Below are 72089 nucleotides of genomic sequence, written 5' to 3' on the forward strand. Positions count from 1 at the left end.
AAACTACTTATTCGTTGTATATTTGTGTGAAACGGGTGATGCATTCTTCTTGTTTGTAAACATAGTGAAAGGTTAAAAGGCCATAAGTAACCAAAAACAACTACACTGGTCAATCTTCCATAGCAGTCGGCAGGCTCTTCTGGAACTTCAGTGGAAGTTTCTTCGTTTCCCGAGGTCAGCTTGAAAAATGTAAATACGTCATAAACGACAACAAAAAGGCAACAGTTAACTATTATAGAAATAAAGAAATACCTTGCGTGTAGGAGTTCATGATGACAATATCTGGTGATGTGCAGATCGTGATGCAAATGTCAACAGAAATTCAGCAATATCACAGAAGTAAGATAGCGTCAAAATGGCGGTATCAGAAGTGAAACTGTCGTCATAGCGACGTCATAAATCTCGCGAGATCGTCATAGACGTCACGAGACGTTGGCAGTAACTGGTTTCATCACAGCCTGGTTCGCTGACCCAGTGTTGAAGCGTTGCACCCAGGCAGGCTTCATCAGTACATTGCGTAAACTTAACAAACTCACTCACTTAAAATGTGACAGAAAGAACCACTCAAACAAGTACACGATAACGCACAACCTATAGGATTCACACATTGTACCGATGGAGGAATCGAAACGCTTTGACAACTACGACCACCTTTAGTGACCCTGACCTGTGAAGATACTGGTAAGAAGTGATCACTGGATTGATTGGTCCAGATCGCCGGCATACACCTGGAATATTGCCGAGGGCGGCGATAAAGAACAAACAAGAATCATATTCAAACAACTACATTACTGTTTCGTTAACGTTTCCTTCAACGTTGCCTGTGTTGTTGAAAATTTTGCATTGTCATTGTTATAAGCCTTCGCCATTCCGAATAACAGTACACACTGTGCGGCACCACATTATGTGGACATCGGCTTGTGTTAATACGTAGGCCGCAGTGAATGTTACAGACATCAATCACCTCTTTGGAATGTATTGGTGTGACGGTGTGAGAGCAGCCATTTTGTATAATCTCTTCTTTGGTATGTATTGGTGTGCATAGAACGATAACCCTTTCACTGTTTACACAAAATAAACTCACCGACGGTGTGAGAGCAGCTATTTTGTAGATAATCTGGGGAGTGACTGGCTCTATGTACTCATATCACGTCCTGTATTTGCCCGTTACGTTTCCCCGACAAGCTCTTGGCCTTAAGGACCCAGAACGGTAAAATGTTGTAGCCCTGATCAGACCTTATATTTTAGCTACGATATAAGTAATTCCCAACAAACAAATGTGACAAGTAAGATAAAGAGTTTAATTTAACCTTAGTGACTGACAAAATCAACATTCATGTCAAGATCCATGTTTTCGGAAAAGTTTGGAATCTAAATGGCTTCCTCGAAAATGATAGTCTTTTCAAAAAGCTGCTGGGTATATGGACCTGCAGAAAACAAAAGCTGTGTGTCCGAGTGGTTTTCAGTCGGCTTCGAGCCTGAGGACCGACGTTAATTATAAACCTACTGATGGTTGAGTGAGTGAGTGAATGTGTCTCTTTTGGTGTGTTTCTTAACGCCACCGGTCTGTAAAGAAAAATGTCTGGACCCGTTCAATGTCAGGAGAGTTGTGTCCCTTGCCATGGCCATGGAGGGGAAACAACAACCAGTGAATTGCAGCATACACGAGTGGCATGATCACATGTAATCGTCATGTCACTTTCACACAGACAGTGTGGTCCTAACATCCCCACTGAGCTGGGGAGGATCAAATCTGGGAATACCCAGTGTTTCTAGGACAGTTTCAGGAAGTGAACGCAGTGTCTTCTCACACAAGAATGACAGTACCATACCCGTACGTGTCAATAATAACTGTAGGTTTTCCTCCCAGAATGATACTGACAAACCGACACACAGATAAAGGTGGTTCGGCCACATTCACTCACTCGCACAAGTGGTTGTCCAAACATTTTATACTTTGCTATACAGGAGCACATCAGTTCCGTTTCGACACATTTTATTACATCACAGTGATACATGTTCATGACAGGCGCGATACACATCGACTGCAGATTTAGAAGATGGCTTTGACGATGGCTGATACCGGTAAGTCTCTGGTGAGTGGAGGGCTATCTATTTTCCACCTATGGACAGAGAAGAAAAAAGAAAACAAACAATAAATCTTTCTGTCAAAGCAAAGTCACTTCCATGTTTCCGATTATATCATGAGTGACTATGATTTCATTTTTCTTTTGTCCCAGCAGTGTGTGTGTGAGGTTTGTTTAACGTCGCACTCAGCAACATTCCAGCTACTTGGCGGAGGTCTGTAAATAAGCGTGTCTGGACCAGACAATCCAGTGATCTGCACAATTAGGATGGATAACAAGTCCTCGAGCTTGACCATCCGATCCCGTTAGGCGCCTCTTACCACAAGCATATGCATGGGTTCCTGAAGATCAGTTTTAACCCGTATCTTCAGGGATCCTTTGACTCAGGGCACCAGTTTCATCCTATAAAAATACAAATATTGACATGCGACTACCTCAGAAAAAACAGAATAGTGCAGAAATAAAACTTTGGAACCCAAGTGACAAAATCTAAAAACTAGTTGGGTAGACTTCACCTGCCACACGCCACCCTGCTCTGATGTCATGGCCAGATGAGGCATTGGTGAGGCAGGTAAATACTGTTTTTACTTTCATCACTGCAAAAATATTTCCTCATAACGTTCGAGGGTCACACTGACGACCCCAGTAGAAGGTGTTGGGCACATATTTCTCCATGTGATAATGCTGCAACATATGTAACTATACTCAAACACATTCAACTTTGTTGTTGTATGTTGTTTTACGCCGGACTCAGAATATACAGCTGTATGATATCGATCTGTAAGCGCGTCTGGATAAGACAATCCAGTGATCACCAGCATGAGTATCGACCGGCTCATTTGGGAACCGATAACATGTGTCAACTAAGTCAGCAAGTCTGACCACCCGCTCCCGTTACTCACTTCTTACAAGAATGACCAAATAATAGTTCGAATCTTGCATTCATACTGCCTCAATTGTTGTGCACCTAAGTGGTGCTCTAACGTTTCATGGAGGCTCCCAAATCATGTTTGCCAAATTCTGCATGCATTTCATCAAATTCTATTTCACCAGTACATCAACAGAACGTATCTGGAATTCAATTACACAACAAAAGAATAGACAAATCAGCTAGAAAGTAAATGCAATATTTAATAGTTATAACTGATAAGTGCAGAATAAATATGTGTTTAGAGAATCTCAAATCTTGTCCAAAAAAAAAACAAAACCATATGAGCTAGGAAATATAGACTTTTATCTATGAATAATCCAAAATCACTAAATGTCCAAAATGTCCGAAAAATGTAGAAAGTCACCAAACATATTTATGATTCAATGCTATTAATTATTATATCACACCGCTTACAACGTGGCTGTCTCAGCATCCATCTTAGGCTCACTCCTCAAGAATCCAAACAGTTGCAATTAGTCACTCTCAGTATCCATCTTTAATACACTCCACAAGAATCCGAACAGTTGCAAGTAGTCACCTTCAGCATCCATCTTAAACACACTCCACAAACATTCAAACAGTTGCAAGTAGTCATTTTAAGCATCCATCTTAAACACACTCCACAAACATTCAAACAGCAGCAAGTAGTCATTTTAAGCATCCATCTTAAACACAATCCACAAGAATCCAAACAACTGTAAGATGTCACTCTCAGCGTCCATATTAAACACACTCTTCAAGAGTCCAAATAATAGCATGAAGGCACTCTCAACATCCGTCTTCACTCTCAGCATCCATCTTAAATACACGCCACAAGAATCCAAACATTTGCATGATGTCACTCTCAGTATCCATCTTAAACATACTCAAGATTCCAAACAATTGAAAGATGTCACTCCCAGCGTCCATCTTAAACACACTCCACAAGAATCGAAATAATTGCAAGATGTCACTCTAAATGGCACGGAACACTCTTCTCAAGAATCCAGACACACGTGACATGAAGACTCGGACTGGGGACTGTGCCGGGGTGTCGTCATCATCAAGGTTGATGTCAACGAAGTGGGGGCCATCACGGAGGATGGGGGTAGAGAGTGGGGCAGGGAGAGAGGTGAGAGAGGTGGGCAGCACAGACAGGGGTTCAAGGATGGTCAAGTTGAGAGTGACAGATGGTGAAAGTAGAGAAAAAAGGTAGATGTTACAAATGGATTGATAGAGTCTTACTCATATTATGAATGCAATGTGATTTACGTGTCTATACAGCACACACACATTGAGAATAGCGTCTAAATCAACAGTGTTAGTAAATGATACAATAAAATAGCTTTATGAAATAACTGATTTCCTGAGACACCCACTTGGCGAGGAGGGGCCCAGATGTCAAAGTTCAAAGGGAACCTGATCACGAGGTCAAGGGCTGTGGGAAAAGAACGACTGAGAGTCTGAGAAATAACCAAACATCAAACAGAACCTGACTGTATCAAACCTTCAACATCAAATTATCGTCATTCAATTCTAACTGATCATTAGTGAACATCAAAATATGACTAACGCCCAATATGTAGTTAATTCTTCATCTGGTTTTAACAAAATTTATTTTCCTCTGATAACATATATGTATATTTTGACATAGGACGGGGTTTATGGGGATTGGCAAACAGGCAAAATTGAGTATGTTAATGCCTTTCCCCACATAACATAGAACACACACATACACACACTGAGATGTCACATGTTAACTAAAGAAAACAAAACACCTCCGCATTGTTGATGATGGGTACCAAGTCATGTTTCGTGGACTTAAACTGACAATAATGGTACAGTCTTTATGGAGGTGTTAAATATTGTTGTTAGATTTTATATTTTTAGTGAATCAGTTTGTTTCTTGAATATAACCATGGACTGATGTTGCTAGATTATTACATTCAATATAATTAAATCAGCTATCCCTTTACGGAACAATTTTGACATCAAATCCTTTGATGTAGAAGTATCTGTTTCATCTCAAATGATTTAAACCAGGACACCCATAAAAAGTAACGTAATGGATCCTCTGTGGAATGGCCACAAGCTTAAGGTGTTTTGGCTAAATGCCAATTAACAAAGTGAGAGTTCAAATTGCTACAACCAAGACAGAGTGTGCATAGTATTATCTGAGAATGGTATGATGCGAAAATCACATACTTTTTGAATTTTTTTACTCATTTTGGTATACTACTAAAATTTGCATACATAGCATAAATTCATGGTCTTGTTTAGCTTATGTATAAAATTGTGTAGTTTATTTAATTCCGTTTTAACAAAATATGTATAACTTATAAAAAAAGGCATGTTTGACTGATGTCAAGGTACGATTACACCAAATTTTAAATGAGTTAATGGTGAGGGGGATGTGTACTGACTGGGCGTAGAGTACTAGTATGAGTACCTGAAGTGGTGCTGTCATTGTATAAAACCAAACCATGCCCACATAACTGCATGGGCAATTTTTTTGTACAACATTGGTCTACCGATGGTATAAACCATATGTTCTTTATCCAGTGATTTACAATACAGATCAGAAGAGCTCTTGAATTTATTTGTATAAATTAGATGAATGTAGTTGATTGGGAGCACCTTTAGAATACACCACCTCAACTCAATGTTTGTCTCTATGGCAGATCACCTGTCACTAAGACCAGCAGTCACGGGGTAAGTTCTGTGTGTACTGCTGGTCATAATGCATTCCAAATATCACGGCCAATATCACAATAAATCGCGTTGAAGCATGTCAGCATAATTGATGTTTTCATGATATGCACATTGGCCACTGTCACTGACTGTTTAGCCCATTCTACCAGGTTTTAGAAGCACTCATCTAATATGAACGCAATATTTATCAAATCATTTCCGATTTCATGTGAAACTATAACTGAACATATATTTTAGTTTATAAAACATGTATACTGCAGTTCCTACTACACTAAGTCGTCAGAAAAAGAAAAGCATGAATGTTATTTTGAAACACAAATGCCACGTCCACATCCGCGCATCCGCGTTGAGAATGGTGTTTGTAAACGTTTTTGTGTCGGACCATGTGAATAAAAGAATAAGCTGGGATCAACATGCATCACAATTATATCTTTGCTATCTTTATATTCAGTGGACAATAAAGTAATGTGCCTAATATGAACAAAAATTCAAATAAAGATACTGAAAAACTTACATGTGCAGTGTTGATCGACTACTGTTTCCGGGTCACGGGAGCATACAAGGTCAAACTGGTTCGGCTATGTGCGAATTATATAGTCAAAAATACACCAAGAAAATTCTATGAGCTCTGATTAATCATTTTAAACAGTTATTTGTGCTAAAGTTGGGTTTGTCAGACGAAATATCTCCAAATTTTCTGTTAATATTCAATAACGAATGAATTTCATCAGGCAATCCCTGTCTGTGACATCACATCCGGTGACCTTTGCACTTACTAGAAAACAAGTTAAATTTCACGATCTTAATTTTCGTCTGTCTCTCGTCATACTAAACGGAAAATGATACATGGAACACTTGTAGAATGAGAAATTCTCCCTCTTTCGCCAGGTCTTACACACTGGAGTTCTGTAATCTTTCTTCTGACCAAAAAAGCTATATTTTATGTAGGAGTTGGACGAAGCGCGCCATGTTTGTTTTTCGTATGTGTAACACGATCTAACACCCTCTTTTTGCGGGTTTGTGCAAAACTTATTGAACCACTTGAAATTTGCACTCATGAATGTTTATAAATCATGTATTTTATTCTGCTGTTTTCATGACATGACACGTTTGAATGAACGTAATAGTGCCATTTCAATAAGACCTGTCATGACATCGAAAATATGATTTGTTTACGACGAACGTTTTCGATTATTTTTTTCAGAATTAATTTTTAATTTGTCGTCGCGCGGATATCTGCCGATACAAATATGCGAAATTAAAGTCAGATACTTATGAAATATCAGTAGTAAGAATATTGAAATCGGTTTGTGATATTTGGACAATCTATACGGCTCCTAATATAAAACGCATCCGGCTGTCAATCGAGCAGTTCAGTTAAATTCAATAAAATTTACTTTATTTATGTTTGTCTTGTAATTAATATCTGTACGTTTGAAATTATCTGGATATTTTTTGATAATAATGTTTAGTTTTCTATATAGTATTAATGAGCTGAATATTTTTTCAGTTGTTCCTTATTTAGTGACACACCGACTGTTTGAAATCACCCACCCTCTTATCAGCGCCTTATGCTGAAATTAATTCAGCAGGCTAAAGGTTAAGATAATAATTAGTTTAAATGATAATATCTAAATAATGTAAACAGTAAACTGGCCACAGATATACAGATTTGCACTGGGACACCCATGTTGATATCATTATCAGCATGCCCTTGCTTGTCATAAATCATGTAAATGGTCTGTCCTGTCAACCTAAATTTTGGGACTGCAATTTTCGCAAAAATGTTTATGGATATTCGTTTCATCTTATTGTTTCTCCATAACTTAACAGGAATATATTTGGAATATTTGGAATATCACAATGATCGCCTCTTAAAATTGTTACCTAATAACTATCTCAGACAAATCTAAAGTGTTTAAAATTGCCTTTCAAACTAGGCTTCATCGTAAATGTCGCCATTTTTCACAATATAGACAATCGCGATTCACAGCGCTATTTGCTGTATGTTTGAAATGTGAAAATCTGATAAATTCAGTCAGTATTGAATTTCAAAAACAGCATATTAATGATCACTGATATCAAGTTTTCATGTAACAAGTACTGCTAATTCTGCAACGTCGAGGATGAACCCAGAATCAGTTGGGATGTTTTCGAAAATACAGTTACACGAACGCCGAAGTGCCATATTGGATAGTGTTTACAAAGTCACGTTTCGAGAGAAGGCCGGTATTGAGACGCCTATTATACCATGTATATTTCATAGTCAGCTGCGAAAAATGCATCATTGAATTCCCCACACATCTTAGAATGAAATTACAAATGGTCTTTGTCACCAATACCAACTGTCTAGATAAAACGAAATGGAAGGTACTGGGTATGAAAACGAACGCTGTGCTCGAAAGACAGCGCTTGTTTGAATGTAAACAAAATAAAAATCCGATTTTACACTGCGTGGTATTTTCGGAAATTATCAAACATCCAGCTGTCTAACCATTGCTGACAATGGCTCAATACGCTTAGAATAGTCAGGGGAAGAGTATCGTAGCAAGAAATAGCAAACTGAAAATAGATATATGCAATCATTTGATAATTCATAAGAAACTAGCAGTTTAGCGTGACGCCATGACTGACGTAAAATCACGCAGAACAACAACGGTACTTATCGGCATTTCTGGCTTCTTCAGTCATTAACAATGTAAACGATAAAAACATATAACAATACACATATAGTCAGAATAAATCTGACTACTTACATCACTTACAAAAGATCCCTGAATCAAGGAAAAAGTCCTCGCAAAATCTGTGTAGGCTTGTCAGCGAAGCCGCCATTTTGAAAGAAGTCGGTAGTGATGTCACGCGTCAACATTGTTGCATAGATCAGGCAATTTCTTTGAGGTGAAGGTCGGTTGAACAAGAGTAAACACAATGGCCATATCATACCGGTTACACTTATGACATAACGCCTAAATGTACCATGATTTGTCAGTGGCTGTCAATTGAACATAGTTTGGCATCTTGTAGGTGTTATTTGGAGTAAAATCCCAAATATATCCCACAAGCATTAGATTTGTAAAGATATGAAAGTGTGACATGACTGTGGGAGTGTTGTGGAAAATTCATAGCAGGGAAATATGAAAACGTAACTTATTTCGTGTGTGTTGTATGTGTTGTTGAATGCTCATCCACAGTATATTAATTACTTTATGGTATTTTGTTGATAATTATTTTTTCGTTTTGTTAAAAAAACGTTTTATGCAAATTTCACATACCCCAGCAAGTGTATTTTTCCCGTTTGAAGAATACTTATTTAAAGTGCATAGTTTACAACTCTTGTCTCTCGTCAGATTCAATTTTTACAACTAGAAAAAAACATAATTCTGCACGTTATCCAACTGTAGATTATTTCAATGATAAACTAAGACAAAATCATTAACCGAAAAGAAACACGTGGAGATCTGTTCTTTCACAACAGATCATGCATTGTATTTAGGCATGGCAGATTTTACGGCAACGGCATAATCTGCAAAGGGAAACCACTCCCATCTTGCGTAAAAACTAAAATTAGCTGCCTTTGAGTTATTGAAAAGGTCATGGCCACTGCTAATCGCATGCAGACACCTTTCGTTACTATCCTTTCCTTGTTTATCAAAAGGGTATGGTGTTCATACTTTTTCAAACACTGAATCGGGTGAGAATTGTACTCAATGATATCGACTCGATAACGATGTTGTTCACTACCTCAAATAACGATATTTCAAACGTTAAATCGATGTTGCATTCTCCGTGTTGTTGAAGTGTCGAGGCGAATCATACAGTTTTGTGCAATATAAAAGCAATCCCCAAACGCAAAGCTAATTATTTGCGTGAAACTGACAACAACTTGAACGCCATTTTGCTACTGACTACAATGATCTTAGCTCCTTACAATTGGTTCCGACCAATTGTAAGTTTTGATTGTAACTTACAATGATCTTAGCCTGCAATCGCTTTGTGCAAGTGGATGGCGATTGTAGCCGAAGCCTAAGATCGCGATCTTAAGGATTTACAATAATTGTAGCTCTAAGATCGTTTTGTGCAAGTGGGCCCAGATTTCTAATGTAGTACATTGGCATCTTTTCTTAGAAATTGTGAACTACCAAAAGGTATCCTCTCACATCGGGGAATAGTTTGGTTCACTGTGAACAAAACATAACGAAAATACACTGTCCGTATCCACAGCAAACACTCTCCATGTGATCTGAGTTGTAAACATTGACTTAATGTAAAGCATAGCGGAGTTATGGCCCCTTATCTTTACACGCGCATGACGTTTGAGGTCATAGAAGAAAATCGATTTTTGACAGTTATTGCAGGTCATTTTTGATTTTGTGCTTATGGCGGTATGCCTTAGCACATAAATCCATTTCTTATACACTTATGTCGTTCAGATATCATGCCGCATCTTCTTCGCTCACACTTTCCGTGAAGATGACAAATTAAAAAAATCATAGCAGAGTGTTTTTACAAAACGGAGAAATTTGCTGTTTTTCGAAGCACACAAAAGTTTTGGACAACATTTAGCAGTGTCTATTTTTCAAACCCCTGAGGTAGTCGCAGTTATATTTATATCAACGGATAGGAAATTAATATTCTACATTTCTGTGTAGTTTTATAGCCGTACGCAGATCCAGGACCGCGCCAGCGCAATTCGCGCACAATGTTCACTTTTCAAACCTTACGAAAATGTTGGCCTGAAAAAAAACGGCATCCAGGGGTAACTCGAGTTCACTGATTAATGACTCTTGGTTCAGTGAATCTGATTTACACAGGGTGACACCAGAACGCCCATTGCAACTGCAAGGTATTTTTAGGCAAGATTACAGAATACGAGATACCCTCTTTGAAAGCAAGCAAGTTTACGTTTGGTTAAGGTTAGGGTAAGGTTTGGGGTTTGCGCAAGGGTTAGTGCTCAGGTTTGGTTTAGGGTTAGGATAAGATTTAGGGTTGCGTTAGGGTCAGGGTTGAGTGACACAAAGGTACTCTGTACCTGTACCCATTTAAGGTTAACAGGTAAAAACAGGCTTGTTCAAGTCCGTGCGAACCCTACAGAATACTGACCTGGGTATCCACACAATAAAACCTCAATAAATCAAACCCAACTTATGAGCGTAAACTGTTTCAGTATTGGTTAATTGTGTGAAGTGGGCATTGTACTGTATATTGTTTGTAAATACTCTGAAAGCAGAGAGACCTCATTTAATGTGAAACAGATTCTAGAATAGGTCAATATTTGATGGCAACTGACAGAAAGCTCCCGGAGTTCCTTCGTTTCCCTACATCAGGATGAATAAAGTAAATAAGTCATGAAAGAAAGCAAAAAAAGGCAACAATTAACTATTGTAGAAATAAAGAAATACCTTGCGTGTAGGAGTTCATGATGACAACAACTGGTAATGAGCAGATCGTGAGGCACCTGTCCACAGAAATTCAGCAATATCGCAGAGGTTTGATGGATGGCATCAGAAGTGAAACTCATTCGTAACTACTCGGGTCATTCCGGAAAGCCTGTACAAAGACTTTTTACGACCACAGCCATCAGATATCATGCATATATCGATAATATGGTACCTTCACTTAAATTACATGTTTAGTCATGTTACATTTACAAGCTGTTTTGAAGCATGTTAGAAGAGCTTGTTTTCTTTTTCTTTTGAAATAATTAACTTGGAATGGATGTTATTACTTAATCTTTTTTATATACATACGTGCTTTAATACAAATGTATTAATCATAGCATTCCTTCAATCGAAATTTGTTTTTATTTCTGGAAATTTATATTTTGTTTCCAATTGGTTTCATCTCCTGTTTTAAAGTTGAAAATGAAAGAATACATTATGAAATAACGATATAAATAATAATAACATGAATTATAATGCCATGAGTTATGTGAACCATCAACATGTAGATTTTAATTACTTGTTTTGTTCAAATTTAATTTGTTTTGCAGTTCCAGGTTCCATGCATGCCTGCATGTTGTTTACTGTGTTGTTTATGGTGGGGTTGTTTTTCATGAAAACAAAAAAACATTGATGTCCTCACTCTCAAAATCTCTGCTGGCAAAAAAAAATCATTTTTGGTATGGAATTCTACAATGTACATGTATTACCATGTAAATTCACCAAAATATGCTACATGTACATTTTAGCCGTTACTTAAGCGTGATTATGTTAACTGGAGATGAAGTCATCAAAGTTTATTAGGTCTTTTATTAAGCGACATAGTGTGCACCACCATAGATTTCATATGTTTACAGTATCTGTTACCCGTTCATGTGTCTCCTGTTCTTTGTTTGAATTTAAGCATATTTGACCACTAAAGAGAAGATGGTATCCAGACATATCAAGTAAGTCATTTTCTTAAAAACCTAATTGACATATATATGGTAATCAAATGTTTATTGAAATATTGTTATTGTTCAAAGTAAGTTCCTAAATGTTGTCACAAATATTTCAGCTTCTCTCAGTTCTAAACAAGATCCACGTCACACTGTCGGACAAGACCAAAGATCAGCTGTTGGACAGTTATGCAGCACACTGTGAAGATAACATCATACAGACAATTTCTTCAGGTTATCTTGATACTGATACTTAATTTCAGTAGAGGTACGTTTACAATCAAGCCCCATTGCAGTAAATCCTTCCCAGTAGTCTTATACTATGGCATAAGTGCCTCAAACATGCTGTTAATTAATTTTTTATTGTTTAAACAATCTGTGTAGTACAATATGTACATTGTATAAATTCTCAGGTCACAATTTGTGTAAAAACTGCTATCAATATCTGTAATGTCATACGTTATAGCATAGGATTATCATCATGAATCAGAAGTTCAAATTTGCTTGAAGAAGAATTATGTGTAGAAACTGATTTGTAATTTGTTTGTACAGGTTTGGATGGGAAGCTAAATGGTGACAATCTAGATTTGAGAGTAACTACAAACGATGTTCGAATGACAAACAAGAGTAAGGACTACCATTTCTTTGCTTCTGACTTTGTTGCGGACAGGATTGATGTTTCGCAATTGTCGAACAAAGCTCCTCAGAAAGAGGTGGAATCAGTGGGTGCAGATGACTTCCTGCCTACATGTGAAGAAATCAGAAAGTTTAAAGAATATTTAAAGGTCTTGCTGGCAAGGAAATTAGTAGAGCATGTAGATGCATTCAGCTGGATGAAAAGTCTCATTCCAACCCATGTTCCATATGCTAGACAAGTAGAGACGTCAAAGGCTTCATCAATTCAGTTGTTGCCAATCATATTGAAAAATGAGGCATCATACTCTGGCTGTATTGACATAATGGATGCCTACGTCAAGCACATCAACCACTGGTATGCCAAAGCAGGAAGGGATAAATGTTTCATTGTTCCTATAAGATTCTGTTCAATCATGGCATCTATACATATATAGAACAATGAAATTTTTGAGATTATGTAAATGATTGTCATTTCATATATTAAATATTACCTACATTTTGTATTCATTTTCATAAATTTACACACAGCAGTTTGTAGTTGTTGCATGATTTTCCTTTCAAATGTATTCATATGTATTTAATCAATGAATATTGCATTTCGGGCTCAGAACTTGAAACATTACAAGTTCCGGTGGGTGGGGACCAACTGACAAGAGTAAGACTCCAAGGAGCAAAAGCCTTGAGGGAAGGGACACACACTGTGCAGTCAGTTGGGACCAGTCATTGTGGAAATGTTCCACACTCTTCAAGATTTTCTTGAGGTAGAGATGATACTATCACAAATATGTTGCCCTTATTCTTAAGTAGACAAAGCATATGAGGGTTAGCGGGAATGACATGAAGTGAAACATCAAAACACTTGTGAGTTTAACCGAACCTATCAGGTTCTTGAATACATTTTTACTGCTGACACATAGACAAATAGCTTAACTTCAAAATTAACCTCTCAAGCAATGTTGACTATGCCAAATGAGTGTAATTGCCTCGTATGTATCAGTCCATAACTTTTCAATGACTATTTTGAATGCACATATTGAAATTGATGAAATATATCATATATTTTGGATTACTCTTTCTTTGTAAAGTACATATTCTAGTACTTTTGTTGGCTGACTTTGTGTGATAGCAATTAGGTGCCTGACCCTGAGGGTGTGGGGTTTGAATCAAGGATGGGATGCCAAACAAAAGGACCAGAGTCTGTACTTACACAAAAGTGTAATAGCAGATACAACATATGTTATAATGACCTTTATGAAAATGTCTTTGCAATTATTGGCAGAAATTATGCAGGAAGTTTCTCAAGCTTGACAAGGGAATTGACAAGGCACGCTTGGACATTTGAAACTGGTCATTCAAAGGTCAAATGTTGATGGGAAAGTGAAAGTGCGGTTTAAGGTACTTTTATCTCTTTTTGATTAATTCCGTCGAATTTAGCAAAGTGGCAAAAGAGTGACCGTAGGTACAAAAGCTTCAGATGTAAGAGAAAACTATGATTGATAATACAGTATTCTACACCCACAATATGGTGGTTATCAATTTGCTTAATTATCACTACAATTTAGGCATGAACCTGAATGCTAAACTGAATGTTTTCCAGGCACATGAACAGTTTGTAGATGTTGTGGGCACATCATACTTTCTTCAACTGACGAAGCACATGTTTGGACTCAAGGAGTTGAGCGATGACTTGAAACATCCAGATATCCCACCAAAGGTGAATTTGTGGCACAACAAAAAAAAGAGGAAGTGTTTCACAGAATCATGGACCTACTTTTGGATAATATGTTCATTCCACCAGTGGACCAGGAAAAGGTTGTTGTTTTTTTTTCATTATGTGCTTGCCGTACAATATGTATAACTATTTTAGTGAATGAAATGGACTGATGTTATGATTTTCATTTTGAACTACTGGAATTTCAATAGAACAACCTGCTTGAACGGTCTAGAAATTTGCTGATAATACTTCCGATAAATTTTATTGTTGTTACATTTCAGTAGTAGGTTTGTTTCTGTTGTCCTCACCAATAAAAGGTAAATTTGTTCCTTAAAGAAGTGGCCTTTCATGTGTATATATTCTCAATTTAGCATTTCAACCCAGTTTTGTTTGTACCCCTAGAAATCTGAAGCAGACAAGTGCAACTTGACAGTTGTCAAAATTTCAAAAGTTGCACCAGTTGTTGAAAGCATTTCTGATAATGTAGTGTCTTTGACAAAATCTGCTGACTATCACACAAGTCACAGACAGAGATCATCTTTTGATGACATCAAGGAGATACTGTCTGTCCTGCAGACAAGTAACCCATGGATAGTTACTCCTGGAAGGCAGCTAAAAGGGTTCCAAGGAATTAGTCAGACCCTGTTTTCCTTCAACGTGCAACAGATGAGAAACAGCATCCAGACTAATGTGGACCGTCTGAAAAGGGGAGTTGTGTTTGTGCCTGATGATGATGAAGTGGAGTAAAAATGACTGTAAGTCATGGATTGAAACTTATACACTAATACAGTTGTCAGAACATTCTATTTTGTGGGCCACTGATTAAAAATTGTACTTTGTGACAGTAAATCTACTTTCTGATACATGTTGACTGTGTACCACTGAAATCACACCTGACTTTTTCTGTGTGTCAAAACCTTAAATGTTCATTGTGCGTACTGTTCTTGGTCTTACACAAGGAAAAGACAGTAAAGCATTTGCATGTGACATTGGTAAGGATTAAGGTCACAATATTTGTATCTTCAAAAGTACAATTGTCAATGTTTTCACTTCAATGTAAGTGTGTATGAGAAATGATCACATTAAGTCCAGTTAACAATAAGTAACATTTTTATTTAGTAGACTTCAGACATTCTGCACAATACATTATGATCATATAAGATGACAGGAACATAGGTTTAGTGAAAAAACATTGATGCTACCAAGTTGACATGTAATTTGCATGAAAGTAATTGCAGCCCCATTTATTTTATAAAACCAGGAAAGTGTATGGCACAAAATTAGCCTTTTTACACAATGTAATTACATAACCTGACCTGATAGAATTTGAGATTGTGCAATTGTCAAATGTAACATAAAAATCTTTTTGCATTTACTTTCATGCAAAACTATAGTTTTGAAATTTTCTTTGATAATTGTTTCAGAGGGTATTTATGATGGAAATATATATTTTGCAGTGTCTCACGTTTGTTGATACACTTATGTCTTACATAATTTGTTCTATGCTCTATGTGTATATCCAGTTTGATAACCTTATACCAGAAAATAAGGAGTTGGGACAAAGATAACTGTAATAAACTTTGAGCAAATTCAGTGATCGTTCTTCATGCCGGGTCCTATGGCCATTTGAGTTCCCTATTTAAGATTCCAAGTCACTTCACGTCATAACTTTGCAATCATACAGCACATAATTGTTTTCATGGGATTCCTGATGATGAAATATCACAATATACCCTTCTAGATTTAGCTGAGTACAATACTGGGGACCCTCAGGTAGCTGAATCATTGTTAGTGTCAGCAGCCCTTGTCGGCAGAATCTGCACATCCTCGGTCTTACATTTCTGAGAGCATACTTGCTTTGTCCACACGGACTCAAACATGTTTTATGATCACATATTTCACATTCCTGTATGAGCTATCCTGCAGTTAATGCAACAGTCAGCTGAGCTATCAGAAAAGATGACTGACTCAAAACCAAAATATGAAACAAGCTGCAGCCTTAAGCAAGTGGTCCTGTTTGTACAGTACTTGATCATTGCCTGTGTCATATCCTAACGTTTCTTTGCAATGTCATTCTTGTTGTAATACAGTAGGGCACTAGACTTTTTGCCATCTCGTCCTGCTCGACCTATTTCCTGGAAATATTTCTCAAGGGTTGTAGGGGGTTCAAAATGGATTACACGTCGTATGCTAGGTGCATTCAGACCCATGCCTAAGGCAACAGTGACAAGGACCAACCCAATTTTGGGGTTTTCTTTCCTCAGTTCACACACAATATGGGTTTACATTTCATCTGTGTACTTGTGGTACTGGGCAAAAATTCTGTTTTCTGGAATGTGTGATTCTGTAGGAATGTATGCCTTTTCCTTTAGATGTCTTGCTACATAGTGATAGCAGTATCCCAGTGCCTCATCATTGTTGATGTAAACAACTGTCAGGGGGAATTCAGCCAGACGATTACTAAGGTCTTCAGCAAGTGTTTGAATTAGGTTGTCTAATTTTTCGTGTTTCCTGATATTTGGCAGACGAGTTTGAATCTGAAAGAAGTGGGTTTAGATATAGCAACTGCCCAAATTTTCATTTGCAGTAGACTGAATTTTTTTTACTGATCTCTCATGTAATAATACATCATTGTTATTATTCAGGTTACTTGTGTTATATCCTATCAATACATCTAGAGTTAGCATCAACTCATATGGTTTGGTATTTCCTCCAGAACATACATTATGTAGATGCTTTTACTAAAATGACCTACAAAAGTAATGCTTGTACTATATACATCGTTTCTATGTTTGGTCTGACATCTGTGCAATAACCATAAGGATATCTAGTGTAATGAAAAAGATTTTAAAAAAAAACCAAAACAAATGATACCTCTAGAAAAATGTTGACACGATCAGGGTTTATTCTGATCGTCTTAAAGTCAACAACCTGAAGGTCTGCAGCAAGTTCTTTAACGGCTTGAGGGGTAGCAGTTGCAGTCATTGCCAGATGAGCAGCATTAGCAAAAATGCAGATAACCTCTGATAATTTCTTGAATGCTTTTCTAAATTTTGGACCCCTGTAGAAATGAAACAGGATATATAAGGCATTTCCATGGTATACAATGCATAGTGGTATCACGTGTTTGTCTGAAGAACCATTGTTCTTGGATACACAATTTATTAATTTCATGGAACTCATTAAGAGATTGAAATGTTGTTCATATATTGTAACAGTGTTTTTACTTCAAATTTATTCTTTCTGTTTATTAGCAGTCAGGGATAAATGTTATCTTGGTTATGTTTGAAGGATGTGATATATTGTATATGTCTGTTAACAATTCACTAATATTCAGAAGTGTTGTTATTGACACCCAAAAAAGCATACAAATGATGTCTAGATGATTCCTTTTGGAATGACACATATAGTAAAATTAGTAAGAGAGTGAGTGTAATATAATGCTATGTACAGCAACATTTCAGCAAAATCAACAACGATGAGCAAATGCTTTAACCACTAGGCTACCCCACCCACCTCGTATGTTCTTTAGAATCATGAGGCAAATACCTTTTACTTGCTAACTCAATATTAATGGTTTGTATTTGAACCAGGCTGAAGAAAATGTTCTTCCTCATTGAAAAAAGCCTGAAGTTATCCTGCTCATGCTCACCATTCAGATATCACGTGCACTTCATCAATAACAACAGCGCAGACTTTCTCTTGGAAAAGTGGAGATCTGAGTAGACTTCCAACTGTCTTGTTGTTGAGAAGAGTCTCTGGATGGGCATAGATGATGTTGAATTATCCCTGCCGCAGTTCTTTCATGTTGACATAAGTTGGCGCATGAATGTCATTTTCAGTTACTTCGTCTTCATCTTCATCATTCTCCTCCTCTTCTTCTTGCTTCTCCACATCAATCTGAGATCATCTTGTAAGTCTTTCCAGCATTACCTGTGAATACACACACCATCGTCATTTCAGTACTAACAAATGAAAGGGCTTCGTTACTTAATAATATTGTTTGTATATATAGAAGTAGTGAGCAAACACTAACTACATACACACACTCACACGGTATGGGTGGGAACACCCTTATTAATATTATGACAACATGAAGTTTATGACACTCCGTCATGTGATGGAGGTGACAGTCTGAATTACCATTAACGATCTCAATATAAAAAAATGACTACCTTGTGAATTAAGAAAACAGGTTTCGATCCCTCGGTCACACAATGACATAACCTGGTCCTGCATCAAGGAATTGAGGGGACACACAACGATGACCATCCCTGGATTTGACAGATCCTTTTGGAGCAGCCACGGTAAAAGTTGAAATATAACACTTTTGCCATATCCAGTTGGCAAAACGGCTATACAGTCATTTCCCTCATAAAGATGTCTCAGTGTTAAGAGTTGCTGATCCTTCAGCTCAAAGTTAATGTTTAACTTGTGCTTTGCATACTTACGCGAAGTTTCAAAGTTTGACGGTGTCGCTATTTCCACGCTTCGATATGCAGGAAAATGTTCACACGCAAAATATTTTATAATATAACACAGTAGTCACTGTAAGTAAGTTTCTTAGCCCGTTAACAAATATCAGTAGCCAAAAAATTATATGATCACAGAAATAAACATTAAAATCGAAAATCACTAAGAAACTATTTCAAACCTTTTCACATATTACTACGCGCAATTTGATTGGTTTGCCACGATTCTAGGCAGTAATGGCGTACGATAGGGGTACGAGCCTTCTTGCAGGTTACGGAAAGAGACGAGTAGGCGAGTAGTTACGAATGAAGTGAAACTGTCCTCATAGCGACGTCATAAATCTCGCGAGATCGTCATAGCATTGCGTGAAGTTAACAACTGGTTTCATCTGTACCTTGCGCAAGTCAGGATCCCAGTCACGTTTCTACTTGTATTGTATTATGAAGTACATACAGAAACCTCCTTATCAAGTTCATAGGGTATCAAGTTCATTAAGAGAGCTTGTGGACACGCGTTCCATCCCTCTACTAGAGCTCTGTGATCCACTACTGCTGGGTGACGTGTGTACATACGTGGAACAAGTTCACCACAAGCATGGTCAGTTGGGTCGAGGTCTGCTCGCCATTCCATCCCTCTACTAGAGCTCTGTGATCCACTACTGCTGGGTGACGTGTGTACATACGTGGAACAAGTTCACCACAAGCATGGTCAGTTGGGTCGAGGTCTGCTCGCCATTCCATCCCTCTACTAGAGCTCTGTGATCCACTACTGCTGGGGGACGTGTGTACATACGTGGAACAAGTTCACCACAAGCATGGTCAGTTGGGTCGAGGTCTGCTCGCCATTCCATCCCTCTACTAGAGCTCTGTGATCCACTACTGCTGGGTGACGTGTGTACATACGTGGAACAAGTTCACCACAAGCATGGTCAGTTGGGTCGAGGTCTGCTCGCCATTCCATCCCTCTACTAGAGCTCTGTGATCCACTACTGCTGGGTGACGTGTGTACATACGTGGAACAAGTTCACCACAAGCATGGTCAGTTGGGTCGAGGTCTGCTCGCCATTCCATCCCTCTACTAGAGCTCTGTGATCCACTACTGCTGGGTGACGTGTGTACATACGTGGAACAAGTTCACCACAAGCATGGTCAGTTGGGTCGAGGTCTGCTCGCCATTCCATCCCTCTACTAGAGCTCTGTGATCCACTACTGCTGGGGGACGTGTGTACATACGTGGAACAAGTTCACCACAAGCATGGTCAGTTGGGTCGAGGTCTGCTCGCCATTCCATCCCTCTACTAGAGCTCTGTGATCCACTACTGCTGGGGGACGTGTGTACATACGTGGAACAAGTTCACCACAAGCATGGTCAGTTGGGTCGAGGTCTGCTCGCCATTCCATCCCTCTACTAGAGCTCTGTGATCCACTACTGCTGGGGGACGTGTGTACATACGTGGAACAAGTTCACCACAAGCATGGTCAGTTGGGTCGAGGTCTGCTCGCCATTCCATCCCTCTACTAGAGCTCTGTGATCCACTACTGCTGGGGGACGTGTGTACATACGTGGAACAAGTTCACCACAAGCATGGTCAGTTGGGTCGAGGTCTGCTCGCCATTCCATCCCTCTACTAGAGCTCTGTGATCCACTACTGCTGGGTGACGTGTGTACATACGTGGAACAAGTTCACCACAAGCATGGTCAGTTGGGTCGAGGTCTACTCGCCATTCCATCCCTCTACTAGAGCTCTGTGATCCACTACTGCTGGGGGACGTGTGTACATACGTGGAACAAGTTCACCACAAGCATGGTCAGTTGGGTCGAGGTCTGCTCGCCATTCCATCCCTCTACTAGAGCTCTGTGATCCACTACTGCTGGGTGACGTGTGTACATACGTGGAACAAGTTCACCACAAGCATGGTCAGTTGGGTCGAGGTCTGCTCGCCATTCCATCCCTCTACTAGAGCTCTGTGATCCACTACTGCTGGGGGACGTGTGTACATACGTGGAACAAGTTCACCACAAGCATGGTCAGTTGGGTCGAGGTCTGCTCGCCATTCCATCCCTCTACTAGAGCTCTGTGATCCACTACTGCTGGGGGACGTGTGTACATACGTGGAACAAGTTCACCACAAGCATGGTCAGTTGGGTCGAGGTCTGCTCGCCATTCCATCCCTCTACTACAGCTCTGTGATCCACTACTGCTGGGGGACGTGTGTACATACGTGGAACAAGTTCACCACAAGCATGGTCAGTTGGGTCGAGGTCTGCTCGCCATTCCATCCCTCTACTAGAGCTCTGTGATCCACTACTGCTGGGGGACGTGTGTACATACGTGGAACAAGTTCACCACAAGCATGGTCAGTTGGGTCGAGGTCTGCTCGCCATTCCATCCCTCTACTAGAGCTCTGTGATCCACTACTGCTGGGGGACGTGTGTACATACGTGGAACAAGTTCACCACAAGCATGGTCAGTTGGGTCGAGGTCTGCTCGCCATTCCATCCCTCTACTAGAGCTCTGTGATCCACTACTGCTGGGGGACGTGTGTACATACGTGGAACAAGTTCACCACAAGCATGGTCAGTTGGGTCGAGGTCTGCTCGCCATTCCATCCCTCTACTAGAGCTCTGTGATCCACTACTGCTGGGGGACGTGTGTACATACGTGGAACAAGTTCACCACAAGCATGGTCAGTTGGGTCGAGGTCTGCTCGCCATTCCATCCCTCTACTAGAGCTCTGTGATCCACTACTGCTGGGGGACGTGTGTACATACGTGGAACAAGTTCACCACAAGCATGGTCAGTTGGGTCGAGGTCTGCTCGCCATTCCATCCCTCTACTAGAGCTCTGTGATCCACTACTGCTGGGGGACGTGTGTACATACGTGGAACAAGTTCACCACAAGCATGGTCAGTTGGGTCGAGGTCTGCTCGCCATTCCATCCCTCTACTAGAGCTCTGTGATCCACTACTGCTGGGTGACGTGTGTACATACGTGGAACAAGTTCACCACAAGCATGGTCAGTTGGGTCGAGGTCTGCTCGCCATTCCATCCCTCTACTAGAGCTCTGTGATCCACTACTGCTGGGGGACGTGTGTACATACGTGGAACAAGTTCACCACAAGCATGGTCAGTTGGGTCGAGGTCTGCTCGCCATTCCATCCCTCTACTAGAGCTCTGTGATCCACTACTGCTGGGTGACGTGTGTACATACGTGGAACAAGTTCACCACAAGCATGGTCAGTTGGGTCGAGGTCTGCTCGCCATTCCATCCCTCTACTAGAGCTCTGTGATCCACTACTGCTGGGGGACGTGTGTACATACGTGGAACAAGTTCACCACAAGCATGGTCAGTTGGGTCGAGGTCTGCTCGCCATTCCATCCCTCTACTAGAGCTCTGTGATCCACTACTGCTGGGGGACGTGTGTACATACGTGGAACAAGTTCACCACAAGCATGGTCAGTTGGGTCGAGGTCTGCTCGCCATTCCATCCCTCTACTAGAGCTCTGTGATCCACTACTGCTGGGGGACGTGTGTACACACGTGGAACAAGTTCACCACAAGCATGGTCAGTTGGGTCGAGGTCTGCTCGCCATTCCATCCCTCTACTACAGCTCTGTGATCCACTACTGCTGGGTGACGTGTGTACATACGTGGAACAAGTTCACCACAAGCATGGTCAGTTGGGTCGAGGTCTGCTCGCCATTCCATCCCTCTACTAGAGCTCTGTGATCCACTACTGCTGGGGGACGTGTGTACATACGTGGAACAAGTTCACCACAAGCATGGTCAGTTGGGTCGAGGTCTGCTCGCCATTCCATCCCTCTACTAGAGCTCTGTGATCCACTACTGCTGGGGGACGTGTGTACATACGTGGAACAAGTTCACCACAAGCATGGTCAGTTGGGTCGAGGTCTGCTCGCCATTCCATCCCTCTACTAGAGCTCTGTGATCCACTACTGCTGGGGGACGTGTGTACATACGTGGAACAAGTTCACCACAAGCATGGTCAGTTGGGTCGAGGTCTGCTCGCCATTCCATCCCTCTACTAGAGCTCTGTGATCCACTACTGCTGGGGGACGTGTGTACATACGTGGAACAAGTTCACCACAAGCATGGTCAGTTGGGTCGAGGTCTGCTCGCCATTCCATCCCTCTACTAGAGCTCTGTGATCCACTACTGCTGGGGGACGTGTGTACATACGTGGAACAAGTTCACCACAAGCATGGTCAGTTGGGTCGAGGTCTGCTCGCCATTCCATCCCTCTACTAGAGCTCTGTGATCCACTACTGCTGGGTGACGTGTGTACATACGTGGAACAAGTTCACCACAAGCATGGTCAGTTGGGTCGAGGTCTACTCGCCATTCCATCCCTCTACTAGAGCTCTGTGATCCACTACTGCTGGGGGACGTGTGTACATACGTGGAACAAGTTCACCACAAGCATGGTCAGTTGGGTCGAGGTCTGCTCGCCATTCCATCCCTCTACTAGAGCTCTGTGATCCACTACTGCTGGGTGACGTGTGTACATACGTGGAACAAGTTCACCACAAGCATGGTCAGTTGGGTCGAGGTCTGCTCGCCATTCCATCCCTCTACTAGAGCTCTGTGATCCACTACTGCTGGGTGACGTGTGTACACACGTGGAACAAGTTCACCACAAGCATGGTCAGTTGGGTCGAGGTCTGCTCGCCATTCCATCCCTCTACTAGAGCTCTGTGATCCACTACTGCTGGGGGACGTGTGTACACACGTGGAACAAGTTCACCACAAGCATGGTCAGTTGGGTCGAGGTCTGCTCGCCATTCCATCCCTCTACTAGAGCTCTGTGATCCACTACTGCTGGGGGACGTGTGTACACACGTGGAACAAGTTCACCACAAGCATGGTCAGTTGGGTCGAGGTCTGCTCGCCATTCCATCCCTCTACTAGAGCTCTGTGATCCACTACTGCTGGGGGACGTGTGTACATACGTGGAACAAGTTCACCACAAGCATGGTCAGTTGGGTCGAGGTCTGCTCGCCATTCCATCCCTCTACTAGAGCTCTGTGATCCACTACTGCTGGGGGACGTGTGTACATACGTGGAACAAGTTCACCACAAGCATGGTCAGTTGGGTCGAGGTCTGCTCGCCATTCCATCCCTCTACTAGAGCTCTGTGATCCACTACTGCTGGGGGACGTGTGTACATACGTGGAACAAGTTCACCACAAGCATGGTCAGTTGGGTCGAGGTCTGCTCGCCATTCCATCCCTCTACTAGAGCTCTGTGATCCACTACTGCTGGGGGACGTGTGTACATACGTGGAACAAGTTCACCACAAGCATGGTCAGTTGGGTCGAGGTCTGCTCGCCATTCCATCCCTCTACTAGAGCTCTGTGATCCACTACTGCTGGGTGACGTGTGTACATACGTGGAACAAGTTCACCACAAGCATGGTCAGTTGGGTCGAGGTCTGCTCGCCATTCCATCCCTCTACTAGAGCTCTGTGATCCACTACTGCTGGGGGACGTGTGTACATACGTGGAACAAGTTCACCACAAGCATGGTCAGTTGGGTCGAGGTCTGCTCGCCATTCCATCCCTCTACTAGAGCTCTGTGATCCACTACTGCTGGGTGACGTGTGTACATACGTGGAACAAGTTCACCACAAGCATGGTCAGTTGGGTCGAGGTCTGCTCGCCATTCCATCCCTCTACTAGAGCTCTGTGATCCACTACTGCTGGGGGACGTGTGTACATACGTGGAACAAGTTCACCACAAGCATGGTCAGTTGGGTCGAGGTCTGCTCGCCATTCCATCCCTCTACTAGAGCTCTGTGATCCACTACTGCTGGGGGACGTGTGTACATACGTGGAACAAGTTCACCACAAGCATGGTCAGTTGGGTCGAGGTTTCAATTGTAAGACCTTGATAGATTGTACTCTTTGCATTACATTTTTATTATAAAATTACCAATACTTTGAAATAGGGTAACATCCTCCAAACTCTACATTCCTTAAAAGTAATGTGTATCGGTTCCTCTGGGGCCTCGGCTTTATTATTTTTCAACGAATGGAGAGTTACTTGGGCATTACTCTCTACGTTATCGGGTCGACCATAAAAGCCATGCATTGCTTGCAGGTATGGTAGTGCCATAGGAGCCCGAATTACGTCCCGATAACCCTGACCAGTCGGAATACCGTTGACCATGTGTAGTAGCTTACGTTCATCAAGAGTTATCCCTGCCCAAAGCATGGTTGCATCTGTGATTCGCTCTCCATTGCGACGATAAATTCTCTGCCGACCATCATGGAAGGACAAATTGAATCTGCTATCAACTATGAAGAGCACGCGAGACCATGGACGTTGATTCCAGCGGCCATGATGTCTACTCCATCTCAGACGCACCTGCCTGTAACGAAGTGTTAGTGGTAGACGAACTGCCTGTATACCGAAGTCCGAATGCCTGTAAACGTCAACGAACGGTGTTCCTTGACATCCTTACATTGAACACTGTAGTGTTCAGTCTGAAGATCTGCTCTGTTAAAGAATCGGTTATGTAACCCAGTTTTAATCATGCATCTTTTATCTCGGACAGTTGTGACTCTGGGGCGACCATGTCGACGTGCATATTCTTCCACAGAGCAATTGCCTTGAAATCTCTGCCACAATCTACCAATAGCACTCTGACTCTGACGTTAAAGCGGACAACAACCTGCCGGTGAGTTGGACCACACATTCCGAAAGTCCATAGAATGACCCCGTTCAGCAAGAGTAAGCTTATACTGCGATTTCAAACAAGATCCTGAACAGTGAACGACAGTACAAAAGTATCAATGCATGTTCACGGACCTCCACTCTCTCTGGGTTTAGCTACTTGCACGTGCAAATCACTGGCATTAAGTGACAGGTGGACTTTCAAACTGACAATTTGAATAAAAATGTGTTATATGTAACAGAATGTATCGGACGTTAAAGAACTCAATACTGGCATTTCAGAGGGGGGATACATTTTTCATACTGTAAGGAAATTTTGTTACCAATAGCTTGTCCCATCATAAATGACGCGGAGTATACATCAGTTTATACATGAGATATTTAGCATGTTTCAAACACAGCGAATTACACAGATTCACTCACTTGGGTTGACTGTAAGTTACAAACACTTGGCTATCATATAACATGCCATAGGTGAGTGAATTATTTTAGTTTTGCTAGCAATATTCCAGCTATATGGCTGCGGTCTGTAAGCAGTCGAGTCTGGACCAGACAATCCAGTGATCGACAGCATGAGCATCGATCTGAGCTATTAACATTAGAGTCAACCAAGTCAGCGAGTCTGACCATCCGATGCGATCCGATTATTCATACTTTACGACAATCACAGTCGCCTTTTATGGCAAGCATATGGGCTTTTACCCAAGTATTTATGGGTTGCTGAAGGCCTTTTCTACCCCGGATCTTCACGGGTCTGCTATCAGTGAAATGTGAGTGTTAATGCTAAATACAAAATATTTTACATGCAGTAATGTTCAGAATGTTAAGACAAGTATAAATGTATTGCACGATGGCCTACAGGTTAACACTAGCCTTGTGGTCCAAAGTGCTTTGGTTCTAATTCAGTGGAATGCTATAAACTTTTGCAAATTTAAGCAATAAATGCATAGCCTCACATGACCTAACCCTTTCAGAAAAACTTCATGCAAAGGCTGTTTCACGATGGTATGCTCACTGGGCTGTCTGCAGACCTCTCTGTATGGCAACACACATTTTCTTAAACATCATCGATGGATTTGTCATGTCTACGATAATTGTCAACGACTACCAAACATCGTTATTTCATAAATCCCTGTCTATGCGAGTTTGTGTTCGACATGTGTTCCTGCACCTACAGTGAGGGCAATATGCATTGGTTCAAAGCATACGAGATATCAGCATGTATTTAAGTCGGTTAAGCTTGAACATAGATGAAAGAAATTCAACACACGCACGAACACATGAATGTTTGTTATTGTCAGCATTAAATCAGTTCACTCACTGCACATTTGTGGACACTAAGGGGCATCAGGCACTGGCACGTACGGGTATCAATGACCGATGCCTTAGCTCCCCACTCTGATGGTGGTGGCAGTACCATCCCGGTACCTATCAGTGGCTGATGCTTTAGCTCCCCACTCTGAAGGGGTGACAGTACCATACCCGTACGTGTCAGTGACTGATTCTTTAGTTCCCCACATTTAAGGGGTGACAGTACCATCCCCGTACGTATCAGTGACTGATGCTTTAGCTCCCCACGCTGAAGGGGGTGACAGTACTATACCCGTGCGTGTCAGTGTCTGTTATTTTAGCTCCCCACACTTAAGGGATGACAGTACCATACCCGTACGTGTCAATGACTGCATCACTTCAGGATTTCCTACCAGGCGACACCAACTGACCGACACACAGACAAAAGGGGGTTTGACCAAATATTCACTCACTCACACAAGTGCTAGCTACATCGAGACATTCTATACTGAGCTATACAGGATCACACCAGTTACAGTCCGACACATTTTATTACATTTCACTGATACATGTCCTCGACACGCGCGATACACATCAAGTGGGAAAGTCCGCTTTGACGATGGTTAAGTCTCGGGTGACTGCCTATATTCAACCTGTGAACAGAAACGTCACTCATAAATATTTCTGATCAAAGCAAGGTCCATACATGTTCCCGACTATATCATAAGTGTCCATGAATCACTGTCATTCGAAAGATATCATTTCCAGAGACCTGTTTTATTCAATGTGTGTAATGTACTATGAACACTGTCCCTACAATGTTCTCTCTCAATAAACTGTGGAAATATTTTGAAATGATCCCCTAAATTATTACGATTTTAATATTATTTTAATGCACACTTTTAACCAGGTATAAGCCAATATTATTATTACAGGATATTTATATAGCGCACATGTCCATGCAACTAGGTCTTTCACAAGGCGCTGATGGAACAGTGCGTGAATGTACATGTCTCAACAATTGGTATTCCTTCTGATGTTTTGGGGTATTCGCTTGAGGGATATTGACCAAGGTGGTCACCACTACTCTCCAGTACCACCACTACCTTTACAAAATGGAATTGTGGAGAAGTTACTCAAGAATTTTTCCAGTGACAAAACGTATAAAACTGCTGTGACGTCATGGCCATGATGGGCCTTTGCTCAGGCAGGTAAATGATGTTTTCACTGGTCGAGGCATTACTGCAAACTATATTTACTCACTCACAACTCTCATGCGTGTAATATTCAAGGGGGATTACAGCATCGGCCACCGACAGTATTGCAGTCGTATACTACGTCCTAGCATGGTACCATTAGCTCTTAAAGCGTCATAAACCACACTCACTCACTAACACGCAGGCAGAACGACGATGGCGTGTCAAGGTGTTTGTCGCAGTTACAGAGGACGTCTAGGGCAGCAAGTGCATCTAGGACATAGCACCAGCTACTCAAACTGTAGCATTACAGTTCGATCACGTGGTAGGTGAAAAGGTGACTGTGGGGTGGTCTAGTCTATAAATAGTGTCCGTGCGTTACACTGAAGACTCGTGTCCAGCGTGTGACATCCATTTTCCCCTAATATTGGTGGAATATATAACAATACCATCAAGAAACACAAGAAATCAGCTAGAAGGTAAAAAGAATATTTAATAGTTATAGCTGATAAGTGTCGAATATGTATCAAAAACTGTTCTAAAATCTTGGTCGAGAAAAGCCAAAATGAGCAAGGGAAAACAGAATAATCCCAAGCCACTAAAATCAAAAACATCCCCAAAAATGTCCGGAAGGTAAAAAAAAAGTAGAAAGTCGGAAAACATATTGTATTTAGGATTCAATGTAATTCAATATCACATGGCACAGCCTCCAAAGTGGCAAGATGTCACTTTAAGCGTCCATCTTAAACACACTCCACAAGAATCCAAACAATCACAAGATGTCACTCTAAGCGTCCATCTTAAATAAACTCCACAAGAATCCGAACAGTCACAAGATGTCACTCTAAGCGTCCATCTTAAACACACTCCACGAGAATCCAAACAATCACAAGATGTCACTCTAAGCGTCCATCTTAAACACACTCCACAAGAATTCGAACAGTCACAAGATGTCACTCTAAGCATCGATCTTAAACACATTCCTCAAGAATCCAAACAATTGCAAGATGTCACGCTCAGCATCCATCTTAAACACACTCCACATGTATCTAAACAATTACAAGATGTCACTCTCAGCATTCATCTTAAACACACTCCTCAAGAATCCAAACAATTGAATGATGTCACTCTAAGCGTCCATCTTAAACACACTCCTCAATACTCCAAACAATGTTGCAAGATGTCACTTTCAGCGTCCATCTTAAACATCTCTCTCAAGAATCTAAATAATTGCAAGATGTCACTCTAGGCATCCATCTTGGCACGGAACACTCTCCTCAAGAATCCAGACATACGCGACAGGAAGACTCGAACTGGGGACTGGGTGGGGGTGTCGTCATCATCAAGGTTGATGTCAACGAAGTGAGGGGCGTCAGGGAGGACGGGGGTGAAGAGAGGGGCTTGGAGAGAAGTGGGAGAGGTGGGCAGCTCAGACAGGGGTTCAAGGATGGTCATGTATCTCCCAGTAGGACGCTGACAGGAAGGGAGAGAAGGACAAGTAGAGTGACAGATGGTGAAAGTCATAATCAGCATGTAAGGAAAATGTGATTTAGATATGGGATATCTACTGCAAAGTAACACTGTGAGTAGTGTGCACATGAAGAGCAATGTGTTGGTGTGGCTTTGTGTTAGCAACTGATACAATGGATAGGTTCATACACACAACAAGACACACACAAATTCAGTTTTAGAAAATGAAATACTGGTAATTCATTCCCTAGGACACCCACTTGGCGAGGAGGGGCCCAGATGTCAAAGTTCAGAGGGAACCTGATCACAAGGTCAAGAGCTGTGGGAAAGAAGGAATGAAAGTCTGTTAAATAAATAATCAGACAACAAACAGAACCTGACTGTATCAAACAGTCAACAACAAATGACTTCGTTAAAACCTAAGTGGTCATTAGTGAACAAGGAAATTGAAACACAATACGTCCAACATGTTTATTCAACTGTCACTGAAGTTTCCACAGCATGATATATACCAAAGTTTATATATAGTTACACAATTAACTTATTTTCGTTTTAACAAGCACATTCATGTAAATTTGACCTTTATTGATTATGCTATATCAATGTATCATTGAATGAAAAGGCTTGTTTGGTTGATGCTAGGTTTAGCTAACCTTTATCCTTCAGTTAGCTCATGGTCGCACATGATTCAATGAGGTGTCATTACACTTTTATTGATTATTATATGCAGCTGTCAAAGAAAATATTTAACTGCACCGTCTACATATATACGTTTCCACAACCGGGTCTTGATCAGAAAGCACATGTTCGAAATAGCCTTTCAACCTACACTGTTGATTTGATTACATGACACAGTTTATGGATAACAATCTTTCATTACGTTTTTTCTGCCTTTTATTACCTTTCAGGGGTAATTCTTGGTCCATCATCAGAAGAATGGTGAATCAGCATTCACCTGATGAAGGAGCAAGAACTAGCTCTGACACGTGGTTTAGAAAATGAAAAGAAGCTGTTATCCATAAAACGTGTCATGTATTCATGTTTGTTCAACTTCTAAATGCCTTTCAAAAACCTATTGATTCACTCTCTGACCATGAGTGATATTTGTATCTTTTTGTGCTATAAATTATTGCAGTACTGAACATATCTTAAGATCTTTGAGAACAGAGGGAAAAAGAGGGAGAGAATGATAGAAATGTGAGACCTGATGGTGTTGTTTGATTTTTGCCTTGTTTATGGCTACATTCAGCAATTTTCAGGGTCGGTTTGGGGGTTAGTGTTTTGATGAATTGTGACTTCCATCTGTGAGTACCAGTGACTCTATTCTATTTAATAGTGAATATATATCACAATATGACTTGGTGAGGCATATGCGATTAGTATTGTTTTCTTGATACATACATTTGTAATTTGGGACTGTCTTTAGAATCCCCCACCAAATAAGCGGACGGGAAATCAGAGATGTTTATATCTTATTGCTTTGTTCACTTCACGACCCGTCCCTGTTCTTAACTATGACGCACTGCTGCACACACATATTACACCGACACCTCCGGTTGTTTGCTTAACACTGATTTGTAACGTTCAGTAGGTTCAACCTAGTTATCGAAGCACCCGTAGAATCCCCATGCTACAGTAACTGATACCAGTGGCTGTTGCCGAACTTTGGTTGAAAGTAGACAGAGGGAACATTCTCATTAGAAAGACCTTAAACATTATAACTGGTAGCAACCAATAATAAGTTATAAGTTAATAAGTTAATATGCACACCCACAAGAAAGAACGTAAACTACTTATTCATTGTATATTTGGGTGAAACGGGTGTTGCATTCTTCTTGTTTGTAAACATAGTGAAAGGTTAAAAGGCCACAGGTAACCAAAAACAACTACACTGGTCAATCTTCCATAGCAGTCGGCGGGCTCTTCTGGGACTTCAGTGGAAGTTTCTTCGTTTCCCCACTCAGCTTGAAAAATGTAAATAAGTCACAAAAGAAAGCAAAAATGGCAACAATTAACTATTATAGAAATAAAGAAATACCTTGCGTGTAGGAGTTCATGATGACAATATCTGGTGATGAGCAGATCGTGAGGCAAATGTCAACAGAAATTCAGCAATATCACAGAGGTATGATAGCGTCAAAATGGCGGTATCAGAAGTGAAACTGTCGTCATAGCGACGTCATAAATCTCGCGAGATCGTCATAGCATTACGGGACGTTTCACCCACTAACATACTCATTCACTTAGCATCTGATAGAAGAAAACACGTGCACGATATTGCACAACCCAAGAGGTACACACATGGAGGAGTCGAACCCGGTCTGAGGTACGAAAGCTTTAACAACCTGGCTCCCACCACTTTTAAAAGTAATGAACTATTGTAAGCAATATTCCAACTATATGGCAGCGGGCTGTGCATAATCGAGCCTAGACCAGACAATCCAGTGATCTACAGCGTGGGCATTGATCTACACAATTGGGGATACGTTGACATGTAACAATCAAGTCGGTGAGCCAGACCTCCCGATCCCGTAAGTCGACTGTGTACCAGCGTGGGATACTGAGGATCGGATCTGTGATCTGTGGAGATCCCGGTTGGAATTAATCAATGAATTGTCTGGTCCAGACCGCCGGCATACACCTGGAATGTTGCCTACCGCGGCGATAAACAACAAACAATTTGCAAACAAGATCTTTACTCAAACAAGTACAACACATGAAGTCTGTTTCGTTTATTTCGACGCTACCTGTGTTGTTGAAAATCTGCATTGTCATTGTTATAAGTTTTCACCGTTACGAATAACAGTACAGACTGTGCGGCGCCACACTGTATGGCCACAAGCTTGAGTAAAAACAGGCCGCCGTGATTGTTGTCGTGCGCACAGATCGATAACCCTTTCACTGTTTACGCAAGATAAACTCACTGACGGCCTGGGAGCAGCCATTGTGTATCATCTGGGGCTCCACTTACTCATATCACATCCACCGCGGTTACCCTTAACCCTGAAAAGCTCCAGGCCCTAAGGACGCAGAACGATTAAATGCTGTGGTCCTGGTCAGAGACTTTGTTTTAGCTGCGATATAAGTAATTCCCAACAAACAAATGTGACAACTAAGTTAAAGGGTTCAATTTGACTCTACTGACTGACTAGCCTTCCTTTTAACAGAGACCACATACCATCGGTATATGGTCTGCTTTTAACGACAAAATCAACATTCATGTCAAGATTCACGTTTTCTGAAACGTTTGTGATCTAAATTGCTTTCTCGAATGCAGACAACAGCTACTGATCGAGATAAAGTTATAGAAATTACTGAAAGATAGGGGGTTTTTTTGTTTTGTTTTGTTTTTTTTAAAAATAATAATCAAATAATTGTTATTGGGGACGTAAAGGCTGTCGGTCATATGGACCTGCAGAAAACAAAAGCTGTGGGTCCGAGTGGTTTTCAGTCGGCTTCGAGCCTGAGGACCGACATTAATTTTAAACCTACTGATGGTTGAGTGACTGGGTGAATGCTTTGTCTCTTCTGGTGTGTTATTTAACGCCAGCATTCTGTAACGAAAAATGTCTGGACCAGTTCAAGTGATCAACATGATGACCATCGACCGTTCCCGGCGAGTAGGTGAGCGGGTGAATGAGCGAGCGGGAGAGTTGTGTCTCTTGTCATGGCCATGGAAGGGAAACAACAACCAGTGAATTGCAGCATACACAAGTCTTCACCCAACAGTGGTATGATCACATGTAATCGTTATGTCACTTTCACACACACTGTGGTCCTAAAATCCATACTGAGCTGGGGAGGATAAAATCTGGGAATACTCAGTGTTTCTAGCACAGTTTCAAGAAGTGAATGCCGTGTCTTCTCACACGAGAATGACAGTGCCATACCCGTACGTGTCAATGACTGCAGAAGGATCTCGACACACAGACAAAAGGGGGTTCGACCACATTCACTCGTTCACATAAGTGGTTGTCCAAACATTTTATACTTAGCTATACAGGAGCACATCAGTTCCGTTTCGACACATTTTATTAGATCACATTGATACATGTTCATGACAGGCGCGATACACATCGACTGCAGATTTAGAAGTTGGCTTTGACGATGGCTGATACCGGTAAGTCTCTGGTGAGTGGAGGGCTACCTATCTCCAATCTATGGACAGAAAAGAAAACAAACAATAAATCTTCCTGTCAAAGCAAAGTCACTTGCATGTTTCCGTCTATATCATGAGTGACTATGATTTCTTTTTTTCTTTTGACCTTGCAGTGAGTGAGTGAGGTTTGTTTAACGTCGCACTCAGCAACATTCCAGCTACTTGGCGGAGTCTGTAAATAAGTGAGTCTGGACCGGATAATCAAGTGATAAACAGCATGAGCATTGATCTGCGCAATTGGGATGGATAACAAGTCCTCGAGCTTGACCATCTGATCCCGTTAGGCGCCTCTTGCGACAAGCATGGCTTCCTGAAGATCAGTTCTAACCCGTATCTTTAGCGGTCCTTTGACTCAGGACACGAGTTTTATCCTATAAACATACAACTACTGACATGCGACTACCTCAGAAAAACAGAATAGTGACAAAATCTATTTAAAAACTGCTCTGTAGACTTCAGCTGCCACACGCCACCTTGCTCTGAAGTCATGGCCAGGATTGGTCATTGGTGATGCAAGCAAATATTGCTTTCTATGTTCCAGTCATCACTAAGAATACATTTACTCAGAGCGTTCGAGGGTCACACTGATGACCCCAGATGAATATGTTGGGCCCATATTTCCCCATGTGATATTGCTGCAATATATGTAACTATACTCACACACATTCAACTTTGTTGTTGTATTACACCACACTCAAAACATACAGCCATATAGCAGCGATCTGTAAGTAATCGAGTCTAGACCAGGCAATCCAGTGATCAATAGAATGAATATCGACCTACCCCACTTGGATACGAAGACGTGTGTCAACCAATCAGTGAACCTGACCACCCCTCCCATTTGTCACTTCTTACAAGAATGACCAAATAATTGTTCGAATCTTGCATTCAGATTGACTCATTGTTTTTGTACCTAAGCGGTGCTATAACGTTTCATGTAACATGAAAAGGAGGCTCCCGAGGGGTGGTCTCTAAATCATGTTTGCAATATCTGTATCCATTTGACTAAATTAATATATTTCATCAGTTCATCGACAGAACTCATTTCGAAATCAGCTTGATAACAAGAGAAAAGACAAATCATATTGAAAGTAAACGCAATATTGAATAGTTCAAACTGATAAGTGTCGAATATATACACATTTAAAATATCTCAAATCACGTGCAAACAAATATATATTTAAAAAATCTAAAATCACGTGCGAACAAATACATATTTAAAAAATCTCAAATCACGTGCCAATAAATTCCGAAATAAGCATGGAAAAATGCACTTAAATTACACTAATACCTTCTATCTACGAAAAATTCTAAACCACTAAAATCCAAAACAGCCGAAAAATAGTCCGAAAAGTCCAAAAAATGTATTTATGATTCAACGCAATTAAATTTTATATGACACCAAGGTGGCAAGATGTCACTGTAAACATCCATCTTGACATACTCCTCAAGAATCCAAAACAGCTGTAAGATGCCGCTCTAAGAGCCCATCTCAAACAGACCCCTCTAGAATTAAAACAATTGGAAGATGTCACTCTCAGCGTCCATCTTAAACACACTCCTCAAGAATCCAAGTAATTGCAAGATGTCACTCTAAGCGTCCACCTTAAACACACTCCACAAGAATACAAACAATTGCAAGATGTCACTCTAGGCGTCCATCTTTGCACCGAACACTCTCCTCAAGAATCCAGACACGCGTGACAGGAACACTCGAACTGGGGACTTGGTCGGGGTTTCGTCATCAAGGTTGATGTCAACGAAGTGAGGGGAATCTTGGAGGACGGGGGTAGAGAGAGGGGCAAGGAGAGAGATGGGAGCTCAGACAGGGGTTCAAGGATGGTCATGTATCTCCCAGTAGGACGCTGACAGGAAGGGAGAGAAGGACAAGTAGAGTGAGAGATGGTGGAAGTAGTAAAACTTCTGAGTAGATGTTAGCTGATAGGAATCCATATGATGATACGTTAGATCAATGTTAATGTTTAAGGTATGTTTTAAAGCGCACGCACACACATACACACTACGTGCCACATAAAACTGATGTCCACATGCAGCAAGAATTTTATTCTCTGCATCGCTCCTTTCTTAGTACAGCTGTGTGCGCATTATAATCTCTGTTAATTTCTCGAGGGACTGAGTGAGCAAATTTAGTTTTACGCCGTTCTTAGCAATAGTCTAGCAACATCACAGCGGGAAAAAGCAGGAATGGGTCTCACACACTGTACCAGTGTGGGGAATCAAAGTCGGGACTTCAGCATGATGAGTGAACGGTTTAACCACAAGGTTAACCCTCCGTCCTTTCATAGAAGGAACAGTGCCGGACATCATAAAATAAACATAGTTTTCTGTAATACTTTCAGGATAATATGTTATGGGTTTTTGTGGCTTATAGGAACGGTTGAAGCCCCATGTTAAAATTCTAGTTGCCCTCTGAATCAGGAATGGTGCGTACAGTAAATATCAGTTAACTTACGTCACGTCACATCACATTGCTATAGAAGGTTGGTTCAGCTTGCCAGTTTGTCAAAGAGATACACTAACTGTTCTGAATTCCTGTGGCATTATTCTTGACTCAGTCTCTCTGTTTTTGTTGTCCTACGTGGGCACTGTGCTAGCACGTCCCCAGTACGATGTGCATATAAGAGCTGGCGTTCTTCACCAGGATGTTTTGGGGGGTGATGGTGGATAAGTTGTCTATGGTACCGCACAAATAAGCGCAAGCTACCTGGATCGATGCCGCTTGGGACCTGGAGTAAAAACCCTTCAGATATCATTCAGTGTTCATTCGTTCATTACTTTCAGTGTCGTCACAACTCCCTCACTCAGATGGTTGGTGACCAGATGAAGTGCAATACATGGAAGAGGACACAAGAAATGGGCTTCACACACTGTATCCATGTGGGGTGTCTTTGAAGTCAGGAATGAATCCATTAACTACAAGACTACATCGGCTGGGAAGTAACATGCCACCAAACAAAACAAACACACTCTGATGTATGACTGTTTATGAAAAATAAAAGTGTTTCATAACCACACACCCATCCTGGGCTCTCAATAAACCTTTACCCACCACTTGACCCATCTGCATATTCCTCCCAATCTCAAATTATCTGCCCTTGATTTCCGTTTGTCTGTTTGATTAGCAATGCTACCAAGTTTAATGTACCAACCAAATTGGGAAGTACCCATTAGAATGGGACTTACAACAGCTCATCAATCTTGGGATTGCCATATCAACACAATGGTGACCAGTTACAATGAATATGATCAAGATAGTGAGAAATTCAATAATGACATGCACAAGATAGTCCTCCAGAATAATTTTGATTGACTTTATGTCAGTCAAACTGATGGTGGCTTTGATTTCTCGGCAACACAAGTTACCTCCATTACAATTTCCTTCAAGCCAAGTAAAATATTATGAAGGTAAAGGCCTAGAAATTTGCAAATCACAAGAAGTACAGTTAAGGATCCAAAGGTGCCTATGTTTACCAAAGTGCGAGCCAAGGGGTATAGTGACAATCACACCCATTGTAACAGTTTTGCCTTGTGATGCTCCTTGACCACTGCATATTGTAATGCAAAATCCCTGCCCATGCAAACATCTGGCTGGACCAACAAGACAGGCAACAGTTCTCCATGTGTCATGGGATTCAGCATCAGCACTGTCACATCTAAGGACAAGACTTGTTGACATCTTGCAATCAAACATACACACAATGTATATTCCTGTGTCAGTGATCTGGTTCATCCATTTCTTCATCTGGGGCACACTGCAATGAAAACAAAACATCTCCAACTATTGAAATGATCTAACAAAGTAACAAAACAACAATATTTCAAATAGTTACACTCACATCAACAACCAACTATTTAAAGTATACTATCCTATCCAAATAGTTACACTCACATCAACAACCAACTATTTAAAGTATACTATCCTATCCAAATAGTTACACTCACATCAACAACCAACTATTTAAAGTATACTATCCTATCCAAATAGTTACACTCACATCAACAACCAACTATTTAAAGTATACTATCCTATCCAAATAGTTACACTCACATCAACAACCAACTATTTAAAGTATACTATCCTATCCAAAAACATCCTAGCCCAAGGATCAAAGCAACAAAAGTTTTAAACATTTGCCTCCATTTATTTACTAATCAGATCCTGGCCTGCTAAAGGGATGGAACTCTGGGATGTTACACTGCACTGCAAAGTGAAGGGTCTCCAGGACAAAAGTAAAAGAATTTGTTTGTTATAAGCAAGATGAAGTTATTCACCATGTTTCAAATCAATATATTCACAACCCTATACAGAGCCCAAAGCAACGAAAGTTGCTACCACATTTGTGACTCATCAGAGCTTGCCCTGACAAAGGGATGTAACTCCATCTAAGAGAACTGCCCCAATTTTCTCCAAGGTTGTCAGTAATAGCCTGCAACCTCGTTGTATCGCGGTACTTGACATATCCATAATTGTCAATAAAATTTGGAACTTATGAAGCCTATTTCATTATGAAATCTGATGAACGTGACATTTAATCAACACATTTGTAAGGAAAATATTATTTCAACTTTGCTAGAGTTTAAGCAAGAGCCATTAGACGAACGAAGCCGGTTAATATTTACCAAGGTAAAGTTCTACATCATATTTCAAATCATTGCATTCACACATACCACCAATTATAGAAAATATATGACCCTACATTGAGCACAAAGCACACAAAAGCTGCTACCACTTTCGCAACTAATCAAGTCCTGGCCTGCCAAAGGGATGTAACTGTGTTTCTCTAGGGTTGTCAGTGTTATAAACAATGCTCACATAAAATTCCACGAAACAGACTTGGTTGTCCTCATTCTTGATCATGTATTGTAGAGACAGGAAGCCTCTGTTGTCAGTTCTGATGGACACCCGAGTAGACTGAGCCAGAGCTTTCACTGTTGGCTTCAGCAGAGCTAGCTTGTACCTGCAGCAAACATAGGTGTCCAGGGGTGAACTGACACAATGGTGAAACGATACATGATACATCTTTTCCTGTATCCATTTCCTGTATTCATACCTTTGGTGAAACAATCAGTAAATGGTTTATTTAGACTCCCCATTACCAACTCTTTATCAGTCAAATATCATGAAAAGGAATTGTTATTTGAATCTCAAGCTTGGTGTTAGAAATAGTCACTACAACATGTGTCAAAACTGGCTTTTCCTTTGCACTCAAGTAGTACATCACCCTTTTGGAAATAAACGCTGTGAATCCTTGCTCAGTAGTTGGTGTAGCATGTCAGATGTCACGATAAAATTTTGCTACAACAAATGTATAATATAAGGCCCATCTGACCGTCTGAGATGGACTAGACTGGAAATGGACTGTCCAACTTTACGGCTAGCCAGTCCGATGGTCTGTAAAAATGTTTAGTGCTCCATTCATATGGGTAAACTGACTAAATTCACCATATGTTGGTCTCTGGTCCGAATAAATCCTTCTGGGGACTGGTAACATTTTGAAGTTGCCACCCCTAATGGCTGCCTGGATTTGGCCTTATTACATACACTGCTACAACAACATAATGCTGTAACATGATTCATTCTCACCTGTTGGATTGAGTCTGTTGACACTGGAAGGATTCCACCATGTCTGAGTCTTTAGGAAAGGCAGACTGCAATGAAGTATCAGCTATTAAACATAAACAGGATCTAAAGGTGTCACAATACAACACTTATTGAAGTATACAAGTACCTGAGGTATGATTCATATTGTGATACCAAGCAGAGCCATTTTTGGTGCTAGATTCTCAACATACCATGAGGCAGTAGAAAAATGGTTGTAATCATCATTATCAGTAAAATGAAACAAAGGTGAACTGAAGGAAACAGCTGTTCTTGTTTTTCAACTTAAGTCAAACCAATATACCCATAGCTATATGACATGCACATGGTTTTGAAAATCTTGTGTTTTCTGTGGTAAGTAGCTGACGACATGTTTGAACAGGGCCTCCTTTCATGAAGCACTAAGGTGATAGTAAGTCGATAAGGTTACCTTAGTGTAATGTTAAAGAATGGGATTGAATGTTACTTCATGAAAGGAGAACCACCTCAATATTGTCATGAACATATTATCACTAAGGGAGAAAGTCTTCCATGGAACTCCAGTCAGGATAAAGCAAATCCATTATAGGGAAGATTGTAATTGTGGTACATTCACACTTTGGTGAATATGTAGTACTGATATGTGTATGGGCTAGTACAAGTGCCTACCCACCCCCACACCTCACCCCTACCCAACCATCCAAACCCCCACTCACCCACAAAAAAGAGAGAAAGGAAGACAAAAAAGCAGATCACTATATAAGAGAGATTACCTCTAACATGATGTCAAATCCTATTTCACCTGACATGAAGCAACATTTACTCAGGTAAAACTTACCTCACATTCTTTAACATTGAGCTGCATATTTCTCAGGCACATTTCTTTCAAAAGTTCCAAGGGCGGTAGGACTTTTTAAAAAATATTTGACAGAAAAAAAATGTGACTAAGGAGGAACACATTATCATTTTTTTTTTATTTATTTTATTTTTATTATTTTTTCTCTCTCCAAAATTGGGAAGTTTAGCATCTGTTAATGAGTTGCAGATTCAGTCACATTCTTTTTTATAGACACTCACTCATTCATTTTATAGACACTCATAGCGGACAAATGGATGATCGGGACACAGACAAGTCAAATTCTTTGTGGAGGTGGGTGGGTGTGGTGGCCTGTTCCACTGAAAATAATAGAACAGCGCTTAGCCAGTCAGAAAACAACATGTACATGTCAGGATAGATAATATGTCATAAACTTACGTGAGTACTGCCAGCATTGCCAAATGTTGACAGTTGAAAGTAAGGTTTGTCTGGAGACATGAGTATCTGTAGTACATCACTGCTCATGTCTAGCTCACTGAACACCTCTCTCACACACTCAGACTGAAAGGACAAAGGAACATTCACATCCAGTAACCTTGACCTAGTATACTGAACAGCAAAAGAAACTCAACTCTGTATTTTGGTCAAGTTTTTAAATAAAGGACATGAACACTTACTTTTGTGAGATTTCATTCTTTTCGAAGCTTACATTTCTTTTGCTATTTAAAAATTTTATATGAATTTGAAAGCTGATAAGCGACATCACAAATAACAATTTATCATCATAAATTTGTATGCAGCATTGCTTAACATAATAAGTAACATATAATCCCTTGGATTAATTTTATCATTAGATTTTACTTTGTCACTCTGATTACATACACGCCTTAAAAATCACCCCATCCCAAAACCTAGGAAAAGAAAATTGAGCCCTTATTACTGACTGTTCGGCAGTGAGCTACTGTGTAAGAAAGCTTATCATCTCCTTCTTCTAGCCAAACAATTTGCATCATACAACTGTTAAGCATGATAAGTATACTTTTACATTAAATTCCTTGACTTGCTACTGACCTTTGACAGAGGATGTCTTAAGAAACATTCTGATATTAAGTTTCATGATTATCAATGAGGAGCCGGAATGAAAAAGGTTATGAGCTGTTTTCAGGAATATGGTTTATTTCTAACACTCATTCAACCTGTGAAGACCCAGGTTAGAACTGATCTTTAGCAACCCATGCTTGATGTAAGAGGAAACTTAAGGGATCAGATTTGACAGATTTGGTTGACAATATTGATCACTGGATTGTTTGGACCAGACTTGATTATTTACAGACCATCGCCATATTGTTTGAATATTGCTGAGCAAGGCGTAATACAAAATTCATCAAAACAACACACACAAAAATACAATCACAGGGAAAAAAATAACCCATTGCCCAACGTCCCTGTCCAGTGTCTAGCTGACTTCCCAATGTTAATTATGTTGTGTTTTTCTTAAAAATGAACAAGAAAATCGGCCTGTATTGTGAAAACATTATCAGGGCAGGTGATTTTACATGTGCCACTGTACCAGAGTACACCAGCACTGTTTTTCAAGTTATTTCCACTCCTGACTCAGACTTTAAAGTTTACAAACAGAAACAATCATGATGAACATGTGTCTAAGCTTTTTCTTGGAAACCTGAGCTTTAGTAGTTATGGTCAAGAAGTTTAGACACAATTTTACATGAATGTTTGTATCGTGATAAGAATCGCAACTTGAACAAGGTACATATGGTATTGTGACCTTGTTGTCGTTTCACCCCTGGTGCAGTCTAAGTAAACTTACTTTTCGTTACACTCCACTACTGAGTCCAAAAAAACATAGTAGGGGGTTGTGTCAAGTAACCTTTGAGATTGACCAATCAGACCACAGCTTACTAAATCGCAAAAGTGGACATTCGCACATAACTTTTGAACTTTTCCCTCGGAAAGGTTTGTACCCGAATGATTCCGAATGCTATTTTCCATATGATCTCTACTGGATAATGCACATGGAGCATGCTACCACACTGAGTAAACAGTTGCTGAAAATAGCATTTTTTGTTAATATTCAAGGACGTCAGCTTCCTGAAATATTAGCTGATGGTAACCATGTCTTCAGAAAGTCGTAAGCATATATACTGCAGGTGAAATACCTGTGTTTTATGCAGATTTTAGTTTATTGAGGGATCAGTGTTAGTGACTTGCAAATTCTTTAAAGTCCTGCCAGACCCTAAACAGTAGCAGTTGTCTGATTGGTTAAATCTGTTCGGTCTTCTCATGTTTGATTGGATGGTCATAGGTTGCTCAAAAGTTACCTGATGCAACCTCTTACCAGGGTTTGTTAGACTCAGTAGTGGAGTGTAACAAACAGTACTGAGAATAAGTTTCCTCAGACTGACCCCTTGTGTACCTTCATAATAATCTTGTTGATGACATTGGTACTGCAGAAATCAAAGTCCAGCACTTCATCTGGCTCTAGGGTCTTGATGCTGCAGTCTGTCAGGACACCCTCCTCCTCTAGACTGGGAACACCAAGTATCATCATCATCATCATCATCATCATCATCATCATCATCATCACCATCACCACCACCACCACCACAACCATCAGTGCGACAAGTATCTAGCTCAGTGACCCAGACTGATTTATTGTCAAATGTTTGTACTGCTTTCATCAGAAGTTCCTATGAAAATGAGCCTGAAGAAAATATGTGCCCTCCAAACCTGTGACACAGTTTATCCCTAATTATGTATTCAATGTTGTCAAAAGTCCAGTACATGTACTTGTTAACACTTATGGAGTCACATCTCATAATTATCATATTTTCTAAAAATTCTGTTCAGTTAATAATCTCTATTTGCTTTTATAGTATTTTGACAGGGGGATGCCTAAAATGTATAGTGAAGATATAAGTTATTCTTAGACTGTCAATGTTTACATATTTCAAACGTACTGGTAAGTTAAGTAATGTGTGTTATATGTTTGAGAGTGAGTATATTTGAACCTATTTTAATCTTTAAACTATCACTCTCATATCACACTCAAATTACACGTACATGAGCACAAGGGGGCAGCCATATCCAGCGTAACACATCTTCAGACTGGTTGTCACACCAGGGATGTTACTGCTGCCAAATATTGTCAGACATTCCTGTGAAAACAAACATAGCATAACACATTGAATAATCACAACAACAAAACTTTAAGGGTCATTTCATCTCATCATTATACACCTGGTTATTTAGTCCCTTGTGTCAATAAATCACCTAGGTTATGATAGGAAGTGAGGGAAGATGAGGTGAAATGAGGTTTAACATCTCAAACAAGAATATGTCCCTTATAATGACAACGTGCATACATCAGTATGTGTGGCTGCTTGTATTAGCCCAGCCTTATGCTGGTTTTATAGTGCAAGTTCACTGTGATACCATAAGCTTCAATACCCCACCCAGACACACTATACTGACTCCAGGCCGACCAGTCTTTGCTATGCACATTAAGGCTGAGTGTCAAGCACGGACCATGTTATAAAGTCTTTTGGTATGACACGGCCGGGGATCACACCTGCAACCTTCATCTGTCTGGGCAGATGCTGTAACCACAACACCATGAAGTCAGTCACCACAGCAAGTAAAGCCATGTTAATATATTAAAGTTTTGAATTAAATTGACAAAAACATAACACCAAAAAACAACTTAAGGCTGGGGCTGAAGAACAATGATAGTCCAAAATTAAGATACATGGATAGGTCTTCTGATGAGATGTCAAAATAGGTTTTAGAAATTCAGACATAATTGATACATTGATGATGTAGCAGTACAATAAAGGTTTTAGACTACTTTGTCAGTTTCAAAATTAATTTCAACCGGAAGCTGAAGAAATACATTTCAAAAGAAAGAAGGTTTGAAACAAATCAGTAACAGTGATATTTGTGTATCTGTAGTGGGGTTGTACATCACCTTCCCACAAACTTCTGTAAGACATGGTATGAAATTGTATACTGTACAGATTTCATGGCAAAACATGTGGCTAAAGAAAATAAGCATAATTACTGTTGTTCCTAGCAATAATGCAGGTCTTGGGATCCATGCAATATGGCGCATAACACAGAATATAGACCCAGTAAAATCATATTTAACATGTGCACAGCATAACTGGTAGACTAACAAATAGTCTCTGAAATATGTTAATAGCGAAAACAATAAAATATAATGAAAAGGAGCCCTGAGACTTTCTTCATTTGACTGAAGCTATTGAAATCTACACTTGCCACATTTTCTGACTAGCGTGGGCTTTCTTGGATATATTTGCTTCAGTGTCTGTATTACAGACTACAAAACTGAGTGCTGTGCCCAGTCAAACCTGTGTTATGTTGTCAGAGGTGAAAAACAAACTTTAGCAGAGTAACATAACTCTTTGAGCCATTGAGTCACATACTCAAATGTTCATCTCAAATGGGTATCCTAATTATCATTTGGGTTTTGCCAGTTTCCATTAATTGTAAGAATATGATAAAGTTTATATGTTAGTTTAAGTGATTGCGATTTATGTTGGATTTGTAATATGAGAAAACATAAGAATGACTGCTAGTTGCCAACCTCAATATACCTCAGATATCTTATCTACCCTTACTAACACAGAAGCTAAGATTTGACAGTGTGTACACATATAAGATCAAATTTATTGAGTATTTACAAAACTTCAAGCATACATGTACACAACAGACATAACAGGAATTGAGTTTTCATGTAAACATTTGTAATTTATGCAGATACACAGCTTATCTGTACCCCTGTTTTATAAGTGAAAAGAGGAAACATGCACCTGGAACTTGCAATCAAACATAATATTTAAGTAAAACTACAATGTCACGATTACAATAATTACATCATTTTTATATCATAATTAATAATTGGACATATGAGAAAAGCTGAACATTTTGTACTTACTAATAACACTGTTAAATTTATTTTGAATGTAATTTGATCTTCCTTGATTGAAAATTCATGGAAAATTGCCTCTTGTATGAATGCATTGGCTTGAACACACTTCGCATCTTCCACGGTCACCTTCAGTCCCATAGGACTGGCAAACACTGTGGCAGTCTGAAACAAACACAGCATTCTACAAGGTAGTTTAGGCCAACAATAAGGATATTATTTAGGATGAAGACGTAATGGTTAATTCATGGCAGGAAAATTATGGGAGATAATTATGGTATATATTCTTTTACAGATTCCAAGTGAGAGCTCCAAAGAGAAACAGAATCTATACTAAAACAACAACAAAACAGTGTCATCAATAAAGTTTCTACCTTTCTTAATATTCACCACATTCTGAAAACGTAAAATGCCAAACAGAGTAAAAAATAGTTTGTACAAAATTGAGACTGAGTTAATAAGAGCTATAATCGGCAATTCGTAAACTGTATCGTTGCAGGGTTTGATCATGATCATTCTGAAATCAAATAAAAATAATTATTGACTTACTTCTTTGAAGTTTATCGCTTTTAGTATGCTTGAAACATTCCTTGCATTGTCAACTTTTGCGACAAGAATATTCTGGTTGTCATCATCTGCCTGTTGTGTCGATAGACTCATTGTCCGTTACAAATTTTGGGATTGCATCACAAAATATTAACAATCGCTAGCATCTGATCTGTATTTACCGCCATCTTGTTGTCCTGTCGAAGGGAGGTAATTAAGCGGCAAAGATGTGTACCATCCCGTAAAAAAAAGAAGAAATATCTTGATGTGTATCAAAATGCGTCATAATTAATACAATAACGTGTTGAGGGTGAAAGTAAAGACGGTTGCACCTGGTTCCGATCGATTATTACCTTATCTACAAGCTGTCGCTAACATCGTCATGTCGAATTCTAAAACAACTTGGAAGTAGGAATCAATTTTTGGTAATTTTTTTCCAATTTTAACCAGACTGGGTCCATGTTGTCTGGCAGGCGCAAACATTAAGTATAGTATGAGCTATGTCTGTACAAATATGCATTATGCTAAGCATCTACATCTATGATACTACCGGGGTATGGCCTAAAAGTCGGGCCGGGCCACGGCGTGCCAAATGTATTATTGGATAATGATCGCACCATATCCATGCCTACAAATGATGAATGCAACATGCATCCTTGAAAATAATAATGGATTTAAATACACTTCAAGATGCTTCTGACGGAACGTGCAAAGCCGGACCGAACGCTTGTGATACGTGTATGTTGAGACTATACAGAAAAGAGTGTTGTACTTTGAAGAAACGTGTTTGCACATGCTCTGCTTAGTGTTATTTAGGTAGATATTATTGCATTTTTTCTGTCATGTGCACTAGTAAATTTAAGCATTTACATACTCGCAGGCTATGGGATTTTTTTGCTGAATTTATGCTTTTTAGAATACAGTGGTAATACATGCGATTTTTTGCGCGTTCGATCGCATTTTTCCTTTTTTTATCCTTTATAACATATTACAAAATGTTGTGATGTAATATATTTCTTTTAAGACATATTTATAATCATGTAACAGTTGCCCACTGGCTCTCGCCAATGCCCACTCCTCTTTAACATAAACATCCTCTGCTGATTCAGCATGAAACAATAAAAGTTAATTAGGAAACCCCACCTGTTTTAATTAAGGAAAGAAAAGCTGTAAAGACACTGTCACTTCCTGCCCAGAACCCCAGGATGTCATACCTCACGCGCTAAGAGAAGTAAGTAACTTTCTCACACAGACATATCAAGGGCAACACATAACACCAAGACAATGTCTTTTCTCTGGGACTCTCGATATGTTATCAATGTTGGTTTTAACGGGGAGCCTATATAGATTGTAGAGTATCCCTGGTTTTAACGATACATTTTCAACCAAACCATACTTTGAATTCTAGCTACCCAAATCCGCAGATTTCGTTTTAATATTCTGCAATCCATTTTTAGTAGTACCCGGTGGCCCGGCCCGACCCGACTTTTCTTGGCCCGACTTTTTAAGCCATCCCCCAGTCTGGTGACATTGGTCACAGTTATTTAGAACAAGCGGTCCAATATCATATATTTGTTGCTCACCTGAAGTCATGGCACAATATCAAAATTCGTCTAGTTAGTACCATAACATTTTCGACACCACCAGGGTAAGTTCTGTCTGACAGTCGCTACTGGTCTGTATTATCCCAACCCACACCCTTACATGGCGGTGAGGTAGCCTTGTGGTTAAGCGCTCGCACGTCACGCTGAGGATCCGGGTTCGATCCTAAAGAAAGATTAACGTGTGTGTCAGTGGTAGGGCGAATATGTCACACCTATTGTTACTGTTTGACATCATTTACAATTTTACAAGTTAGGACAGTAAAATAGGTAAAATCTGCTTTCTGTCTGTCGAGACCAGTGGTGACATGCAGGCGGGGAAGTTAAAGAGGAGTTAGGGGTTAACAAACCCATTCTAACCACTGTGCTCTGGCAAATGGGTTGCAGCAGAAACTGGCCCTGTTCCACAAACCGATCGCATCACTGCGACAGTCGCAAGTCTATGCATGTTAAATCATGAATGCATACATGTGAGTTACGATCTTCGTTTCGTGGAACGCGGGTAGTTCATCTATCTATCAGAACTCCAGGTAAAGATTCAGGTTATCTGTAAATATACAAATCAGCACCACACTATCTAGTGATCAGCAGCATGAACATAGATCTGCCCAGTTGGGAAATGGTGGCATGTGTGAGAGATCATAGATTCTTTAATATAAATGAAACACACAGGCCCAAAATAAGGAGATGTTTTGACCATATTCAAGTGCAAATAAGTCGACTAAGTTAAAGCATAGACGACTAAGGAAATACGACACACGGACGAATATATGTATTGGTGTCATTGTCAGCTTTAATTCAGTACACTCACTGCACATGTGTGTACACAGGTCAGTACCTTGCGACACTACCCTTGCAGTCGCCGGATGTTCACTTGGGGAATTCTTGTCATTTTCATGTCATGTCAGTGTAGAGAGGACGAAGGAGACATTTACGGACGCGTCGATCAAGTTGGTCCCACAAATTGGGTTCAGGTGAGGGGATTTGGAAGGTCAGAGAAGGACACTAACGCATGTATTGGGAGAATTGCGCCTGTTACGTGACCTAGGGTCGAACGTTATGTTGGAACAGCTCGAGATTAAAAAAGTGAGAGGTGGTGAGGTCTCAGGATGTGGTCGATGTAGCGATTTGCCAGAAAATTGTTTGAAACACCACGAGTTCTGATTTACCCATGTAGGGCATTGTACCCTACATCATGACGCTTCCACCATCAAATATGACAACCTGTCGAATGCAGTTCGGCGCAAAACGCTCATGTTGACGTCGGTAGACGCGTTGTATTTCATCCATGCATAGATATGTTCGAATTCTTACTTCTCTCTGAAGATTCAGTCTTGGATGTTTGGTCGGAAATTCTTCGAACACCTATCCTGTAGTGTCTGTTGCTGTGACATAATCGATGACGGAGGTGAAACACCCGGATGAATCGGGGCTGAGCAGAAGTGGTCACTCTTGGTGTTACACTTTTGGGACGATCTTGGGTCGAACTGAAGCAGGTATATCAATGCCATAATCAAGATGAAGTGCAGTATAAGACAGACAGAAAGACAGATTTTATTTTGGGACGATCTTGGGTCGAACTGAAGCAGGTATATCAATGTCATAATCAAGATGAAGTGCAGTATAAGACAGACAGAAAGACAGATTTTATTTTGGGACGATCTTGGGTCGAACTGAAGCAGGTATATCAATGCCATAATCAAGATGAAGTGCAGTATAAGACAGACAGAAAGACAGATTTTATTTTGGGACGATCTTGCGTCGAACTGAAGCAGGTATATCAATGTCATAATCAAGATGAAGTGCAGTATAAGACAGACAGAAAGACAGATTTTATTTTGGGACGATCTTGGGTCGAACTGAAGCAGGTATATCAATGTCATAATCAAGATGAAGTGCAGTATAAGACAGACAGAAAGACAGATTTTATTTTGGGACGATCTTGGGTCGAACTGAAGCAGGTATATCAATGTCATAATCAAGATGAAGTGCAGTATAAGACAGACAGAAAGACAGATTTTATTTTGGGACGATCTTGGGTCGAACTGAAGCAGGTATATCAATGCCATAATCAAGATGAAGTGCAGTATAAGACAGACAGAAAGACAGATTTTATTTTGGGACGATCTTGGGTCGAACTGAAGCAGGTATATCAATGTCATAATCAAGATGAAGTGCAGTATAAGACAGACAGAAAGACAGATTTTATTTTGGGACGATCTTGGGTCAAACTGAAGCAGGTATATCAATGCCATAATCAAGATGAAGTGCGGTATAAGACAGACAGAAAGACAGATTTTATTTTGGGACGATCTTGCGTCGAACTGAAGCAGGTATATCAATGTCATAATCAAGATGAAGTGCAGTATAAGACAGACAGAAAGACAGATTTTATTTTGGGACGATCTTGGGTCGAACTGAAGCAGGTATATCAATGCCATAATCAAGATGAAGTGCAGTATAAGACAGACAGAAAGACAGATTTTATTTTGGGACGATCTTGGGTCGAACTGAAGCAGGTATATCAATGTCATAATCAAGATGAAGTGCAGTATAAGACAGACAGAAAGACAGATTTTATTTTGGGACGATCTTGGGTCAAACTGAAGCAGGTATATCAATGCCATAATCAAGATGAAGTGCGGTATAAGACAGACAGAAAGACAGATTTTATTTTGGGACGATCTTGCGTCGAACTGAAGCAGGTATATCAATGTCATAATCAAGATGAAGTGCGGTATAAGACAGACAGAAAGACAGATTTTATTTTGGGACGATCTTGGGTCAAACTGAAGCAGGTATATCAATGCCATAATCAAGATGAAGTGCAGTATAAGACAGACAGAAAGACAGATTTTATTTTGGGACGATCTTGGGTCGAACTGAAGCAGGTATATCAATGCCATAATCAAGATGAAGTGTAGTATAAGACAGACAGAAAGACAGATTTTATTTTGGGACGATCTTGCGTCGAACTGAAGCAGGTATATCAATGTCATAATCAAGATGAAGTGCAGTATAAGACAGACAGAAAGACAGATTTTATTTTGGGACGATCTTGGGTCAAACTGAAGCAGGTATATCAATGCCATAATCAAGATGAAGTGCAGTTTAAGACAGACAGAAAGACAGATTTTATTTTGGGACGATCTTGGGTCGAACTGAAGCAGGTATATCAATGCCATAATCAAGATGAAGTGCAGTATAAGACAGACAGAAAGACAGATTTTATTTTGGGACGATCTTGGGTCGAACTGAAGCAGGTATATCAATGCCATAATCAAGATGAAGTGCAGTATAAGACAGACAGAAAGACAGATTTTATTTTGGGACGATCTTGGGTCAAACTGAAGCAGGTATATCAATGCCATAATCAAGATGAAGTGCAGTTTAAGACAGACAGAAAGACAGATTTTATTTTGGGACGATCTTGGGTCGAACTGAAGCAGGTATATCAATGTCATAATCAAGATGAAGTGCAGTATAAGACAGACAGAAAGACAGATTTTATTTTGGGACGATCTTGGGTCGAACTGAAGCAGGTATATCAATGTCATAATCAAGATGAAGTGCAGTATAAGACAGACAGAAAGACAGATTTTATTTTGGGACGATCTTGGGTCGAACTGAAGCAGGTATATCAATGTCATAATCAAGATGAAGTGCAGTATAAGACAGACAGAAAGACAGATTTTATTTTGGGACGATCTTGGGTCGAACTGAAGCAGGTATATCAATGCCATAATCAAGATGAAGTGCAGTATAAGACAGACAGAAAGACAGATTTTATTTTGGGACGATCTTGCGTCGAACTGAAGCAGGTATATCAATGTCATAATCAAGACGAAGTGCAGTATAAGACAGACAGAAAGACAGATTTTATTTTGGGACGATCTTGGGTCGAACTGAAGCAGGTATATCAATGTCATAATCAAGATGAAGTGCAGTATAAGACAGACAGAAAGACAGATTTTATTTTGGGACGATCTTGGGTCGAACTGAAGCAGGTATATCAATGTCATAATCAAGATGAAGTGCAGTATAAGACAGACAGAAAGACAGATTTTATTTTGGGACGATCTTGGGTCGAACTGAAGCAGGTATATCAATGCCATAATCAAGATGAAGTGCAGTATAAGACAGACAGAAAGACAGATTTTATTTTGGGACGATCTTGGGTCAAACTGAAGCAGGTATATCAATGTCATAATCAAGATGAAGTGCAGTATAAGACAGACAGAAAGACAGATTTTATTTTGGGACGATCTTGGGTCAAACTGAAGCAGGTATATCAATGCCATAATCAAGATGAAGTGCGGTATAAGACAGACAGAAAGACAGATTTTATTTTGGGACGATCTTGCGTCGAACTGAAGCAGGTATATCAATGTCATAATCAAGATGAAGTGCAGTATAAGACAGACAGAAAGACAGATTTTATTTTGGGACGATCTTGGGTCGAACTGAAGCAGGTATATCAATGCCATAATCAAGATGAAGTGCAGTATAAGACAGACAGAAAGACAGATTTTATTTTGGGACGATCTTGGGTCGAACTGAAGCAGGTATATCAATGTCATAATCAAGATGAAGTGCAGTATAAGACAGACAGAAAGACAGATTTTATTTTGGGACGATCTTGGGTCAAACTGAAGCAGGTATATCAATGCCATAATCAAGATGAAGTGCGGTATAAGACAGACAGAAAGACAGATTTTATTTTGGGACGATCTTGCGTCGAACTGAAGCAGGTATATCAATGTCATAATCAAGATGAAGTGCAGTATAAGACAGACAGAAAGACAGATTTTATTTTGGGACGATCTTGGGTCAAACTGAAGCAGGTATATCAATGCCATAATCAAGATGAAGTGCAGTATAAGACAGACAGAAAGACAGATTTTATTTTGGGACGATCTTGGGTCGAACTGAAGCAGGTATATCAATGCCATAATCAAGATGAAGTGTAGTATAAGACAGACAGAAAGACAGATTTTATTTTGGGACGATCTTGGGTCGAACTGAAGCAGGTATATCAATGTCATAATCAAGATGAAGTGCAGTATAAGACAGACAGAAAGACAGATTTTATTTTGGGACGATCTTGGGTCAAACTGAAGCAGGTATATCAATGCCATAATCAAGATGAAGTGCAGTTTAAGACAGACAGAAAGACAGATTTTATTTTGGGACGATCTTGGGTCGAACTGAAGCAGGTATATCAATGCCATAATCAAGATGAAGTGCAGTATAAGACAGACAGAAAGACAGATTTTATTTTGGGACGATCTTGGGTCGAACTGAAGCAGGTATATCAATGCCATAATCAAGATGAAGTGCAGTATAAGACAGACAGAAAGACAGATTTTATTTTGGGACGATCTTGGGTCAAACTGAAGCAGGTATATCAATGCCATAATCAAGATGAAGTGCAGTTTAAGACAGACAGAAAGACAGATTTTATTTTGGGACGATCTTGGGTCGAACTGAAGCAGGTATATCAATGTCATAATCAAGATGAAGTGCAGTATAAGACAGACAGAAAGACAGATTTTATTTTGGGACGATCTTGGGTCGAACTGAAGCAGGTATATCAATGTCATAATCAAGATGAAGTGCAGTATAAGACAGACAGAAAGACAGATTTTATTTTGGGACGATCTTGGGTCGAACTGAAGCAGGTATATCAATGTCATAATCAAGATGAAGTGCAGTATAAGACAGACAGAAAGACAGATTTTATTTTGGGACGATCTTGGGTCGAACTGAAGCAGGTATATCAATGTCATAATCAAGATGAAGTGCAGTATAAGACAGACAGAAAGACAGATTTTATTTTGGGACGATCTTGCGTCGAACTGAAGCAGGTATATCAATGCCATAATCAAGATGAAGTGCAGTATAAGACAGACAGAAAGACAGATTTTATTTTGGGACGATCTTGGGTCGAACTGAAGCAGGTATATCAATGCCATAATCAAGATGAAGTGCGGTATAAGACAGACAGAAAGACAGATTTTATTTTGGGACGATCTTGGGTCGAACTGAAGCAGGTATATCAATGTCATAATCAAGATGAAGTGCAGTATAAGACAGACAGAAAGACAGATTTTATTTTGGGACGATCTTGGGTCAAACTGAAGCAGGTATATCAATGTCATAATCAAGATGAAGTGCAGTATAAGACAGACAGAAAGACAGATTTTATTTTGGGACGATCTTGGGTCAAACTGAAGCAGGTATATCAATGCCATAATCAAGATGAAGTGCAGTATAAGACAGACAGAAAGACAGATTTTATTTTGGGACGATCTTGGGTCGAACTGAAGCAGGTATATCAATGTCATAATCAAGATGAAGTGCAGTATAAGACAGACAGAAAGACAGATTTTATTTTGGGACGATCTTGCGTCGAACTGAAGCAGGTATATCAATGTCATAATCAAGATGAAGTGCGGTATAAGACAGACAGAAAGACAGATTTTATTTTGGGACGATCTTGCGTCGAACTGAAGCAGGTATATCAATGCCATAATCAAGATGAAGTGCAGTATAAGACAGACAGAAAGACAGATTTTATTTTGGGACGATCTTGGGTCGAACTGAAGCAGGTATATCAATGTCATAATCAAGATGAAGTGCAGTATAAGACAGACAGAAAGACAGATTTTATTTTGGGACGATCTTGCGTCGAACTGAAGCAGGTATATCAATGTCATAATCAAGATGAAGTGCGGTATAAGACAGACAGAAAGACAGATTTTATTTTGGGACGATCTTGCGTCGAACTGAAGCAGGTATATCAATGCCATCATCAAGATGAAGTGCAGTATAAGACAGACAGAAAGACAGATTTTATTTTGGGACGATCTTGGGTCGAACTGAAGCAGGTATATCAATGTCATAATCAAGATGAAGTGCAGTATAAGACAGACAGAAAGACAGATTTTATTTTGGGACGATCTTGGGTCGAACTGAAGCAGGTATATCAATGCCATAATCAAGATGAAGTGCAGTATAAGACAGACAGAAAGACAGATTTTATTTTGGGACGATCTTGGGTCGAACTGAAGCAGGTATATCAATGTCATAATCAAGATGAAGTGCGGTATAAGACAGACAGAAAGACAGATTTTATTTTGGGACGATCTTGGGTCAAACTGAAGCAGGTATATCAATGTCATAATCAAGATGAAGTGCAGTATAAGACAGACAGAAAGACAGATTTTATTTTGGGACGATCTTGGGTCGAACTGAAGCAGGTACATCAATGTCATAATCAAGATGAAGTGCGGTATAAGACAGACAGAAAGACAGATTTTATTTTGGGACGATCTTGGGTCGAACTGAAGCAGGTATATCAATGTCATAATCAAGATGAAGTGCAGTATAAGACAGACAGAAAGACAGATTTTATTTTGGGACGATCTTGGGTCGAACTGAAGCAGGTATATCAATGTCATAATCAAGATGAAGTGCGGTATAAGACAGACAGAAAGACAGATTTTATTTTGGGACGATCTTGGGTCAAACTGAAGCAGGTATATCAATGTCATAATCAAGATGAAGTGCAGTATAAGACAGACAGAAAGACAGATTTTATTTTGGGACGATCTTGGGTCGAACTGAAGCAGGTATATCAATGTCATAATCAAGATGAAGTGCAGTATAAGACAGACAGAAAGACAGATTTTATTTTGGGACGATCTTGGGTCGAACTGAAGCAGGTATATCAATGTCATAATCAAGATGAAGTGCGGTATAAGACAGACAGAAAGACAGATTTTATTTTGGGACGATCTTGGGTCGAACTGAAGCAGGTATATCAATGTCATAATCAAGATGAAGTGCAGTATAAGACAGACAGAAAGACAGATTTTATTTTGGGACGATCTTGCGTCGAACTGAAGCAGGTATATCAATGCCATAATCAAGATGAAGTGCAGTATAAGACAGACAGAAAGACAGATTTTATTTTGGGACGATCTTGGGTCGAACTGAAGCAGGTATATCAATGTCATAATCAAGATGAAGTGCAGTATAAGACAGACAGAAAGACAGATTTTATTTTGGGACGATCTTGGGTCGAACTGAAGCAGGTATATCAATGCCATAATCAAGATGAAGTGCAGTATAAGACAGACAGAAAGACAGATTTTATTTTGGGACGATCTTGGGTCGAACTGAAGCAGGTATATCAATGTCATAATCAAGATGAAGTGCGGTATAAGACAGACAGAAAGACAGATTTTATTTTGGGACGATCTTGGGTCGAACTGAAGCAGGTATATCAATGTCATAATCAAGATGAAGTGCAGTATAAGACAGACAGAAAGACAGATTTTATTTTGGGACGATCTTGCGTCGAACTGAAGCAGGTATATCAATGCCATAATCAAGATGAAGTGCAGTATAAGACAGACAGAAAGACAGATTTTATTTTGGGACGATCTTGGGTCGAACTGAAGCAGGTATATCAATGTCATAATCAAGATGAAGTGCAGTATAAGACAGACAGAAAGACAGATTTTATTTTGGGACGATCTTGGGTCGAACTGAAGCAGGTATATCAATGCCATAATCAAGATGAAGTGCAGTATAAGACAGACAGAAAGACAGATTTTATTTTGGGACGATCTTGGGTCGAACTGAAGCAGGTATATCAATGTCATAATCAAGATGAAGTGCAGTATAAGACAGACAGAAAGACAGATTTTATTTTGGGACGATCTTGGGTCAAACTGAAGCAGGTATATCAATGTCATAATCAAGATGAAGTGCAGTATAAGACAGACAGAAAGACAGATTTTATTTTGGGACGATCTTGGGTCGAACTGAAGCAGGTATATCAATGTCATAATCAAGATGAAGTGCAGTATAAGACAGACAGAAAGACAGATTTTATTTTGGGACGATCTTGGGTCGAACTGAAGCAGGTATATCAATGTCATAATCAAGATGAAGTGCGGTATAAGACAGACAGAAAGACAGATTTTATTTTGGGACGATCTTGGGTCGAACTGAAGCAGGTATATCAATGTCATAATCAAGATGAAGTGCAGTATAAGACAGACAGAAAGACAGATTTTATTTTGGGACGATCTTGCGTCGAACTGAAGCAGGTATATCAATGCCATAATCAAGATGAAGTGCAGTATAAGACAGACAGAAAGACAGATTTTATTTTGGGACGATCTTGGGTCGAACTGAAGCAGGTATATCAATGTCATAATCAAGATGAAGTGCAGTATAAGACAGACAGAAAGACAGATTTTATTTTGGGACGATCTTGGGTCGAACTGAAGCAGGTATATCAATGCCATAATCAAGATGAAGTGCAGTATAAGACAGACAGAAAGACAGATTTTATTTTGGGACGATCTTGGGTCGAACTGAAGCAGGTATATCAATGTCATAATCAAGATGAAGTGCGGTATAAGACAGACAGAAAGACAGATTTTATTTTGGGACGATCTTGGGTCGAACTGAAGCAGGTATATCAATGTCATAATCAAGATGAAGTGCAGTATAAGACAGACAGAAAGACAGATTTTATTTTGGGACGATCTTGGGTCGAACTGAAGCAGGTATATCAATGTCATAATCAAGATGAAGTGCGGTATAAGACAGACAGAAAGACAGATTTTATTTTGGGACGATCTTGGGTCAAACTGAAGCAGGTATATCAATGTCATAATCAAGATGAAGTGCAGTATAAGACAGACAGAAAGACAGATTTTATTTTGGGACGATCTTGGGTCGAACTGAAGCAGGTATATCAATGTCATAATCAAGATGAAGTGCAGTATAAGACAGACAGAAAGACAGATTTTATTTTGGGACGATCTTGGGTCGAACTGAAGCAGGTATATCAATGTCATAATCAAGATGAAGTGCGGTATAAGACAGACAGAAAGACAGATTTTATTTTGGGACGATCTTGGGTCGAACTGAAGCAGGTATATCAATGTCATAATCAAGATGAAGTGCAGTATAAGACAGACAGAAAGACAGATTTTATTTTGGGACGATCTTGGGTCGAACTGAAGCAGGTATATCAATGTCATAATCAAGATGAAGTGCGGTATAAGACAGACAGAAAGACAGATTTTATTTTGGGACGATCTTGGGTCGAACTGAAGCAGGTATATCAATGTCATAATCAAGATGAAGTGCAGTATAAGACAGACAGAAAGACAGATTTTATTTTGGGACGATCTTGGGTCGAACTGAAGCAGGTATATCAATGCCATAATCAAGATGAAGTGCAGTATAAGACAGACAGAAAGACAGATTTTATTTTGTAATGTCGGCCCAGTGATCCACATACAGTAACATAATATAAGTATAGATGGACAGTGTTGTGGTGGACTTTGGACTGTCTATGGCAGACTGGGACTCCGCTGCTTCCAAACGACCAGTGGCGATATTTTGGTCAGTAACATTCAGTCTTGGCTTTATTTTTTGTCTTCGTTCATAACATAAATTTTATTATGAAATGAAGAATTTAGTTTGGCCTTTTATAGTTGATATCTCTACTAATGTGTTCGACACATTGCACGTGCAGTCCGTGGAAAAGTTTTTTCGGCACGCACATTTCATGTAACGTTTTTAAAGCACATTTTCGCAACACATAACATCCACGATACGATTGACGGAATTCAAAAATAGAAAATTGTCTGAATAACGATTGTTGTCAAAATGAATTGAAATGAACTGTTGAAAACGCCTGCATTTCTTTTCATTTTCTTTTTTTAAGACTTTATTATATTACAATGTATTACCTTGTATATCAAACCACCAACCTTCCCATCTCCATGCTGAGACTCTACCAGCCCACGGAGGGGTTCAGAAATAGTACATGTACAAACAGACAGGTTTGCCCCTCACATTTTTTACCTTATGATAAAATTAATTGAAACTTCTTCCTCTGTTGTGTCTGTAATTGAAAGATTTGTTTGTTTATTGTTTACCGCCCAGCTCAGTAGTATCCCAACTATATGACAGCGGTGTGTACATAATCACGTCTGGAACAGACCATTCAGTGGTCAACAGCATGAGAATCGTTTTACGCAGTTGGGTTACGATGACATGTGTCAGCCAAGCTGACTGAGGTTACTGAGGACCAATTAACCCGGAATAAAGGGATCCTGTCCATACATACAGTTGTTTACTGACCACCGTTTGCTGACCACCGTTTGTTTATCCAAGATAATATAACATTTGTGCCCACTGTGCACGTAAGGATACACCCGACCCACTCAGTACCAGAATACAATGACTATGTATAGCCAGGTTAGTCTGATTCTGAATGTTCTACCCATGAGGCATACGCACGTCAAAAGCTGTCCACTACACTAGCTTTTAGCTAAACTTGGTGAAGTGCTGAAATAGGAGAGGGCAGGATTCAATACACTACTGGATACCTTCTTGCGTTACTCCTGGGCGCTCTAGTGGTCAAAGCGATCGGTCACCGGGTTCGATTCCGTGAACTAGCTCCTCGCACACCAACTTCCAAGACGGGGCCAAGCGTATCGATTCCCCACATGGGTACAATGTGTAAAGCCCATTTCTGGTACACCCCGCCGTGATATTACTGGAATATTGCTAAAATCGGCGTAGAGCCAAACTCACTCACTTACTAATTCATTCAGTCCCCAAAGGCCTGCCTCCGTGGTGTAGTGGTTAGGATGTCCGCCTGGACAGCGGAAGATCGAGGGTTCTATCCGCGTCACACCAAAAGACGTTGAAATATGGTACTTGTTAGTCCAGGTCTAGCGTTCGGCATTAATGGGCACAACAAGGACTGGTCGACTCGGAGTCAGTGTAATGTGTGTGTGAGTGGGGTGTTCATGCTTAACTGCGGCATGGTATCTCGGTGAGCTAGCACTGTGAAACCAGCTTATGGCCGGGCTAGTACAAGCACCCACACACGTACGTCTTCATATGGACGAAATAATCTTAAGTACGACGTTAAACCTCACCTCACCTCACCTCACCTCACCTCACCTCACCTCACCTCACCTCACCTCACCTCACCTCACCTCACCTCACCTCACCTCACCTCACCTCACCTCACCTCACCTCACCTCACCTCACAAATTCCAAATTCCAAATTCCAAAAAGCTGTCACACCATGGAGTAAATGGACTATTGTCCAAACAGCGTTTCAAACAACCTAAACTCACCTGGGGATCGGTTGGCAGGTGATACTGATTTGATGTTCAAAGGCGACGGATGTCCTCATTTAGCACTGGGGCCAATGGGGTAGCCGAATGGTTAAAGAGTGAGTGAGCGAGTGAGTTTAGTTTTAAGCCGCACTAAGCAATATTCCAGCTATATGGCGGCGGTCTGTAAATAATCGAGTCTGGACCAGACAATCCAGTGATCAACAACATGAGCATCGATCTGCGCAATTGGGAATCGATGACAAGTCAGCGAGCCTGTCCACCCGTTCCCGTTAGGCGCCTCTAACGATAAGCATAGTCGGAATGGTTAAAGAAGATTCTCCTCGTAGGTACTGGAGCCCATTTCAGGTGTCACCAGCTGCAGACATTGCTGGAATATTGCTAATAGTGGCGTATCTATAACCGCACTCACTGACTCATCAGTCTTGAAATCTGAACACCAGGCGAGATGAGACAGGCATAGACCAGAGACTGGTAGCTGTACATGTCATAGTGAAATTGACCTTGGATTGCATAATGGATGAAAACACATAACATCTTGTTGTCAACCTCTCTGGTCCATTAGTGAGACGTCTCGGTTCAGCTGATAGTAAGGTGTTTTTGCATCGTCTGGTAATGTCAGAAAGTAGTTCTGTTGAAAATTGAATGAATGTTAACTGACAAGAACAACCTACAACTGCGTCTTCTTTTCAGGTAAGTAGGACTCGTGCCGAGCCATCGCTTGATTGGGCTTGTAAAGGAACATTGCATTTAAAGATATTCAATGTAGACACACTATCCCCCCGATTTCCCTTTCTGCAATTTCTTTAACTTTATTACCACTTCAAGAAGATTTAATCAATTTTGTGCTTTCATCTGACTCTTTTGCAGAACTGAAAGTATTTTTCTCTACGGATGGCTATACAGTTGTGCTCCGTATATCCGAACCTCAGATATCTGGAAAGCTCGCCTTCCGTTCATAAGCGTTCGAATAAACGGGGCACGACTATATTCATGTATATTGTATCACGCTGAATGTTACTTCAATATGATATCATGTACTTTTGTAGTAATGTTATAAAATGCAAGTCGCATAAATGCTATGTGTCTGGAGAGGCATTAAAACACAACCTTTTGATTCCTTGCCGATTCAGGTTCTGAACAATATATCAGAAATAAATTATATGTAAAAGTAACGCCCACACACAGAATCAGTCTTTATTCTCTTTTCGACCACCACGGTGGTACAAGGTCATTAGATACATTTACACATAGATTTGAAAGTATTAACGGATGTATAAGAATATGGCTCTAAATAATGAGGTATAATTTGAGTGATACTTGCATGCATCTTACATCATGTCGCATTGTAGACATAGACAATACCTTTTTGATTAGACTCTGGCTAAGTGAGAGTGAACCTGATGTACGTCCTGACAAGGAATGAGTGAATGCCTGAGTTTAGTTTTACCATTGTGGAATCGAACCCGGATCTGACGAGCTTGACGAGCAAACGTTTTAACCAATAGGCTACCCTACGGCAGTTTTTACACACGATATTGTGGCATGTGAGTTATGTTCGTGTGAGTTTCATCTCGACAGCTGCGTGTTATCTGTCATGTGACATAATCCATTTCTCTATATCTGATTTGTGATGGACTGGTTTGTCTTGTACAGTAGGCGGTGTATTTGTACGTTGTCACATGTCTACATGTTAGTAGGCCGACCATTCTGTTGCATTACTGGATCTCCCTACGGTGGCAAATACGTATTTCCTACGCGCTTTCCCATAGTTTTCTTAGTTGGACGTAAGAAGTGATTGACTAGTAATTGAGTTTAGTTTTACGCCGCACTCAGTAATATTCCAGCCATACTGCGACAGTGTGTAAATAATCGAGTCTGGACCAGCCAAATCAGTGATCTACATCATGATCATCACTCTACGTAATTGGGATACGATGACATGTGTGAACCAAGTCTGACCACCCGATCAAATCTTACGACAAGCAAAGTGGTTTAACAAACGCTCATAGTTTCATAGCTCTGTCGTTGGTTTGTATTACAAGGGGGTAAGCGCAGTAGTTGGAACAGTGAAACAAATGCACGTGCGGTACGTGAGGTGTGCTAACTTAGACCAACCCTTCTTGTTCTTGGTGTTTCATTTGATGTACGTACCCCCGTGTAATACAAATCATCAATAGTAGGGATTTGAAACTATGACAATTTGGGCAACAGGAAGTTGAATAAAATTCTGTCATTTAAATGTTCAATTGACATGGTAAAGTTATGAGGAATCGCAATCTTGATTTCACTTTTTTGTAATCGTCGAAACATAATCGTTCACTTCTTTATCCTGTATCACAAAGTACAGGACAGTGTTGATAGTGTCAATGATTAGATAACTATCTACTGATACTGTGTAGCGTTATCTATGTACCTGTGAGAAAATTGTTTTTGTCAGCAATACCGATGTGATTATGATGCATTTTTCTGCCGTAAATTCCAGTTTTGATGTGTTGTTTAAGATGGAGAGATGCTGTGAAGTTAAGGGGATGCTGGTGTAGCCTGTTGGTAAAAGCGTCCGCTCGTCATGCCGAAGGCCGGGCTTTGGTTCCCCACATGCAGACAATATATGAAGACCATATCTGGTGCCCCCCCCCCCCCCTCCCACCGTGATCATGTTAGAATACAGCAGAGAAATGTGGCGTAAAGCAAAACTCACTCACTCACTATGAACTTAAGGTGGTAGTCCAGCTGTTAAAGCTTTCGCTTGTCTCGACTAAGATCCGGGTTTTATTCCCAATATGGGCACAGTCTGTGAAACCCATTTCTGATGTCCCCCGCCGTAAAGTTACTGTAATTAGGCAAATAGCGGTCATAAAGTTAAACGTGGCCGCAAAACATTGAGCTCTGCATAATATCATTCTCTTCCCACAGAGGTTACTCCTGTCATAACTTCCTATGTAGAACGACATCCAGATGGTTCTATGTCCACCACTGTCAGTGATCCAATGCGAAATACCGTGAGCAAATACGATGATTGAACAACTATTGCAACAGAGGTTGCTAGAAAATCCTAACCTACGATGTCGTACCACGTGGACGTGGCAACTAATAACACAATATCTAGAAATATTGTCGACCTTCATCCAGCGAAGAAAAAAACATGGAACTAAACGACATCATGTTCATTAAAAATATCCCCAAAATATCACAATTTCATATAATAATAAACAATTTTCATCATAGGATGTCACAAGGATATATTTACTGGATGTGAATATTTGATCATTTAACACGATTAAAAAAAAATAAAATCCTGCCTGGTTACTTATCTACACACTAACCGATCAATAAAACATAATTTCTGTATAAATCAGGATTCCACTTAAGGAGTAAAACAGATCATAGACCTGACACATGCTACATGCACATTGTTACAACACAAGCAGCTCATTCTGGGGTCAACAAGACGAAAAAGAAACCAGACCAAAATCTGACTTTTGTAACAACGAGATCATTCTGAAGGGATATGAGTCTTGTCTTTGTATATATCTCAAGACGTACATTCAAGAATACAGCTGAATACAAACCGCTTTACGTTGCATTATATCGCCATCTGATATATCATATTGGCATATCACGAAAATCAAAATGTCGCGTCTTCGGCGCTGCTGGAGACTTCAGATCGTCTGACACGTAACACAATTTGGATACTAACTTTTCAGTTGCATCAAACCCTGTCCTATCAAGACGCGTGTTTTTAATGATAAAGGCCAGAGGTGTTTCTTTTTCCAGATGTACCAGCCGTGACGTAATGACATCCTTCATAGTCATAATGTCAGCAGGTGCGCATTCTTGCAGAACAGATTCACTCTTGGATAAAGCATCTTTGGATCTCCTTATTCCGGACGCAATATCACCCCTCTTCCTTGTGATCATCTGAAGCTCTTCATCCGCCTTCTGTTGGACATAACGAAGGAGGAATCTCTTTCGGTCTTCTAATGTTTGAAGTACTCGGTGGAATGTCTCTCCAATATCGTTGACCTTGTTAGCTATCTGTATGTTGACATCTTCAACTTTGGAGCTGAAAACACGTCGGGAGGACGCAATGTCCACTCGATCTTTGGTTAATTTTGCATATATATTCGACACTTTTCCTGATGCTTTGTCGTGTGGGTTCTTAATGTCTGATGCGATATGTCTGGCGTGGTTGATTCTCAGGCAGGATGAACATACGGGAACATCACAAGTCTTGCAGAAGAGTGTTTCCTTCATCCAATGGTGCTCGCATAGTTTGATCTCACTGACAATGATATCTGGTTTGTCCAGAAGGTCTGTCAGTGCAACAACGACGTGTTCTCCTGAGAAGTATTTGGAAAAGCGTTCATGGTAATGTTTACATGTGTCACACATGTACGTGCGGCAATCAAGACATCTGGAAGTAGCACTGTCCTCTCTGGGACATTCATCACATTTAATCTTTCCCTGGCAATCTCTAAGTTCTAAAAGCAGGATGGCCTTGAGGGTGGAATAGTCTACAGGAAGACAAAGAGCAGCTCTGCTGTCAGTTACGTGTGTTTTATGGTCACAGACTGGACACTTTACCTCTTGGCACAAGCTGCTAAGATCGGTTAAGCACGAACTGCATATTCCGTGAAGACACGCCAGAAGACGGGGATGCTTGGCATGACCAAATGTGGTCGCACACCTTTGGCACCTAGTTGTAACGCTGCCAGCAATGCCTGAATGCCTTGATAGTGCCATGTTTCCACCTGTAGACAATATACCTGTAATTAACATAGATGGGACGTGTTACGTGGCACTCAACAAATTCTTGGAGGACATACGTATCAGTTTAAACTCGTATCATCACCAACACACCATTTATGTTTGAGTCCGCCAACATACTTGTCCACAGATTTTTATTCATGAAGAATGTAGGCCTCTGGCCCATGTTCATACATGTGGTCATACTGTTATGACACTATATACTGAACAGTAAAAGAAACGAAACATCGTTTTTGTCAAGTTTTCAAACAGACGACATAAACATAAACGCTTTATTTTATGAGATTTCATTTCTTTCGAAAGTTGCGTTTCTTTTGCTGTTCAGTACATATAGAGCGAGAGAATACTAATTGATCAATAGGTTATTATGAAATAGTTTGCATAATGAATATATACATGGGCAGTTTTCTAATGACCGTAACATAAGATGATGCCAAAAGCATGTTACATTTATCACAGGTAGGGTATGAAATAAATTTAGTAGGTATGTACTTCTCACTCAGTGTTTCATACAGGACACAAACCATCTAAAAATGGTATTCATCTTCGATGTACGAGGGGATGTCAATAAGTTTTGAGCCTTGCATAGAAAAACACAAATTACTGGTATGAACCACATTTATTTTTCAACATAGTCCCCTTTGTGAGTCAAGACACTTGTTCCATCTTTTCTGCCAGCCACTGATGCCATCTCTGTAGAAGGCGCCATTTTGGTCCTCAAACCTAGCCTCAGTAGCAGGAATAAGCTCATTATCATCCTGAAATCTACGACCACGCAAGTGTTTCTTGAGATCTGGGAACAGATGGTAATCACTTGGTGCCAGGTCTGGAGAGTAGGGAGGATGCGGCAAAATTTCGTACCCGCGTTCCTGGACAGCAGCGGCTGCAACGCGAGAGGTGTGTACTGGAGCATTGTCTTGATGTAGACGAATACCACGTCTGATCTTGCCCCGGCTCTTCTCCTTGATTGACTGTCGCATTTGCCACATCAAGTTAGCGTAATATTCCCTATTCATTGTTCTTCCTTTTGGTAAGTAATCTATGTGGATGACGCCTCTGCCATCCCAGAAGACTGTCGCCATTACCTTCTGCACTGATCTGGAGGCTTTGAACTTTATGGTCCTGGGAGAAGTGACATGTTTCCATTCCATGGATTCTTGTTTACTCTCAGGATCATAGTGGTGGATCCAAGTTTCATCACAGGTTTCTAGCCTAAAGTGAAAATCTTCTGGATTCTTGCTGTATCTGGTGAGCATGGAGTTGCTTATGGTGACCTTTGTTTGCTTCATTTCATTTGTAAGCATTCTTGGCACCCATCTTGCGCACACCTTAGACATGACGAGATGTTCATGAAGAATTGTCTCGATGGATCCGTGTGAAATGCCTGTGGTCTCCTCTAACTCGCGGAGTGTGATTCGACGATTTTCCAGCACAAGTCTATGCACTCTGTCAATGTTTTCCAGACTAGTGCTTGTTGTTGGGCGACCTGGACGGGGTCATCTTCAAGACTCTGTCTACCATGCTTAAATTCATTGACCCATCGTTTGATGGTAGCAGATGAAGGGGAAGACTTTCTATAAACTGCTGAAAGCCTTTCTTCAATGGTCTTCGCCGAGTTTCCTTCAAGAACTAAAATGTAATTACTGCTCTATACTCAATTTCATGCATTTTCACTGCCGTGAGGTGTGTGTGTGTGTGTGTGTGTGTGTGTGTGTGTGTGTTTGTGTGTGTGTTTGTGTGTGTGTTGTGTTTGTGGAGGAGGGGGGGTCTCTTTCTGAGGGTATTTAATAGACCAGGAGACATTCGACCATTCAACCGTTCGTGTTGAAGTTGGTGAAAAGGGTCTTCAAGGTCTTGTCCGAGCAAGTATATTGAGAGGAGATGGTTACCAGTCATATTTGAAACGACAGAGCAGAGTAGATGGTGTGGGGCCTTGGTTGGCCCTGGTTGACAAATGGCAAAATGGAAGTTTGCTTCTTTCGTTGTTTTCTCCTGCTGCAGCTGATTGCAAAAATCCACTCCATGATGGACGTTGTGAGAGTGTATTATCAAGTGAAAAACTTGCTAGCCATAGAGTATCCAAAGGTTTTGTCAAGCAAAGAATTGGTGCAGTTGAGTTGGGTAATTCAACTGGTCCAATCGTAACAGACTGTAGGCCTGATGTGGAAGGTTTGTGGTATACCTCGGCAGGGATCTTTGCGCCCTTAGCTGCTACGTCAGTTGATATCATGATCTGAGTGGAGCGAGGTATAGATATCTGAACGGGTTCTTTCCTGACTGGCGTTACACAAGCAATTCCAATGACCAAAACTTTGTCATCTGAAAGACGTGCAAGATACAAGCGTGGGAACTCTCTATATTCATCAGCAAAGGAAAAGCTGCAGAGGATATTAGCCAATTCTTTACTTTCATACTTGCGGTTAATGTAAGTAGATATGGCCAATAATATTGGTGAGACAAAAGATCCTGAACGAAAGGCAGATATCATACTGTGAGCATTTTCTGTTTGACGACGTTGACAGACTTTCATTTGGTCCCACTTGGACTTTATTATGCCACACACGAAACGATTTAAAGAGTCTGGTAACAATCTGCTGCTTTCATCAAGTTTTGTTATTTCAGGATAGTTATCACTGTCATACACTGTGGATCGTATATTATCACGTATATGATCAGCTGCAATGTCTATGATTGAATCCTTGCTTTTCAAATATTGGATTCTTAAGATGCAATTTCTTTCATTCAAGAATGTGTAAATTCTGGGCTTTCCATGTTCATATCCATTGACGCCACCTAGAAAGATATTCATAAAAGATGTGAGATCCTTAGTGAATGCTGACATTCATCATTTTCATTCACGAATATACATGCAGAGTTCCTTAAATTCTTCATGTTTTGTTGTATCGAGCGGCCGACCTCTTCCATCTGTATTATCCTATATTAGAAATGGCTTACCAGCATAGTAGAAGACCTGACAATCATGATGGTATTCCACCTTTGGTGCTATATAATGAAAGGTAGTTCAGATCCGGAGTTTGACAGCGTCCTCCCACTCGTCAGCTCGAGCTTCTGCTTTCTTGAGTATACTTTGAATAGAATCCTTCGTCATAACCTCGTGTGACTTGACTCTACGATAATTGGGAGTTTTTAAATCAGATTTTCCCTTTGCTATTTCCTTAGTACATTTGAGACAATGTGTTTTGACGTTGACAACAGGAGTATCTGAGCGCAATTTAGAACCTGAGCTTTTAATGTCGGGAGATAGGAGTTCTTTGTGTTTTCTTTTGAATGAATTGATGCTGCTCTCTCTGAAGTAGTGTCTTCTGCATTCGCCATGGACAACAAATGGTAACTTTGCCTTGCTTTCTTCAAAATATGACTGGTAGCCATCTCCTCTCAATATACTTGCTCGGACAATACCATGAAGACCCTTTTCACCAACTTCAACACGATCGGTTGAATGTCTTTTCCGCAGGTTGGCATTCAACATCTCTCCATCATTATGTTGTGTTTTATGTTGTTCTGTCAGTTTTCAGCTCTTACTTCAATAAAGTTCACCCAAATATCACATCTTATCTACTTCTTTTGTTCCATAAAGTCATTGAATTGTTTCAAAATTAAAATTTACTGAAATGTTTTGGAAAAATCATGATGAAATCCATAATTTCTCGTCTCATCGGTGACGGTGTTTTTTCTCAGAGAAATGCACTTACTGTACTGCTTACCAGACAACATATCATACATGCTTATCACCTTCACATGGATTCAATGGTATTTTTTCAAGAAAAAGATGAAAGCATCTATCTTGAGAGGATAGTAATTCTGTTCATCAATAACAGTTGAAAATGTATTAAGTCAACCATAGTAGACATTGCAATAAATTTGACTAAAAGCACAAGCATCAAATGTGTTGTTATCATACCATTTTCTATTATCTTATGTATGTGTGGTGTCCAAAGTAATATATTAAGATTCCCTGTGAGATGAGTTTTCATTTGTCAAATGGCATAATTATTGACAACATATATGTGTGTATAATCATTTTTTTATGGTTTTGGTGGGCCTTCTTGAAATAAGCGGCCATTTTGAAAATGTCAAAATGCATGATATCAATATATTTAGATTCCTTGTGAGATGAGTTTTCATTTGACACATCACATGACATAATTATTGACAAAATCTCTGTGTGTATAATCATTTTAATGATTTTTACGGCCATTTGGAAATTGGCGGCCATCTTGAAAATGCCACAATGTAGAATTTGCAGAACTTTGTACTTTGCACTTGTTCTGATGCTTTCCTGAAAAATTCAGCTTTCTACTATTTTTTTTGTCATATCGAATGCTCCTGGCCTATAAGTCAAGGGCATCATTGGGACAGAAGCGATTTGAAAGAATGCCACAACTGAGTTTACAGGAATCGTAACGCGCTCTGGGAAAGTTCGAAGCAGGAACTTCGCAGAAAGCCGTTGCCAGGCGTTTTAATGTCAACCAATGAACCTTTAGCCGTTGTGTAAGTAGACATCAGCAGACAGGAAGCGTTGTAGACAGTAGAAGGTCAACTTCCATTTACAACGTTTACAAGACGGAGAAATTCGACTGTCGCACCCCCGAGATCGCTTCAGGCGGCAACAGCAACAGCAGCAAACACAACTGGCAGACATTGGAGACGATTCGGACGCTTTACAGTCAGGCGGCGCCTGACACACGCTGATTACGATCCCGGCGCTCCTACCATGGTACCCATGTTGCAGCCCCGACGCCGTCAAGCCTTTTTCGGATGAGTAGAGGTGCTGTGTTTCCTCTGTTGATGGAAGAGAATATTTATCGGCGACACGGTGAACGTTACGCCACTGCAGACGAGTTAGACAGCGAGATCGATTCGCCATAGCCAGTGTGGTGGTTTGTGAAACAATACATACATGTACTCATGGCAATCTGACAGCACAGCGCATTGTGGATGAAAGGCCTGAAGAAGCTCCTTCGCTGCGCCGTCACCTACGACGTCAGCGTCAGTTAATATTCCAGCATGACAACGCACGCCCCATGCCGCACAAGTGACACAAGCTTTCCTTCAGCAAACTAGAACCACTGCGATGGACTGGTCCGCTTACTCACCACACGGAAACCCCCATTGACCACTTGTGGGGCGAACTGGGGAGTTTGCAGACATCAGCCACCGCCAGCCAACGTTGTAGATTTGACCTTGGCGTGGCCTTTTATGGCAAGCATTGGTTCCTGAAGGTCTGTTCTACCCCCGGACCTCCACGGGTTTCGTTCTTTAAAGGGCCGGTCATAACATGTATAGGTACATAAACATGTTAAGGTTTTGATCTGTTTCTTTGAAAATGATTTAATCTGTCCTCACCTTGATTTCATCATGTCAGTATATTTGACATACCATGTGAGTGAAGAGTTTCAGAAACATCCAGAATTTTTCCACTTCTGCTCAGTTTACACGAGCCTAGCTGAAGCAAAGCATTGTGGGTAGTTGATTAAGGTTCAAAGGCTGAAGATAATTTCTTGTCAAGTGAAGACCTATAATGCAATAGTTTGATTGGCAATGGCCAGAACTTCAGCTTGTGTTATACCGGTAAAAACATATAGAGTATGCACATAAACACTCACCGTCACCTTCTGAAACATCTATCAATGTCTTTTGTGATCACTGTCTTACACCAGAAATGCGTCTACAACAACATCAGTGATGTCATACGATAAACACATGTGTCGCAGATAACCCAGATATAGTTGGGTGATAACGTTGGTTGCCTAACCACAGGGCTGACATGTTATGGTGTTAACCGTGAAGTCCCGGGTATGGCTGAGTGCGGCGTGAAAGTAAACTCAGTCACTCTTATGGTGTTTTTTCATGTACATCACCAATACACACCAGCTCTGCGTGATAAATGTATCAGGTTGGTTGGCTGCTGTTTTGTTCTTTACCTCCGCACAAAATAAATAAATTGATAATGTTGTCTTCTGCAGTATTTCATGCTTGCTTGACAAGGGTGTTAAAAGATATACTGAAAGATAACATCCAAGTGGTAAACATGAATAATTGAGTGTTCTGCGAAACCCACTCTGCTTATTTCGAAGCTTTCCAACTACTGTCTGTGATTGATTTTTAACTGAACACGCACTTGACTGTGAACTCAGACGAACATACAGAATGCCTTTCACACATCGCTGACCGTGACATTTCACTGTCTACCATCTCACCATGAGAGGAAGAATGAAGATGTGTGTTTTGATGCTGTTTGTTGTACAAGAAACAACAGAGGCGGGTAAGTTTACCAATTTGCGTAGGTTGTTTTGCTGTTGGGTTGCTATCCAATGGGGTGATGTGCTGTAGAAGATTTACTCTGTGTTGGGGATCGAATATATGACATTTTTGGCCTTAAGGGAAGTATTGTTGTGTTACTGTATATTTTCTCGTGAGTGAATGTTTTTTTCCTGTGTTTTTTTCTTCTTTTCCATGTGGAAAATGAAATATTTCAAGAACAATCATGAAGTAGGAAGGGCTGGTGTTATCAAATCGGTTGCAAAATATCTTTTTTACCCAGAAGATTGTCAATGTTTCAATTCTCTGTTTATGCACTCTTGAAAACAAATGCTAGTTAGTCCACGTATTTTTTCGTTATTTCCAGCGAAATAATAACACTACATAAATACATTTGACATCAGCAGACATGCTTTATAGCGTTCCGTTCTGAGATATATTTATTTTTAGGTCTTCATTCACAGGATAAGCTTTATTGTGTCAGTAAGTTTTCAAATTTCGCCTCCGATCAGACCCATGTGATACACAACGACATACAAATCGACCGAAAGAAGATAGTAATAACCCACAAAATCCTACGTTCGCGATAACTGCTTTTGAAAGTTTGCTCATTCAATTACAAAGATTAGTGTGACTTCATATATACGATAGAAATATTTTGTAGTCATTTATGATTCTGGTAGTTTGAAAAAAAAAAAAAAACAAAAAAAAAAGAAAAAAAAAAGAAAAAAGAAACCCTCGCAAATTGTGGGGTTTTTTGTGCTCGAAGATGTCTGCTATGAATATTTTGTGTTTTTTGTGTCACTTTCATGCTCAAGGATCGACATGTGAACTTGTGTTAACCCACGTTAGATTCACACTAATAGGGAAATTAATGACTGTGTCGTGCTTAAGAAAATAGATATACTATTCGAAGACAGTAACTGTACATGTTGCTGTTTTAAAAGATAATAACATGTTTTGTGGTGTGTTCCGTGAGCACTGTTTAACTGCTGACTTCAAAATATCGAAATCTGTTGGAATTGACTCTAGGCATCGTGACGTCCTTGTCATAAAGTCGGTTCACAAATTCAACATCGCGTGTGTCCACTGTTGTTGATGCAGACTTCACAAAGATAATGCATAGACGACACCAGGCGATTGAAGAAAGCTTGGGGAATGTTGTTCCATGTCTGAACCAACGTTCAGCTAACGTTAATGGCTGGTTCTGGGCTTGACGTAAACGTCGTTCCATTTCGCCCTTCAGTAGGGGACAGGCCCTGAGAAACAGCTGGTCAGGGAAGTACAGGACTGTTCTGCTGTCCCATATGAAACAACATGAACGGGCATTATCTTTTTGAAACGTGAAGTTAAATTTCTGTCCTTGAATGAACGGATGCACATAGGCCCACTGATCTCATTCCAGTATCACGAACCTGTGAGAGTGCCGTTGACAATGTAAAATTGTGTCACAGCATCGGATGCTATACCTCCCCACCTCACCACCACCATAACGCTTTCTCCAAAACAACAACAACAACAACAACAACAACAACAACAACAAAAACCGACGTTGGACAACGCATGCATCAGCATACCGTTCACCTCGCCGTCTGTACA

General features: G+C 40.3%; 4 protein-coding genes and 2 pseudogenes across 7 annotated transcripts in view; 2 read left to right on the forward strand and 4 right to left on the reverse strand.

Moving 5' to 3' along the window:
- The first annotated feature begins 12183 nt into the window (after positions 1-12183).
- LOC137275025 (uncharacterized) lies at positions 12184-15182 on the forward strand (annotated as a pseudogene).
- A 1151-nt stretch (positions 15183-16333) lies between these two features.
- On the reverse strand, positions 16334-19758 carry LOC137275041 (putative ATP-dependent DNA helicase Q1; annotated as a pseudogene).
- Positions 19759-27531: 7773 nt separating this feature from the next.
- LOC137282388 (uncharacterized) lies at positions 27532-31703 on the reverse strand. 2 transcript variants are annotated; one of them, XR_010956806.1, is made up of 3 exons: positions 31601-31614; positions 29823-29881; positions 27532-27549 (listed from the first exon to the last, which is right to left on the reverse strand). XR_010956806.1 is itself a non-coding variant. In XM_067814137.1 (3 exons), the coding sequence occupies exons 1-3, from the start codon at positions 31617-31619 to the stop codon at positions 29338-29340; spliced, it is 306 nt and encodes a 101-aa protein (XP_067670238.1). In that variant the 5' UTR covers positions 31620-31703. The 2 variants fall into 2 exon arrangements, 1 of the variants encoding a protein (XP_067670238.1); XM_067814137.1 differs by lacking the exon at positions 27532-27549 and adding an exon at positions 29338-29565 and having other exon boundaries at positions 31601-31703.
- A 1873-nt stretch (positions 31704-33576) lies between these two features.
- LOC137282401 (cell cycle checkpoint protein RAD1-like) lies at positions 33577-45861 on the reverse strand. 3 transcript variants are annotated; one of them, XR_010956808.1, is made up of 9 exons: positions 45653-45851; positions 45113-45268; positions 43219-43313; positions 42572-42683; positions 40576-40698; positions 39327-39391; positions 38556-38700; positions 37214-37494; positions 33577-33720 (listed from the first exon to the last, which is right to left on the reverse strand). XR_010956808.1 is itself a non-coding variant. In XM_067814161.1 (9 exons), exons 1-8 carry the CDS (start codon positions 45761-45763, stop codon positions 37456-37458), a joined length of 846 nt encoding a protein of 281 aa, XP_067670262.1. In that variant the 5' UTR covers positions 45764-45855; the 3' UTR covers positions 33577-33720; positions 37436-37455. The 3 variants fall into 3 exon arrangements, 2 of the variants coding, with proteins under 2 accessions (XP_067670262.1, XP_067670253.1); XM_067814161.1 differs by having other exon boundaries at positions 37436-37494; positions 45653-45855; XM_067814152.1 differs by lacking the exon at positions 33577-33720 and having other exon boundaries at positions 36710-37494; positions 45653-45861.
- Positions 45862-60622: 14761 nt separating this feature from the next.
- On the reverse strand, positions 60623-69936 carry LOC137297006 (E3 ubiquitin-protein ligase TRIM45-like). Its single transcript, XM_067828952.1, has 2 exons — positions 69836-69936; positions 60623-64207 (listed from the first exon to the last, which is right to left on the reverse strand). Exon 2 carries the CDS (start codon positions 64182-64184, stop codon positions 63045-63047), a length of 1140 nt encoding a protein of 379 aa, XP_067685053.1. The 5' UTR covers positions 64185-64207; positions 69836-69936; the 3' UTR covers positions 60623-63044.
- Positions 69937-70430: 494 nt separating this feature from the next.
- The window catches only part of LOC137275057 (uncharacterized), a 6707-nt gene continuing 5048 nt past the window's right edge, over positions 70431-72089 (forward strand). The window contains exon 1 of the mRNA XM_067808151.1: positions 70431-70494. Coding sequence (XP_067664252.1) covers positions 70431-70494 — 64 coding nt within the window. The remainder of the gene's footprint in view (positions 70495-72089) is intronic.

This window comes from Haliotis asinina, chromosome 1 (assembly GCF_037392515.1).
Source record: "Haliotis asinina isolate JCU_RB_2024 chromosome 1, JCU_Hal_asi_v2, whole genome shotgun sequence".
Classification (NCBI taxonomy): Eukaryota; Metazoa; Mollusca; class Gastropoda; order Lepetellida; family Haliotidae; genus Haliotis; species Haliotis asinina.

What these genes read in the sequence shown, in the direction of transcription:
- LOC137282388 (XM_067814137.1), bottom strand. An exon ending in TCTGGGCCCCTCCTCGCCAA is followed by an intron (nt 29,566 to 29,822) that starts GTGGGTGTCCTA and finishes CCTTCCTGTCAG; the next exon opens with CGTCCTACTGGGAGATACAT.
- LOC137282401 (XM_067814161.1), bottom strand. Translation starts at nt 45,763, where the DNA reads ATGAGTCTATCGACACAACAGGCAGATGATGACAACCAGAATATTCTT. An exon ending in GGCTGCCCCCTTGTGCTCAT is followed by an intron (nt 42,684 to 43,218) that starts GTACGTGTAATT and finishes TGGTGTTCCCAG; the next exon opens with TCTAGAGGAGGAGGGTGTCC. An exon ending in TCAACAAGATTATTATGAAG is followed by an intron (nt 40,699 to 42,571) that starts GTACACAAGGGG and finishes TTGTCCTTTCAG; the next exon opens with TCTGAGTGTGTGAGAGAGGT.
- LOC137297006 (XM_067828952.1), bottom strand. Translation starts at nt 64,184, where the DNA reads ATGGCACTATCAAGGCATTCAGGCATTGCTGGCAGCGTTACAACTAGG.